This window comes from Gobio gobio, assembly GCF_949357685.1.
Source record: "Gobio gobio genome assembly, chromosome: 4".
Classification (NCBI taxonomy): domain Eukaryota; kingdom Metazoa; phylum Chordata; class Actinopteri; order Cypriniformes; family Gobionidae; genus Gobio; species Gobio gobio.
The window spans coordinates 31,434,042-31,506,130 of record NC_137100.1 but is presented as its reverse complement, the minus strand read 5'-3'; the positions used below and the strand labels follow the sequence as shown (position 1 = coordinate 31,506,130).

General features: G+C 37.8%; 3 protein-coding genes across 7 annotated transcripts; 2 read left to right on the top strand and 1 right to left on the bottom strand.

Moving 5' to 3' along the window:
• The first annotated feature begins 17,620 nt into the window (after positions 1 to 17,620).
• aqp3a (aquaporin 3a) lies at positions 17,621 to 22,485 on the top strand. Of its 3 annotated transcripts, none has more exons than XM_079814466.1 (6): positions 17,621 to 17,995; positions 20,095 to 20,221; positions 20,357 to 20,494; positions 20,588 to 20,712; positions 21,196 to 21,413; positions 21,533 to 22,485. In XM_079814466.1, the coding sequence occupies exons 1-6, from the start codon at positions 17,888 to 17,890 to the stop codon at positions 21,705 to 21,707; spliced, it is 891 nt and encodes a 296-aa protein (XP_079670592.1). In that variant the 5' UTR covers positions 17,621 to 17,887; the 3' UTR covers positions 21,708 to 22,485. The 3 variants fall into 3 exon arrangements, with proteins under 3 accessions (XP_079670592.1, XP_079670594.1, XP_079670593.1); XM_079814468.1 differs by lacking the exon at positions 17,621 to 17,995 and adding an exon at positions 19,130 to 19,329; XM_079814467.1 differs by lacking the exon at positions 17,621 to 17,995 and adding an exon at positions 19,798 to 19,961.
• A 9,415-nt stretch (positions 22,486 to 31,900) lies between these two features.
• On the bottom strand, positions 31,901 to 36,222 carry LOC307124583 (uncharacterized protein). 2 transcript variants are annotated; one of them, XM_079813924.1, is made up of 6 exons: positions 36,106 to 36,222; positions 35,944 to 36,009; positions 34,875 to 35,381; positions 33,833 to 33,961; positions 33,420 to 33,510; positions 31,901 to 33,201 (listed from the first exon to the last, which is right to left on the bottom strand). In XM_079813924.1, the coding sequence occupies exons 2-6, from the start codon at positions 35,999 to 36,001 to the stop codon at positions 32,994 to 32,996; spliced, it is 993 nt and encodes a 330-aa protein (XP_079670050.1). In that variant the 5' UTR covers positions 36,002 to 36,009; positions 36,106 to 36,222; the 3' UTR covers positions 31,901 to 32,993. The 2 variants fall into 2 exon arrangements, with proteins under 2 accessions (XP_079670050.1, XP_079670049.1); XM_079813923.1 differs by having other exon boundaries at positions 32,623 to 33,201; positions 35,944 to 36,191.
• Positions 36,223 to 40,943: 4,721 nt separating this feature from the next.
• Positions 40,944 to 50,826, top strand: wdr54 (WD repeat domain 54). Of its 2 annotated transcripts, none has more exons than XM_079815086.1 (10): positions 40,944 to 40,990; positions 41,461 to 41,747; positions 47,095 to 47,157; positions 47,228 to 47,294; positions 47,433 to 47,489; positions 47,615 to 47,742; positions 47,897 to 47,997; positions 48,705 to 48,867; positions 49,083 to 49,157; positions 49,806 to 50,826. In XM_079815086.1, exons 1-10 carry the CDS (start codon positions 40,948 to 40,950, stop codon positions 49,935 to 49,937), a joined length of 1,116 nt encoding a protein of 371 aa, XP_079671212.1. In that variant the 5' UTR covers positions 40,944 to 40,947; the 3' UTR covers positions 49,938 to 50,826. The 2 variants fall into 2 exon arrangements, with proteins under 2 accessions (XP_079671212.1, XP_079671211.1); XM_079815085.1 differs by having other exon boundaries at positions 40,954 to 41,168.
• Positions 50,827 to 72,089: the final 21,263 nt, after the last annotated feature.

Sequence of the window (72,089 nt, the reverse complement as noted above, 5' to 3'; positions counted from 1 at the left end):
GCCACTTCCAAATATAGCTCTTGAGCGTACCGCCACCTCTCCGTGCGCCCAGAACGTGCTTTTAGCGTACCGGTACGCTCATTTGCGAGCAGAGACTACATTACCCATACACCCTTGAGTTTTACAAGTGAAAAGCGCATGCGTCGCTTTTGCCGCTGTCAGTGTCAACAACTCAAAGTGGTCCGGAGAGGGTGTGTGAAACGCCACGTGAGACTGGGTTGGAAACGCGCAACCATAGCTGCTCGTTTACAATCTATGGTTAAAATACAAAGCACTTGTTCCGCGGACGAGGACGAGAGTGGCACCACTTCTACCGATGACAACAGCCGCATGTTGTAGCTGGGTCGTTCCTGTTATACAGTGACTTTTCTGTCTTTATGATTTACTTAGGCTACTCATATTTTCTATAAAATGAGTCACATAAGAAATGGCTTAAATTATAAATGTAGGTCTTCTTTATCACTTAAACAGATATAATAGGTATTAAAAATACTATTTTGTATTTTACACACCTTTTCATTGATATATGCATTCAATTTTATCATGTCCTCAGTGCAAAGTAATCAACTTCCACAAGAACTATAAACCATGAAATGATGAAAATCTCAAAATATTTTTAGATTATGTTATAGAATAGGCTAAACTACCTCTAGTTATACATATAAATCATGTGAAACTATAGTTGTTGTTTTTTTTTTGTTTTTTTTTTTTTTTACAATTGTCTTCATTTACTGTGTCCCTGAAGTCATCTTCCACCCTGTTAGTATGTATTTCTCGACTTCCAAAAAAGACCACAATTTCATTGAGACAATTTTCAGGAAATTACATAATTAGTTTTTCCTGCTGGAATTCAACCGTACAAAATTAAGTAAGCTTCAACTCTCACCTCTACCTTTTTTTTAGTTTTTGAAATGTTATCCTGCTTGTCTCACTCTTAAAGTTCCACCCTGTTAGGCTCTGTTATGAAGAATGTTTGTCCGGTCAAAAATTTTTTAAAACATATCTGACATAGTTATAAAAGTTCTGTTTATCTGTAGAAGGTTAGCTAGCTAAACGTTGATCCCTCAAAGAGCTACGGCTAACTTATCTTAATTTTCCACCCTGTTGATTCCGCCCTGTTAGATCTATAAACCTAACAGGGTGGAAATTCTAATAGAATAAATCGTATTTTGTGTATATTGCAAATTCTATAAACACATATATGCATATATAAATATTATATATAAAACCATGTTATATAGGTGCAGTGCCACACATTACTGATGGCAAATCCTGCAGGACGATGACGGAAAACTCATCCTCTGTTATGGTCTTCCACCTGTTAGGCGAGTCATTTTTAAATAATAATTTGACAGCAGCGTTAAATGTTTTGCATACTTATGTTTCATTTTGGGAGGTGAGGATCATTAAAAGCATATACAATATATGTTTTTGAACACATTTTTTTTTATTATTTACCATCATGTTGGCAAAAATGGGTACAAAAAGTACCTGTTCTTAATAATCAAGACATTCTATTCATCAATAATAGTTTTGTTATTGTTTCAAGAATTTAAAAAAAATACCATGATGGCATAAGGGACACTATCCAAGAAAAACTTGTTATTGTTTAACATTTACATTATTAACATTTTGTGATAACTATGTATATGTCCCTAACAGGGTGGAACACTTTCACGGCACGTGTCTGAACAATGAATCTACCCATAATTATTATTTGTTTAGTTCCTGAGCTTGACCAATGTATTCCGACTAGTTAAACATGTCACCATTTTGGTAGAATGCTAAAAACATGAAAATCATGTACTTTTTTTTCAAACATTTATGAAGCCAAAATGTTACCGCATACCAGGAATGACCCAGCTATAGTTTCTAACTGTGTTGCAATTTGATTAGAAAAAATAAAGAAAAAAGTGAACATTGGCCTGCATGGTAGCCTAATGAGGTGCCGTCAATGGTCTTGCTTTGTAAATAAACCCTTATTGTAACAAATGATATATTTACACAATTACAAGAACAATATGTAAGTACTAAGGCTGAGAACAAGTTAGAAAGAGCTTTAAAATACGGACCTTCTTGAATTATTGACTAAACAATCCCCCCATAACCACGCCCCCAACAAAGCCCCGCCCCCTCTGGTGAGTACCGGCACTTTATTTTTTCCAAGTTCATTAAAAAGAAGTTCATCATACTGTTTGTTTCAGTTAAGCACACAAGGTCAAGTTTTTCTTGCGCAATAATGTCAGATAAAAATCACTGCCTTGTTGTTAACAGAGTGTGCGCTGAAAAGTGGCAATTTCAACATACGCAGAGGCGTAGAGGATACTGGAAGAAAACTTGCATTTAAGCACTGGTAGGTTGACAAAAGAACCCCAGTAGGCCTACACAACGGTCTTTGAGCTTTACACAGAATGAAAATAGATGTCATTGGATGATGAATATGCCTCTTGAGGAGCGATGTATATAGCACTTAAGCAACAGTATTTCAACATATCTGCAAAGTGCATAGGTGTCATAGAGGAGAGCGGGGCACAACCTAACACTTTTTGACTTTCTCAGTTTGTGTAAATCAACTTGGGGTTCAGAGTATTTCTTTTTTCCCACATTAATTTCATACTTCTAGTACAATTATGTGGTTTTGTTTCATTAATACAGTGTATAGTTTTTTCTTGATATACACCAAAAGAATGGAAGTGAAATGTGACCTCATGCCCCATAGGTGGGGTACATTGTAACATGTGAGGGGCACAATGTAACATGACCATGTGACAGCTTAAAAATAACTAAAAACTAAAATATTTTGTCAATGAAATACAATTATTCACTTTTAAAAATAAAATTTTAAATAAAATTTTTAAAAAATAAATTGAGTTTGACAATAAACATAATAATGATTAATAATTTCTGAACATTGACTCTCAGTCTTTATTCACCTTTTTCTCATGGTTTCTCAATAGAATTAACAAAAGTATCGAATATAATAGTGTAGTTCTAATAGGGGCTCATTGTAACGCAGTGTGACAACGCACCCCACCTGCACAACTGGGATTTAAACCTGGCTTGTGTCTTCTGCTGCATAAAGAACCATCTCAACTGTTAAATAACAGATATAAGATTACAATAATATCAGATTTGTCTAGTTTTAAATAAACACAAAAAACAGAGATTACATTTTTTTTTTTTTTTACATTTATATATTGCTTTTCTGGGTAATCAAAGAGATTTACATATAGAAGGAGGGAAACTCCTCAGCCACCACCAATGTGCAGCATCCACCTGGATGATGCGACGGCAGCCATATTGCGCCAGAACGCGAGGAGACAGGGTGATGAAGCCAATCAGTATATGGGGATGATTAGGAGGCCATGATGAACAGAGGCCAATGGGCAAATTTGGCCAGGATGCCGAGGGTATCCTGGGATTTTTAATGACCACAGAGAGTCAGGACCTCGGTTTAACGTCTCATCCGAAGGACGGTGCTTGTTACAGTATAGTGTCCCCATCACTATACTGGGGCGTTAGGACCCACACAGACCACAGGGTGAGCACCCTCTGCTGGCCTCACTAACACCTCTACCAGCAGCTACCTAGTTTTCCCAGGAGGTCTCCCATCCAGGTACTGACCAGACTCAGCCCTGCTTAGCTTGGGTGGGAAACCAGTCTTGGGCTACAGGGTGATATGGCTGCTGGCCATATGGCTGGATATCTTCCAAAGATTTTTTAATTTTGACGCAATTTTTTCTCTAAATAGTTTTGATATGGCAACTAGTAAATACACTAAGTTTGGTCATGCTGGCATGTGTGGAAAGTTTTAAACCATGTGTGTTACATCTAACCCCACGTTAGGTTGTGCCCCGCTCACCCCTACCTTCAAGCCCTGCTGGGGGAATCCACACCAACAGAAACCTTGCAGTTGTGTAAGTCCTGGGTAAGGCAACAGGAGAGTTGATTTCAGCAGATAACACTCAGAAATAAGGTGCCAGGAAGCACCAAAAAGGGGTTTTCACAGTGATGCCATAGAAGAACCATTTTTGGTACCCTGAAGAACCGTTTAAAAGAACCATTTTTTTCAAACCATTTTATAGTCTAAAGAACCATTTGTGCAATGGAAAGGTTCTTTGGATAATAAAGGTTCTTCATGGAACCATACACCCCGCCAAAGAACCATTTAAGAACCTTTATTTTTAGAGTGTAAAAACAACAGTCCAACAGATGTGATTCTGCATTCCAATCCTGCTCCTAGAGGGCCACTGTCCTGCAGAGTTCGGCTCCAACTTGCCTCAACACACCTGAGATGAAAATACAGCAAACTTTCAGGCAGGTGTTTTGAGGCAAGTTGGAGCTAACCTGAAGGACAGTGGCCCTCCTCCAGGACCGAGTTTGGACACCAACCATTTCTTAAAACCAGTATATTAAAAACATAACAGACAGTATTCACCATGAATTATGTACTGCTAAATGTCAAAAGCCGCGTTTCCACCGAAATTACCCGGAACTATTTGTACCAGGAACTTTTTTCCCAGGAACTTTTTCTCCCCCAGACCTGCTACAATCTGCGTTTCCACCGCGGTCTAAAGTACCGGGGAGATTAGGCAAATTAGTCCGGTGACGTGGGAATGCGCGCGACTGCTTCTCCCAGTCACCGACGGACAGTTATCACTTTTGCGCGATACTGTCTGCAACAATAACAAGTGTAGGTGATGCAAGCAGCGCTGCTTTTGCTGATTATGTACACACATTACCAACACTGCTTATTTAAACGTGCACTTTCACCTGGTTTGACCATTTTAATGCAAAATGGGATGATGGGCAATCCAAAATCTGAATGTGTTGTAATAGCTCAATTCCAAAACAAAACATTTTCTATAAAAGGATAATGAGGTTTCAGTCATTCATGACAGATGTGTGAAAAGTTAATTGAATGAAAACAATAGACTGAATTAAGCGGTTGAAAGATTAGGTACTAGACTGCAAGTATTTTATTTTTTATCACAATAACATCTCTTAACATTCACAAAAAAAAAAAAATCACATGACTAGTATTACAATATGCTTCATTAAATGCATAATATTAGAGACTTCTTCCTCAAATTTGAAATGAAGCAGGACCACACTTATGGCTTCACTTAAGTTGTGGTTATAAGTTATTATACTACATTCACATAGTTATACATTTAAAAATATAATATTTGGGTTTTCTAGATATGTTTATGTGCATATTCAGAAAGACTTGCGAGCAGCAGCCCTTTTATTTGCTTCCTACACTATATGAATACAATTAGAATGTGGTTATATAGTTAGAATGTGGAAATTAAAGACACAGTGACATTTTACACATTTTACTTTATTTTAGACAGATTAGTTCTTACAAAATTAAAATAAAAGTGTGCAAAGACAAATAAATTACTAGAACAATAAAATGAAAATATAAAATGTGAAAACAACAATATAAAAAAAGTGTATTTTTCAGTAACCTGTCCAAGAGCTGTGCCAACACGTACAATATATAAAGTACAAGTGTGGTAGTGCAAATGCTTCATTCAAGCGGCTGGTCATTGTGGCTACTTCTTGAACAACTGGACAAACTGTCCAAGAACAGACAGAAACCCGGTCTGAAAGTCCCTCTGCTGCCGTCTGCTTTCTTCCGCTTCTGACTGGTGGAATGCCAGCTCTTGCCTCCTCATCTCTCCTCGGCCTGGCTCTCCAGTAACAGCTGCATATATTGGTCAGTTCTTGTCCATGCTGCAGGGTTAGCATCCTCCATGTCCCTCAGTGCATCAAGAAAGTCACAGTCCCTTTTCCTTTTCTCTAAGTAGAAAAATTGCACAGAAACACATGGAAATTAATACACAAGGCAACCATGAAACAATAGAAACCATCAATTAATTATTTAAAGTGTTTTCACTACAAATAATGAACAATTGTTTGCCCAGCTTGAACAATGCCCAGTGTGCAATTTTTATCATGGGCAATTTAAGTTTACAATTAAAAACAACAAAACCATTAAGGATTACACATCAGTTTTAAAATATATACACATTTTTGTCAGCTTTATAACGTACTGGTGACCGCGGGGGAAAACACGCTGGTCTCCGTTGCCTGCGATTCATCAGGGCCACTCGTTACACCTGGAAAAGCACGTTGAAAAAAGTTACTGCAACGTGTTTAAACACTGCAACGAGTTTAATAGATGATACCAAGATGATATATTTAACTTACCTTCAACCCACTCGGATTCCTGGATGGTTTCCAACAACGCACTAGCCGAGTCTTTCGTTACCGCTGCGCCAGAAAAGGACGGTCTGTGTCCCAGCAACGCGTCCAGGCGGTCATACCACTTGTTGATACGCCGGTCGGAACCGCTCCGGTTGTTATGATCCTTTAATTTCTTGTAATCTTGTCTAATTTCTTCAACTTCTCTCTGCACTGTTTTCCAGTGTGACTGGAACCGAGTCGATATCTTCAGTTATACCTTTTCATTGCGGGTCGCCGTTTCCAGTTCCCGCTGGATGTCCTCCTCCGCATATATGCTCAATAAAGCCTGAACCTCGTCGTCGGTCCATCGGTCAAATTTTTTGTTGAACTCCATTGTTGCAAAAAAAATATTTACTGAACGCAAAACCCACGGAACCCACCTCGCAAAAGACTTGTAAATATGGCGGTGGAAAAAAAAAAAGCTGCGAGAGCTCAACCAATCAGCATGTTCAGCGCCCAAGTCCCACCCCCGAAAGTTCGGGAACTTTTGAAAAGTCCCACCTCGCAAGCAGGGCCGTTTGGAGGGGGAAATATTTACCCGGAACTTCATTTAGACCCTGGTTCCTGCGGTCGAAACACACCGAGTTCCCCCCCAAAGTTCCTGGTTCCGGGGTAAAGTTCCTGCGGTGGAAACGCGGCTAAAGGCAGTACAAAAGTAGTCCAAATGACTGTGTTAATGCAAAAATAAAATGGATACATGCATACATGTATTTTATGGTCATTTCTTGAGTCACAGCATATTGATACAAATATTTTGCGTCCCACAGCAAAGAAAATAAATGTTACACAATAAGTGGTCAAATAATTACATATATGTTATTTATTGTAAAGTTATAAATTAGTCTATTTTTAACATCAAATAATCCTTTGATCAGAAGTCACACAGAACAGAATTTTAAATTAGTCTGTGTTAAACAAATATGATTGAGAAGTGCAGTGATCATAAATACAACAAGTTAATTCAATTACAAGTTAGTGTACCAGTTGTAATAGTTGCAATGGACCAGTGAGAAAACAGTTGTAAGATGTTGACAAAGATATCAGTTCAAAGAATTGAGGTGTGGACTGGAGCTAACTGACATGATTTAGATTTCATAATAAATGCCCTGTCAGAGGATGAGCTCAGATGGGAGTACACCGACTTTTCAAGAAAGAAAAACTTGAATTTCAGGTTTTGTTGTTGGAGTCTCAAAATCCAGTTTTAGAGTGTAAACATAACTGTCAATTTCCTGTCAAAGTTCCTTTGAAGTTTGTTTTATACAGTTGTTTACAAACCTAGAGTTCTCTCCTCTCTTAAAAGTAAGAAAACTTGTTTTGATATGAAAGTCTTCTTATATCTTGATGTTAACTGTTCAATCATTGAAATATGAGCTCTGTTTTAAAAGAAGGTAATTAGAGCAAACAAAGTTTGAAAGAATGAAGGAAAACGAGATTAATGTATTATGTAAAGACATATGTGTTTTAGCTCTGCTAACACTGTATTTAAGGCATGTGTTTCACTGAGCATAAAGACTCTGTTGTCAGGGCTGAGTACACTTCTGGACAATAATTTTAGATTAGAGAATTAGAGAATCCAGAGCAGATTGAGGAGATTTAAAGGAACACTCCACTTTAAAAAAAAAAAAAAATAGGCTCATTGTCCAAGTCCATTAGAGTTAAACAGTTGAGTTTTACCGTTTTTTAATCCATTCAGCCGATCTTTGTATCTGGCGGTAGCACTTTTAGCATAGCTTAGCATACATCATTGAATCGGATTAGACCATTAGCATCGCGCTCAAAAATGACCAAAGACTTTCAATATTTTTCCTATTTAAAACTTGACTCTTCTGTAGTTACATCGTGTACTAAGACCAACAGAAAAAGAAAAGTTGTGATTTTCTAGGCTGATATGACAGGAACTATTCTCTCATTCCTGCTTAATAATCAAGGAAGTGTGCTGCCAGACCATGAGTGCAGCGGCGCAATGATATTATGCAGCGCCTGAAAATAGGCTAACTTCCGTTAACATAACCAACGTGACAACCTGCTTGCACAGGGAGCGTGCCTTGTAACCATGGAGACATTTGGGGAGAGACGATTCAGAAGATATTTACTTTGGTGCAGATCTTGAACCGTATCTATTTGAACCGGAATACACTGAAGATGAGCTTTTGGAACGTGAAAGGCAAGAAAATGTGGCTGAACAGACTGGGGCAGAAGGGAGGAGGAGAGCAGATTCGAACTGGTGAGTCAGAGAAGAGTCAACGTTTTTTGAGCGCAATTCACACCCAGCGTTAATTCAAGGAAAAAAAATGTCCGAATGCGCAACGTGCAACATGGATTCGGTCTTCCGATCTTTTGATTTTGAATAACGTACTATGTGACCCGAGAGAATGCGTACGGGGAGGGTTCTCTGCGTGTTCTCTCTGTCACTTATGCCTACCGGTAGTTCAGACTGCACGATTTTCAAACTCGTCGGATCACTGCTCTTTTCACACTGCATGACTATCTGGGGTAGCATTCAGTCACTGCTGTGTTCACACTGCACGATGGATCGGCGACAGGGGGTTTCACACTGCATGATTGTACAAGAGGAAGAATCACCGACAGCTCTGTCCCGTCCGCAAATTACGTTTCACAACAAAACACACGCGAGAAGTGAGAAGGAAACAACGCGAGATCACACGTGCGTCAGACCGGAGTTCTCGTGCGAGACTGGAATTGTTATTAAAAATATAGACTGCAGTGCAGAAACTTGCGGTCCAAATTGTCTGTGCGCTGATTTGCAGCAAAAGAGAGAAAAAGAAAAAAAGATTATGGCGGAGGAAATGGTTGGAGAGACACAGGGAGCAATGATTGTGTTCTGCAAAGAGAGTTGAGGTAAATAAATAGTTTTGCAATCTACTACTGTTGCGGCTGGTCAAGCAAATATTTGTGCATTGTTTCTGTTTGATATAATTGTAAATATATCTATTAAAATACTGATATTCTGGTCTATAACTCCTCCCTGAACCTCCCGCTGCCCTGTATCTCACTCTCTCATTGGCTGTCGGTCATCGCCGATGTATTTTTCAGTCAGAAAACAGTTCACACAGCAGGAGTTTGAATCGCCGACAGGTCCAGATATTTAGCATGCCAAATATCTCACGGCCATCGGCGACTCATCTGTGATTCTTTCTGATCGCGTCTTTGATAATTCACACTGCGTGATTGTCACTCACGAGCACGAGCACCGATTTGCCAATGATTTCGGGCATTTGTCGCGATTTCGCAAAACCTGTCGGCGAGTCAAAATCGGGGCTAAAATCGTGCAGTCTGAACTAGGCATTTGTTAACATGCGCTCCATCACAAGCGCAGCAGTCATCTACATCACTCACTTGTTACAAACTTAGTGCCAGTCACATTGGAAGTTACCTAGTTGGGAACTACTTTCAGGCGCTGATATCTTTGTGCCGCTGCACTCATGGTCTGGCAGCACACTTCCTTGATTATTACGCAGGAATGAGAGAATAGTTCCTAGCCTTATCAGCCTAGAAAATCACAACTTTTCTTTTTCTGTTGGTCTTAGTACAAGATGTAACTACAGAAGAGTCAAGTTTTAAATAGGAAAAATATTGAAAGTCTTTGGTCATTTTTGAGCGCGATGCTAATAGTCTAATCCGATTCAATGATTTCAAAAGTGCTACCGCCAGATAGAAAGATCGGCTGAATGGATTCAAAAACGGTAAAACTCCACTGTTTAACTCTAATGGACTATTTTAAAAAAAGTGGAGTGTTCCTTTAAAGCTCAATTCCGTAAACAAGCAGTTAATCTCGTGTCTTGTGTCAATATTGTATATCAGTTTGCAGCAGAACTTCTGTGTCATAATTCGACAAACAGAGGAGGTTGTTTAACATTAATGTAATGTGACATTGCCCAGTCCCTCAACATTTATCTCACATTTTCATCTAGGGATTTCCAAACTTTACAGACCCAAGGATGACTCATCTTGACTCTCAGCCAATGTGTTGTGAATATGTTGAAAATTTTTATTTTTTTCCTCTTTCTTCTTTTTTTTACAGAATTAGGAGATTTATTCAAATATATGCAGATTGGGTGTAAATTGTTTCAGTTTCAGTAATCTTTCAACATGCCTTAACCATGTTTATTTCATGTTATAACTAGTAGTAGAAATTAAGAGATAATCACATTTGTTTGTATTAAAAACATTTTTTTTTAAATAATGCAGCAATCTAGCCTTATCTTATTGTTTATACAACGAGTTTATGAAACAAGTTAGCACCAGAAGTCACACAGGACAGAATGAAATGTATTTTTAAAATTACCATAAAGTAAATGAGCCAATTGTGTTTAATAAATGCACATCAAAACAGTATATGTATACAAAACATATTTTAGCAGTGTGCCCTTGCTAATTCAGCAGCTGAAATTTCTAAAATAATATATAATATATAAAATATTTTGTTGTGTGTGTGTAAAAATCACACATTTCTGTATAGTGTAGCTGATCCAGACCTCATCAACCATCAGTCAATCATCATCATTTTTCACACATAATTCAGTTGTGAGTGTGGATGTGCTCATTGTTTACTATGAAGTCTGATGAGTAATGCTAAAAGCCTATTTTTGGTTCATAGTAACTTTTTGTAGAAATATCACAAGATTTCGCAATGTCCTGGCAGAAACCCATCCAGATATGATCGGTTAGTCAGAGACAATGTTTTACATAACAGGACATCTATCCGTTTCAGTATTACAACTGCATTTGAGTCAATGAGAGCTTAGTCCATGTTGACTGGTTTTGGCTGGTATTTACTGAACTACAGGAAACATTTTTCTTTAGAAGGCTGAAACATGATCTAAAAAATGATCTTTGGTAAACATTCACAATAACGTGTAACCAATAATTCCATGTTATTTAAGCAAAAAGCTAATCGCTGGTATACATCGGTAGGCTAAATATATGCTACTGTTCAAAAGTTTGGGGTCAGTAGCCTAAGAATTTTTTTAATAAATTAATAATTTAATTCAGCCATTGTTCTTCAGCATAATGTTACAAAGGATTTCTATGTCAAAGGAATGCTGTTATTTTGTACTTTCTATTCATCAAAGAATCCTGGGAAAAGATTATCAGTTTCCATAGAAATATTAACTCTTTCCCTGCCAGCGTTTTAAAAAAAAAGTTGCCAGCCACCGCCAGGGTTTTTGATCATTTTCACAAAAATGTAATGGCCCATAGAATTTTATTCTAGCTTCATGCATTCCTTTTTTATCAACACTTAAATATGGGTAAGTTTCATTAAAAAAAAAGCAACATTTTGAACAAAAAGCCGAGAAAATCACGTTTTTGTCAAAGACTACATCCATATCAGATTCAGAGTGAGGATCAAACACAGGAGTAGATCGAGTCCATCAACACCCCTAAAGCTCGCACAGTCCTAGAGCTGGTTCTGGGTTGACATTTCATTCAGTAACATTAGATCGTTTTGATTTATATGATGTTTAATGTTGAGATCATGTTATTTTACATATGCAACTGCTTACATACAATCGCTTGTTTTTTTTCCATCTTCTTCTTCTGTGTTTTGATCTGGGGATTCTGTACTCATTCAGAAGATGCGTAATAGCGCCCCCTTGCGTCTAACAGTGAAAACACAGAAAATTTTGTGTTTGGCAGGGAAGCATTTTCTCACAAATAACAGAAACATTGGAGGGGAAAGAGTTAAGCATCACATCCATGTCCAAAATTAAATAAAATATATTACGAAATGTTTCTTGATCAACGAACCAGCATATTAGAATGATTTCTGAAGGATCATGTGACACTGAAGACTGGAGTAATGATGCTGAAAACACAATGAGCTCATAAACACAAGAAGCTTTTTCGTTCCAACTGTACCCATGTCGGGTACAGTTGGAACAGTAACCGAGTACAGATGAGACACCCATCCGTAATGCTGTAAAGCTGCCTAACCAATTCATTGCAAATGTAAAATACCTTTAAAAATGAGAATTCAACAGTTGTAAGTTAACTTTAACAGTCATGTAAAAGGATGAGAAGCTATTCAATGTGGAAGGGACGTTGTGAAATGAAAAACGTACCTTTGGACTGGAGAAGCGAATATAGCTACTTCAAATTTCCCACACCTTCTGCCATTTTCGAACGGTCAAAGCCGGTCACGAACACGCTTTATGAACATTCAAAAGCATGCATGCTTTGCATGTATGAATGTCTATATCTGCAATAGACTGAAGCAGATGATTTTATAGGATTTAGTTTATCATAAATGGTATTGGTTAAAGATCTTAACATTATCTTAACATCATTAATATTATTGATCATCAGAAAGAACCCTACAGACACATTGCTCAGCTTTAAATGAAAGCAGTGAACTCATTATAAAAATCATAAACCATCAACCAAAGAGCCATCAAAATAAATTTCTTATAAAAAATAGTAATAAATTAGTAATGTGTTTAATAAACATCAATATAGCCTATTTATTCATTTCCAACCATGTTTAATCATCATAAACTAGGTATTATTTGAAAGCTTCAATTCTCAAAAAACATCCTGTTTTGCAAGCGTTATATAAAAAAAACTTTATAAAATTATGAACATCACATTACTGAATTTAAACCATTTTTAAGAACAGGGAAATGATCATTTAGGAGACAAAATGCTAAATTATTATACATTTTTTTAAAATATGATTATATATAATATTCTAGATAGCTTATTATTCTACATCATTTGAATGCACATAGATTTACAACACTGCGTGTAAGCTGTGTAAAAATAGGGGTCGTCATGGTCCATCTTTTGCATTAGTGTGTGAACAACAACCACTGAATAAAAATGAAATTTCACTCTCTGACAGTAGGGCGCGCTTATGGAACAGATGTCGGTTTCTATTCTTTAACTACTCTTAAATTTAGTTTAATTTAAACACTTTCAAAGACCAATGTTTGTTTTCACATACTTTCCAGTCCTTGAATACTGTGTCTGGAATTCAAGAACCGTGAAGACTTAACTAACAAATGTTAGCCTACGTGTTTTTGTGATAAACTTTATAATTGCTAAACTAATACGCCACAGTTTCTGGGGGAGAAATGGAGAAGGGGGAAGCGAAAGGAAAGGTGCTATATCGGGAGAGACTAAATAACATGTTATGACTTCTAATGACTTAAAGCTTCTGAATGCTGATACTATTAACCAGGTAACTGATGATGTCTGGGTGTGTGAGAGGTGGTAGCGTCATTCTGTAGCTGGCAGGTCGTACGGGTCGATGTTGTTGATGTCAAGCAGTTTCTCTAAATAATGCTGTTTGGCTGTGTTATTTAGTCTCTCCTAATAGAGTACCTTTCCTTTCGCTTCCCCCTTCTCCATTTCTCCCCAAGAAACTGAGCTGTATCTCAAAAATGCAAACAAATCTCAAGCTGTTCTCTCGTTCTCACTGTCGAAATAACCATGGCAACCGATAGCGTATCCTCCCAATATGGCGGCACCTTCCCGAAATGCAACACGGAGTGAAAACATTGTGACGTAACTCCTCATTCTCAATTGACTGTTCTGAAATGGTGGTGCGTCGACGTGCCTGGAGCGGTCGAATGAGGCATCTACATATACATATATATGGGGCAGGCAAGTTATTTGAGGTGTTTCAAATGTACCCCTGTACAAAACATTAATTTTAAATTGTTTTAATATTTTGCAATATTACTGTTTTACTGTTCACAATTTTGAACAGAAGTGTCTATAGGCTAGGCTAATGGGGTATATGACATAACCGACCTGTCAAAGGGGTCTCTTGAAAAGAAAAGTGGTGAATCTTTCTTTTTGAGGTGTTGGTGAGCCTCAGTTTAAGCTGCAACAATTGTACTGTCATCTTTTAGCTTTGATCTTGTCATAAAGCCATCTCTACAGTGGCCCAGTTAGTGCACAACACAACGAAATAAAGCCACAAAACAATGGAAACAAGCCACAACATAACGAAAAAGCCACAACTACATACACTCCTATGTATTCAACTAGGCTACATAGCTACATACCTCGGTTTTGAAGTCGGTTCGGTTCGGTACAGCAGTTTTACAAAATGGCTTTTTATTTATTTTTATTGGTTTACTGAAAAAAAAGTGTCTGTCCTTAAATTAATTAAATTATAACTAAAAGTTTATTGAAGATATTGCTGTAAACTATATTGGGAGCCCTTACTTGCACATTAATATTAAAGGTTAACAACAGAGCCCAAACTATTAGCCTAAATTCATTTATTTTTAGGTATAATAATCAACACTCAAATAACACATTGTATGCAAACCATAGACCGTAAACTTCACATACGGCAGTTTTTGCAATACCTTCTAAATCTAATTATAAAATAGTTTTTTTCTCCAATTGAAATATAATCATTTATACACAGTGTCTGTCATTTTCATGACAGTTTATTTAAACATACATGAAATAATCAAGACATCAAGTAGAATATAGAGCTGCCAACTCTCACGCATTGGCCGTGAGACACACGCATTTTAATGGTTTCACACGCTCACACCCCTGATTTCTCACGCTGAAGTGTCAACCTGGTCGGTCAAATGCCTGAAAGATGAGTTTATAGATCTACCAGTTACCAGCTACTCGTTATCGACTATGGAAGTTATGCTTTCAGTTTGGGGGTTCAAGATAAATGTGCAAATAAATAGGCTACGGCGGCGTAGTGCGACCAAAAGCTACATTCCGGAAGCGGGGCGGTGTGACGCTCAGCTCAAATCTCACGGCCCAAGCGAATGCTCCACTCATGAACTGCGTGCTCACCAGTAAAACAACGTTCGCTCAAACCCAGTTCTGACATGAAATTTGCCTGTATTTGTTGTAGCTATTAAATGTAGCTATTTTGTTTAATATTTATGTTTAAATATTAGCCAGTGCTATTTTAAATTTCATCCAGGCTATTATGAAAAGTGCATAGACAAAGTCAAAGACATAGGGTCAGAAATTATTTTTAATTTATTTAAAGTTAATTTCGTTTTGTATAAATTGTAGCCTATCTTAATTTTAATCAGTGTTCACTTTGCAGATGAACTGGAGCGCGTCTCAAATAAACCCAAACTCAGCAGCTAGCCTACTTGCCTCACAGACATGAGAAGTAGGCCTATAGAAAGCTTGAAATGTTACAATTTGTCCTAAACATGACACATGTTTATATTGAGGGATTCAAAATAACTGGTAAGATATTTCACATGTAGCCTAGTTTAAAGCAGCTTGCCCTTTCAGATGCTCTGAGAGATAGGCTGACAGATATCTTCACAAATACCGGTAGCCTACTTGCGGTGTTTGTGGTGAGATGTGGTGCTTTCCTGGCGGCATAACTTACATTTCACATTATATTCTCCATCTGTAAATGTTAGAAAGTCGTGCAAATATGTCAATTTTGCTGTCTGGAGAGGACGAGCTTCTGCAAGTGAATCTCCGCTAAAATTCAAGATTCCGTGATCGAGCGCCGCCACCTGCAAATAGCTCAATAATTCTGACTAAAATATACACATTTCTAAAATATTTGTTGTTGGACAGTAAATGTGCCATATGTGGAATTTTAAACCCACAAGTAGGCCTAAATATATTTTTATGAAAGTGACCATTATGGGGTAATCAAGTAGGCTATTCTAATGCTTTTTCAAAATTATTAATTTTGTTTTTGGCCACCGTATAAACCCCCTTTTTGCACAATGTATTGCATAGCCTACATTACATTCACTGTATTTCAATAGCAACATTGCTTTTAGGACATCAGTGGGCAGGATGTGAAATAAAATTATTAAAATAAGTAACTTACAGATTTATTTTTTCCAAATAGAAAAACTTTGCCATTGAAATGACTGGGAAAAAAGTTTCCCAATAACCCTGAAAATTTTTTTGCTTTGTACGGCGACAAAATTTTGGTTGGCCCCACCAAATCTCACTCCAAGATTTTTCGAAAAGTTGGCAGCTCTGTGAATAGGCTATATAGGCTAATGTAATGCATATATTTAGTGAAAGAGTTGATTTCTCCAGTGAATAAAATTCTGTGGACACTGAATGACTTCTGAGGTAGGCCTAAATGTGACATGTTATTATTATTTTACAAGCAGTTATATTGAGGTCTTTCCGCCGAAACACTGATTGAGCGATTACACCATATATGATATGCGACACAGTAAGTTGTAATGTATCCTCAACACACCTTCAGATGTTCATTTGTGTTAATTCTTTAGGAAGAGATGATCGATCGCGTTCACAGATGATCGCGTTCACGCGCGCGCGTTGCGCGGCCTCTTGAACTGTAATCTGTGATCAGTCACGCCACATTAAAGAGCGTCAAAACGACATTTATCGTTTGAATTTCGTGATAAAATGGACTGAATACTTAATATGTTCGTGTGGGAACTCGGATTGAAGTGTGTTCCGTGCTTAAAACAAGCCGACTGTATGCTTTTTAAATTTCGTTTACATTTCAAAACAGCCACACCCAGCCAAGGGTGCTGGGACAGGATTGTAAATGCAACACAAATATTTGTTCATTTACATTTATTAAATTTTAGCATTTAGTAATTTATTCGTAATAAACACTCTTTTGTCATTTATATGTTGAATTACGTTTTTTTTTTTTACACATACGCGCAGAGTGTGACGTCATATTGTGTCCGTTGCAGTGCGCATTGCGCAAGTCCATCTTCCGTGTTGTGTAAGGTAAGTTAAGGTAGCCAGGTTTTTTGGGTTCATTTTTATTTCCTGTCGCTGTGCAGGTTCTTTTTTTTTGTATATGACAGTGTAAACAGCTCAATATTTAGAGAAGCTGCAGAGTTTGCTCCAATCCCAAATAAACACACCTGAAGAGGAAGAGATGGACACTTGAGTTAGTGATTTGAATCGCGTAACTTACTCGGCTTTTGAGACTTCAGACTTGATTCAGGACTCAGTTGGGGTCCTCTGGATGCATTACCATGTTAAACTAATAGCTACTGTTATTACCTTGTCAATTCATAATAAAATATCCATGTTTGCTTTTTTAATATAATGATGTGTTTAGATTAATTTAGTGCCTAATCAGCACCATTGGTAAGAGATTTTTTTATGAATCATATACTACTAAGCAAGTGACCCTGCCTATTCCTGGAGCCAAAGCCTTAGTCATGCTTTGTTAACTCAAAATGAAACTCTTCTCCTACCACTGGCCCTTTAGAGATTAGCCAAATATATTTTTAAAATGTAATAACAGATAGGCCCACTTTTAAACCAAAAGCCATAATAGTGGGTGATGAAGTTTCAGAAGGTTTCAAAAAATACAACAATGTGAGAGAAAGGGAAGAGGTAAAATAAAAGAACCTGTTCTATAATAGAGAGGAACAGCACAGGAATGCAGTGTGAAGGGGTGTGAGTGCATAAGTTAATAATACAGGGAGGGTTCGAGGGAGGTTGATGTGGTGTATAGGTGACTGTGTGTGTGTAACATGAAGAAGTGTAAGGGGGCAGGCTGAAGCGTGAAGGGCTGGTCCTGGTCCATCGTGCCTATAAGAGCAGAGCCCTGGCCTTCACATAAGTATACTTCTCTGAGGGACATACAGGTTTTTTTTCCCCAAACAGTCAAAGGAAGACATCTGCACCCGGCTGAAAGATGGGTTGGCAGAAATCTATTCTGGATAAGCTTTCAAACACTTTCCATATCCGCAACAAGCTGCTGCGCCAGGGATTGGCTGAATGCTTGGGAACTCTCATCCTGGTGGTGGGTATTTCTCCTTAATTATAATTTCGATAGCATCAAAGCGTAGGTCAGTAGTTTGTCATATGGTCTGAAACAAAAAAAAAATTGTCTCAATCTGTAATAAAAGTCAGAAATAAGTTTTATTTTGTAGTGTAATGTTACAGTAGAGCATCAGCTGTGGAATTGCACAATTACACACTCTTGCTCTTCTTCTCACTCAGATTGATGACAAAGTCAGGCTGTAATGGGTAGTTTGTCACATGCAAGAACTCACATTTTCCATAATCAATTAAATTAGTCGTATTCATGCAAATTCGCATTTAAATCTGTACTATTGTGCACACAGTGGTGTGGAGTCTGGAACACAGATCTTACATTCCAATGGATAGTTCAAAAAGTACCCAAAAATGAAAATCCTGTTCAAAATGAAAAGTCACACACACACACACACAACCTATGAAGGAAGTTTACTGCATTGTCTTTTATTCAAAGTATGCATATTAATTATGCTCTGAGGAACTATGCTTAAAGGAAGTAATTTGCAAATGGATAAGGAAGAAGGGTAGATCGAATCTTAGTCCTGTTCGTGAGAAAAAGCATGCTCTTGATATACATGATAAACCTCTCTAATTTAGTTGTGATTTTTTCCTGTGACAAACAGTGCACATAAGCATTTAGTAATGCAGCATGCATACCAAAGCTTTCGATGAATAGCATGTGTCTCATCACTACCATGATAATACCACAATCCACACATGAGAAATAACAGTAGTTGAGGTTTAATTAATCATCTTAAGGCATCAAGCCAATATCACCAGAGTGCATTTGCTACACCAAATTAATTTTGAAATATACTTTTGTCAATTTTTTCTTATCCTAAACATGTAAAATCTATATTTTGGAAAGGTTTGATGTTAATGCAAATGTATTTAGTGTTTAGATATTTAGATATTCACCAGGACGAAAAAAATGATTACCTGATAGACCCACAATTTTCAAGACAGTTGACAGTTCAAGACAGAAATGTTTTAAAAAATGGTGTTAAACAGGATATCTGATAAATACACCACACGCGGCAGACTACATAAAAGAAACCGCCGCTGTAAGTGGGCCGGGGTGTGTGTGCATGACTGTCACAAGAGAGGTATGAAATATGACGCTTGTTAAAGAGCATATTGACAACAAACTGCTGCTACAAAATGCTCTCAGGACAATTATGTGATTTTTACGAGCACTTTAGTAAAAACTCATTTCAAAAAGTACACTCATAGTTTGCTTTTAAGGTGTGTGGCCCGGGTTATACGAGAGATGATACTTGAATAGAGAGGTCATGCGACAACTGGAACACTCAACAGGTGTGATGTTTACTGTGTGGTAAAAGCTTCTTTGAACAGAGTCTTTGTCTGTGAAGGTCAGTGTCGTGATATTGACTTTATCAGCGAATATTCTTCTCAGAGCAGAAACAGGAACCATTTGTCTTTGGTCACACAATACTGTGGGGGGGAAATGTAAAATAAAATGAATAACAAGTAAATGTATTAGCATGTTGCGCTCATTCCTACTGAAATACTTTTGGGGCCATGCTTAGGTGATAAATTGGTTTTGTGAAATGCCATTTTTAGGCTTGTGTTGACATTGTTGCTGAGATTAAAACTCACGAAAGCTCTTCAATGCTCCCTGACAATTACATGACTTTAGCAAAGCCATAGCGTGAGTCTGATAATTCGATATAATGCCACAGGTATTTTTAAGTTCACACTGACGTGACCTGTAAAATGAAAACTTCAGCCACAAGTCTGAACAGCAACTTGTAATTGCTCTTTGTCAGAAGGGACTTGTAATGACCTGTCTGAGATGTTCTATGTGAAAATGTGCACCCCAAAGTCACTATGGATTTGTAGCGTTTCAACAAAAGGGAATACTTATTTTATTTTTAGCAGAGTTTGAATCTGCAACCTGCTATTCTCATCACCAGTTTAAAGTATAGGTTGTGTCTCACAATTTAAATGCTGTGAAAGGCCTACTCTTAGAAATGAATCTTCATAGTGCTGAACGCTTGAAACAATGTGAGGTTTCTCAAACAGTAATTAACGCATGTTCTTATTTCACATCATTCACAGATGTTTGGCTGTGGTGCAGTGGCTCAAATGAAACTAAGTGATGGTTCTCACGGACGATTTCTCACTGTTAACCTTGCTTTTGGGTTTGCCGCTACCCTTGGAATCTTGGTTTGCGGCCAGGTGTCAGGTAGGCAAACTCCTCTAAAATTGCATCTTAAGCTGTTGTTGTGCATGGCTATAAAAACAGGACGGATTTTTTTTTTTTATAAGAGATTCTTTGTGGATGAACTTATTGGATGAAATAACTTTTTTTCATCTTTAGGCGGACATCTAAATCCAGCAGTTACATTTGCTCTCTGCCTCCTGGGACGAGAAAAATGGAGAAAGTTCCCTGTGTACTTTCTGTTCCAAACACTTGGATCCTTCTTGGGTGCCGCAATTATCTTTGCTGAATACCATGGTACATGTTACATAGTAATGTTCTTTCTTGTCAAAAGTGTTTATCATGTTTCTCCTTTCTAACACTTTTAATTTTTTTTTTTTTGGATTTTAGATGCAATGTATGAGTTTGCTGGAGAATCAAACGAGTTGCTTGTAGTTGGGGAAAAAGCCACTGCTGGGATTTTTGCTACTTACCCCGGCCCGCATCTCACCACCTTAAATGGATTTTTTGACCAGGTCAGTAACTCCAAATTTACCAGCTTGTTACTAACTTAAACGAATGATACACTTTTTTACTAAACCATCAAATGCTCTGTAATGACTACATTTTTATTTGTAAATATTTAAATTAGAGATTTATTTACAGGGTAGGACTATGAAATGACATATCTATATTTATAATAATAATGTCTATTTATTACAGAGCCCCTAAGGGGACATTGTGAAGGTTAAAACATGCAAGGAAAACTCAAGCAAATGCAAAAGCATTGAAATTTATATATTTTTTCCATCACCATGTTCCCTTAGGGCAGTGGTGTCCAAACTCGGTCCTGGAGGGCCACTGTCCTGCAGAGTTTAGCTTGGGGTTGGAGCTAAACTTTACAGGACAGTGGGCTTTTCCAGGAGCAGGATTGACACCCCTGCCTTAGGGGGTTCCGTAATGGATAATTCATTTATTATATATATAATATTAAAATGTAAATATAACCATCTTCCCAGGTGATAGGCACAGCATCTCTGATTGTCTGCATCCTGGCCATTGTGGACCCCTACAACAACCCGATCCCCCAAGGTCTTGAGGCCTTCACGGTGGGATTCAGCGTTCTCATCATTGGCCTCTCCATGGGCTTCAATTCTGGTTATGCAGTTAACCCAGCTAGGGATTTCGGGCCTCGTCTTTTCACCTCCATTGCTGGTTGGGGTGGTGAAGTCTTCACGTAAGTGTATACATTTAATTCCCATAACATGAACATATTATGTACTGTGCAACACTTTGAACTTTTTACATCTGTCAGTAAAAATGAATGAGTGTTTCGATTTTGATTTTGATTTTAAGGGTCAGGGAGTGTTGGTTTTTGGTGCCCATCTTCGCCCCATTCATTGGATCCATTATTGGTGTGCTTGTGTACCAGCTGATGGTGGGGTGGCACACGGAGGGAGAGGCACGGGACAAGAAGAATAAAGATAGGGAAGAGTCTTTGAAACTTAATGATGTCACCAGCAAGGAGTGATCTGCACGTTTCCATCAGCCCTCCGCACCATAAATCCACATAAGCTTTCTGCTTATGAGTCTCTTGTACCACACAAGACTCCCTCTTCTGTTTAAGAGGGGATTCTGATAGTCTTGCAAACCAACTGGACTTTAATTGCTGAACATTTCTAGATAGATTTCAAACTTTCTTTATGGTTCTATCAGACATTCTTATTATTCTTTTTTTTCTTTTTTATAACAATGATTCTTATTTCTTCCTTCACACATCCTCCAGATTCCTCCATTAAGGGAAAAAGGTTTTTCTTCAGCAACACGAATTATATTAATTCACTGTTTTGAAAAGTTAGTAAAAATGTAGCGTAGCAACTATCAATATTTACAATATTTCTCTCTTTCTTTTTTTTACCACTATTAACCAAATATGTTGATATTCTCGTTGAGCAGTTGAACAATTTTTTTCTACCAAAAATATCTACAATACTTAGGCTATTATTTTGTTATTTGTTAACTTTTTTTGTGTAAATATTTTTTCTCATCTTAGTTTAAAGCCGAATCTTTTCCTATTACATTTTATGGATTGCAACTTAACATCCACATTTCAAGAAACATGTTACAGTTGATAGTGGAGTAATCCTGACAATTGCATGAGTACCATCTAGTATCGCCATCCTCTCATGTAATCTGTTAGTTTCATAACCATTTTAGTTTTGTGATCAAATGTTTTGAAGCAATTGGTGATCTTAATAAAGTTTTTGTAATAAAGAAGACTCACAATGTCATTTTGTTTAGTTGAAACCACCCTTTGCTGCTCTTTTGTCTTTGTTAAGGATGTGCACAATCATGTACTCCTCCAGTGGTTGTTGGTGTTAATCTGTAGTGGAATTCAAAATTTGCCAAAGCCAGTCATCATCAAAAACAGCACAAGATGAATGAAACAAGTCTAATCAAGGCCTTAAACAATAGGTGTGTACTGGAGGCTTACATATAAGTATGAGAGAGTAATAACATTACCAGTCTCTGTCAGGTTCACATTCATTCATATTAAGGCTATTGGGAGAACTGGGTGTGTGCAAGTTAAAATATAATACATTCCACCTTCAAGAAAGAAAACAAACTTTAAAAGTGAATTAATAGGCTAATTGCTTCAACCAAGCCACAACACGCCAGGTTAAGGAGCTAATATTTATTAACCCTGATTTATTTCCAAGAACCCTACAAAAACAAATTGTTGCTATGCTAACAACACAGTGTTGTTGACAGAGCAATAACTCGCTTTTGTTACATTTCTAAAACCAATTACAAAACAATGGAAGACCAGCCTTCTCTACACTTAAGTCAGGGCATTAATTAAAGCCTGTGGATTGATGTGTGGTTGAAGGATTTGGCGAAGACGCAGACGCAGTTCTATGGGCTTTTAAAAATAAAAAATACCCTGCAGGGGAAAACACACAAACCAAGGCACAGTAAGGCAAGACAGGGTAGGACATGACAGGGATCAGGCTGAGAACACTGGGTAACACTATGCACTGGAACATAAAAGACGATGAGTGGAACTTAAGTGATTTGATTAACAACTACCGTTCAAAAGTTTGTGGCCAGTTTTTTCTTTTGTTTTTGAAAGAAGTCCCTTAATAAAAAAAATACAGTAAAACAGTAGTAATTTGAGACATTTTTACAATTTCAAATAACTGTTTTCAATTGTAATATATTTTATAATACACTGATCAGGCATAACATTATGAGGTGAAGTAAATAACACTGAGTATCTCTTCATCACGGTGGACATGAACATTTTGTCCTCAAAGTTGATGTGTTAGAAGCAGGAAAAATGGGCAAGCATAAGGATTTGAGCGAGTCAGGGGGTCAGCATCTCCAAAACTGCAGATCTTGGGGTGTTCCCGGTCTGCAGTGGTCAGTATCTATCAAAAGTGGTCAAAGGAAGGAACAGTGGTGAACCGGCGACAGGGTCATGGGCGGCCAAGGCTCATTGATATGCGCGGGGGGAGCAAAGGCTACTGTAGCTCAAATTGCTCAAGAAGTTATTGCTGTTTCTGATAGGAAGGTGTCAATACACAGTGCATCGCAGTTTGTTGTGTATGGGGCTGCATAGCCACAGACCAGTCCGGGTGCTCATGCTGACCCCTGTCCACCGCCTAAAGCGCCAACAGTGGGCCAGTGAGCATCAGAACTGGACCACAGAGCATTAAGATTAATGGAAGAAAGTGGCCTGGTCTAATGAATCACGTTTTCTTTTACACCACATGGATAGCCAGGTACGTGTGCGTCGCTTACCTGGGGAACACATGGCACCAGGATGCACTATAGGAAGAAGGCAAGTCTGATCCATGGAGGCCCCACCTCGCAACTTACAGGACTCAAAGGATCTGCTGCTAACATCTTGGTGCCAGATACCACAGCACACCTTAAGGGGTAGTGGAGTCCATGCCCTGATGGTTCAGGGCTATTTTGGCAGCAAAAGGGGAACCAACACAATATTAGGAAGGTGGTAATTTCTGATCATTGTAATATACTGATATATATATAGGCCTATATCTATATTTTTTTAATAATTTTTTTTAATGAACAGAATGTAAACCTGAAATTTATTAATCATCCATATACATGGTTCTTTGACATACATACATTCTTCAAGTCAGATATATCAGGAAATCTTCTCAGCTAGCTCATATTGCACACCTTTACAAATCCCTCTCTTTTGAGTAAATATGACTCCCTTGGCCATTGCGTCCTTTTTCTCCTTTGGGTACATTAGCACAGACTGCTTCTCTGTGCCCGAGGCACTTTCAGATCCTGGTCTCGTTTTTCAGTGAAAAAGACCACACGACAACACCTGTCCTAATTTCCACTCAAAAAAAGTTTAGAAACAAGATGTGGGAAACAAGTTGAACAAGTACCATGACAAAACCTTTGCCTGTTTAGACTCCATAAGGTTTACCTTAGTGCACTGGTATCCAGCGCTGGCTCAGAGCCCACACACCTGCATGGAGGTCTCCAAACACGAGTTTCATTTTAGGTGCGGCGCACAAACTTACGTTTAGGTAATGCATGCCAACTTTAATGAGGTGTGAAATCTGAAGTTATTTCAGGGCTTTTGAGCTATTTTGATTGTTTTCTGAACATTTTGCTTGATATCGCAAAGTATTGTCCTTGGGTGTGGGGTTCTTATGTAAACAGGAATCTGCTGAGCAATTACAGCGCGTGTCCTCCTCCAAATCAATTTCCTGTGTGCAAAATTAGAGCGGCAGAGCCACACATTTTCCCATGATGGCTGGCATGTAAATGCAAAGAGAAGGAATTCGTTTTTTGGTTTCTAGTTTGGTGAATTCATCTAAACAAACCATTTTCTTCTTTGTGTAGTGCTTAAGACTGTTTAGTTACCTGAGAGGTCAGACAGCGTAGACTAAGAATGTGAGTGGTTTTAATAAAACGCCCTATGAGATGACGCCTCTTCTTCTTTTTTTTGAAAATCCTCTTGAAAGACTTCACGGCTGTAGCTATAAACACTGGCCTCAGTACCACATGCGATGTCCAAAAGAACATTATGTCTTTTCATCTATACACTAAGCAATATGTGCATAGTTTGTAGATTTATATGAGTGATTTTTTTTATATACATATATATATATTTTTACCTTAGATAAACGGTGTTGTTTTAGAGTGTATCTCTACAATATTCTAAAACAAACATGATCTGTCTGGTCAAAATGTGGAGGTCATGACGTTGCACTCTTTGAGGTCCACAAGTAATTGTAAAACACATTCCCAAGTTTACTATGTTGTTTCCTGTTTTGATGCATCAAAAGTGCCTGAAGACATGTTTTTTTAAAGGGTCACTGCTTCTTTTGCTGGGAGGTAAAACATCACAGCACCCAGATACCTTTAAGATGCTGCCAACCCATATGCAACCCACATGTGGAAAAACAAGCTGAGAGGAATCCATACTGATGACACTTTTTCAGATGTTTTCCAAAGAAATTGTGGTCAGATCGTAAAACCTGTATCTGATTTTAAATCTCTGGAGTTTAATTTTTATCAGAAGCGCTCAGGAATTTTTCAGTAGCTTATTAAAACATAGATACATTGAAAAAGATAATATAGCATACTTTAGCAAATCATGATTAAAAAAAAAATTGAATCGTACTACATTCCACGCAGGATGATTTAAAACATGACTACATTTTCAGTGTGCAGAAGAGGCAGAAATCAATCTCTTTTTCTTCTCCAGTACATCAAAATAACTTGTCAACATGCCCTTAAATGATTTTTTTCTCTCTCTGATAACATGACAGTTATTTTTACAAACGAGGTCCTTTGGTGTAAGGTTAACAGTTCAGATCCATTTTCCTCCACAGGACATGGTTTATCAGTTACAAATATGACCACCTTTTCATAGTTTAAATGATCTACAAGACATCTATTGTCAGTAATGTTGATCTGACTATCATGTGTTGGCCTTACATTGGCTTTTCAGATTTTGTGGCCTAATGTGACAGTGCATTGCACAATGCCTCTTTTTTCATTTATGACTTTTTGTGCTCAAAGAATAACCTATTGTTGTTTCAGAGTTCCTGTAAAAAAAGAAAAGAAAAAAAGATGTGAATTAAGAAACCACACATCAAAACTTTCCTTAAGGGGATTTGTTATTACGAGAGACTGGCGTTCCAGCGTATGACGTATGACGCTCCGGTGAGAATATGTTATAGTTCTTGCAAGAACCAAGTTTTGTTTTGCTCTATCCTCTGCACTTCCACGTTCATCACCGGAACGTACGCTACGCCTGCGTATACTTCATACTCTGGAACCTCATTCTCTCGTGAATGCGCGTACGACAGTTAGCGGAAGTTAGAAATTACAGTTTGTAAAGTTTTAAATATGGATATTTTTCTTAATGCATCACTTCTCTTCAGAAGGTCTTTATTAAAACGTCAAAACTGCCGTCATCTGAAAGGGAATGCCATTAAAGACTGGAAGTTACTTTTCAGATTTTGATTAAATATTACCACGGCAAACTATTTTTTTCTGTGTATTAACTTGCACAGATTAATTGTTCACCTTAAGACCTGTAATGTGTGCTAACAAAGTAAATAAGATCGAAATAAAACTTGAAGAGGGAGAAGAAATGTGTTGCACACAATGCATGAGTGAGTTTATAATATACAGCTATGGAAAAAATTAAGAGACCACTTAACATTGATTTCTCAATGTTAAGTGGTCTCTTAATTTTTTACAGAGCTGTATATATATATATATATATATATATATATATATATATATATATATATATATATATATATATATATATATATATATATATATATATATATATATATACATATATATACATATATATATATACATACATATATATATATATATATATATATATACATATATATATACATATATATATACATATATACATATACATATATATATACATATATATATATATATATATATATATATATATATATATATATTTATATATTTATATATATATATATATATATATATATATATATATATATATATATATATATATATATATATATATATATATATATATATATATATATATATATATATATATATATATATATATATATATATATACAGCTCTGTAAAAAATTAAGAGACCACTTAACATTGAGAAATCAATGTTAAGTGGTCTCTTAATTTTTTCCATAGCTGTATATTATAAACTCACTCATGTGTGAGTTTATAATATACAGCATATAATATGTTTATAATATGTGTTGTGTTTATAATATGTGTTGTGTGCAACACATTTCTTCTCCCTCTTCAAGTTTTATTTCGATCTTATTTACTTTGTTAGCACACATTACAGGTCTTAAGGTGAACAATTAATCTGTGCAAGTTAATACATATATATATATATATATGTGTGTGTGTGTGTGTGTGTGTGTGTGTGTGTGTGTGTGTGTGTGTGTGTGTATGTGTGTGTGTGTGTGTGTGAGAGGAGAGAGAGAGAGAGAGAGAGAGAGAGAGAGAGAGAGAGAGAGTACGGTAAAAATGACGCCTGTAATTTCAAAGTGAAAGCTTATATAGACCCTATACTTACAGTTTTTGTCAATTGCTAAAACACAATTTCTGAAACCTTGCTCCATTTTCTGAAAACATTAAACACAAAACCTCATCTTCAAGCACTATTTACAAAACCTCAGACTCCTCTTGCAAAATGAAACTTTCGCCTCAAAACAGTTTTACCTGCAAACACTGCTCTCAAATCATAAACAAAGTGATTCAAATGATACCAAAAACACCAAAAAATAGAAAACACATTGTTCAAAACATATAGTTCTCAGGGAGAAGTGCATTTTTTAATCTCAACAAATGTCCTATTTTCAATCATTGTCTTTTGATGAATGAAAACAGCTCGAAATTGATCAGAAATTACCACTCTGCTTTGCTCTTTGCAATTTTTTTGTTCTTCCTCCTCCTCTTCTTCTTTTTTGCCCTCCTCTTCCTCGTCGCCCACCTCACATACGCACTCGTCCTCATCCTCTCACATTGTTTCTTCTATCCATTCTCAGATTTTCTCCTTCCCACCTTCAACAACCTGTTTGCTCTCTGAACTGGCTTATATTGGTTGTGTCACATCATTTGAAACAGGTTAGATCAATTTTGAGTGGTTGTTTTCAATCAATGACATTTGTTCTTTATTTGTATTTGATTGTTGCCACTTGTGTTTACCAGTATGGATGACGTGCATTAGAGTGCAGAATGTGTTTTGAGAATGAGAATGTGTTTAGAGTTTTGCTGAAAAGTCTAAGTGAGATATCTGCAAATTGTGTTTTACCATGTGAAATGGTTTATTGACAACAGACTGCACAATTATAGCTAAATGAGTTCAGGCAACTGAGAACTTTGTTCAGTCAATGGGTTTTAGTGTTTTAGCAATTGAGAAAAACTGTAAAAGCGTTCTTTTCTCCTACCTGGACAACCAACCAATCACAGTCTTCAAAAGACCGTGTCATACGTAGCAATGGGGTCTGCCCCGCCTCCTCACTAAGATGAAAGTTTTTGTATTTTCCTCGATCAGAGTTGCTCTCAGATCAGTCCTGAATCACTCTTAAGCTAAGACTCCTACGTAGAAGCTTTCTGAGAGGATTCTTAGAAGCTTTAAGAATACGGGCCCAGAGCATCATTTAGATCAGGGTTCCTCAAATCCGGCCCTGTCCTGCAGAGTTTAGTTCAGACCCTGATCAAACTTACCTATCTGCAATTTTCTTGTAACTCTGAACTCCCCTAATCACTATTTCTTACGTTAGTCCACTAATACAGTTTACTTGAAGGAGTGAGTACAAACAAATGAGTGAATTCAGACAGCCATGGAGCGTAGATCAGCTGTACACTCATTATTGCGGTGCAGTGTGGGATAGAATAAGTACACTCGATAACGTCCACTATAGTTTTGGACACCACTACAAATGGCTGTCCCCTCAAATGCCTTAGGGTATAGGCGATTTTGGATTCAGCCCTTGATTAGCATTTAGCTTTGTTTGATCAGAGTTAGAAATAACTCTGCAGGGCAGTGGCCGTTTTTTGAGGAACCCTGATTTAAATGTTCTGCACAGAGTGTTTCGTCTATTTGACTTTCGTTCAGGGGTTTTAGCCTCATTTAACAGATCTTTTGTTAGGAATCATCTCATTTATCTGATCATCCCTCATTTTCAGCTCCCTGATGCATTTTAATGAAGCAAAGTACGTGCAGTTTGTGCACATGACCATAATGAATCATTTCCACAACTTCCACAAGCTTGTGGGAGAACAGAAACGTTTGTGATCAGAGATACAAATACACAGCCAATGGAAAGAGGACGACAGAAACAGATAGGAACTCACAATCAGTGAATCGGGTGGGGACATCCTCTGTTATCCTGAGAGATATCCTATGGGAGAGCCTCTGCTTACACAAAGCCAATTACAAGCATTTTCTATGGTCTATGTTTAATGTATATGATACTACATGAGTGTGAGCAGAGAGCTTGTGCTCCTTGTTGCACTTTTTGAATTCTGCAGCACATCCTATCTCTGGAAGATATCTGCATTTGTCATTATTCCTCAATGACCTGACCATAGTCCAAAGATATCTATAGTATTTGTTGTAACAAATAATGATAATGATAATAAAACAAAACCAAACACACACACACACACACACACACACACACACACACACACACACACAATTAAAAAACAAATTGATGCAATACACACCAGCTCAAAAAATACACGTCTGCTTTTCACGACTCTCCTAGGCGTAATGGTATTTATACTGTACAAACCATACATTCTATCCCCCTACACTAACCCTACCGCTCACTAAATCTACCCATCACACAAAACATTTTTTGAATTTCCAAAAAATACACTGTTTAAGGGAGACCAGGGATGAAAGTAACACCTTTTGTTTGAGAATCGATAACTCAGTGGTTGTTTGTGCTAGATCTCTCAAAATTTGATACATGGTGGCCATATTTGTCTTCTACAAATATATCTCACTTGGACATCACAATAACAGATTATGAGTTAATTTCAAACACAAAGTGTTCCGTTGTCACAACCTTCCCCACTAACACAGGCTGGGGATAGATGTAACACTGAGAGGTCATTTGCTGAAATAAGTTCCACACTCAATCTAAATTTATACAAGAATGTTATTGAAGAACAAAGCATAATCAGTTTTGAATAAAGTGAAAAAATATAAAGTATCAAAAACGTATTGTATTTCTATAAGGACTTTAAATTTAGCGCAAAAACAACGTTTGTGTGAGTGTACATGTATTTCTCACAGTTCGGTCATGTTGCCATCCACCTATTTTACGTGAATTTTGGGATTTTGCATTAAAAAATGCAGCGATGCGTATAAATTCTGCACACAAAAAAAAAAAAAACCTGCATGTTCTCAATTGAGGCGGATGTTTTTATCTGATAAGACATGCGCATAAACTATGATGGAAATTTCACACATTTTAACACATATAACATAAATCCCTCAATGTGCAACAAAAAAACTCACATGATTTTGTCTTAACAGGGGATGCGATTGATAACTGAATCGTCATAAGGGGTTTTTAATGAACCGTTAAAACTTTCCCCAGCCATAACTTAGCTAACTTAGTTTTAGCATGTGGGTTTGAAGTTAGCATGCATGCAAAGCATCCAATTAAACTAGAGAAATAGCTTCTGAATTATGCAAGTAACTGTATCTACAATACACTAATTGCAAGAAGGAGGATCTGTTTGAAGTGTATATTTGTAATGTCGCTCATGCTCAGAATTTTGAAGTCTTTAAGTGGCCACCTCAGTCCCCTGACCTTAAAGCCATTGAAACACTTTGGGAAATGATAAGCCTGAATTAAGTTATGCAGGTCTTTCAATGAAGCTTAACTTTGGGAAGAACTTAAGGACGACTGGAAAGAAGTAAAGCATGACACATGCGCAAAGTGAGCCCATGCCCAGGAGAATGGCTGCTGTAATCAAAAACAAGGGAGAACCAACAAACTATTAATAACTGATTACATTGTAGTCAATGTACGGTTTTATTTCCTGTGAACTTGTTCCTGTGTCCTAATACAATAAAACTCATAATTATATGCTGGTGTTTGGCTTATCCAAGTTTAGTGTATTCTTCCCAATATGAAATCCTCCTATTTTAATTGTTTAATAGAATCTGAAGTGTCATTAAAAGCAAATATTGTGCAAATATCCCCTCCGGAAATCACTTTTGGCCGCTACTGTATATTCTAATCAAATACTTAGTTTAGTTTGTCATTATCAAATTAACATTGATTTATATATTAAATCAAGTACATGTAGGCCTATATATTACATGCACAGACTATTATTTAGTCTAAAAGCGTGAACAAAAATATAACATACTTTTAAAAGAAGAAGTGAGAATGTTACTGGCTTTGATGGCTTTGATTTTCATGCTTGCATGACAACCTCACATTTACTTCTCTCCTCAAAATATGTCTTCTTTACACCCTAACAACAAACTTGCGCAGACATGTTTTTCGTTTCTTGGCTGTTGTCCTCTGCAGACAAGCTGTACAAAGCAATGTGTCAAAAGAAACAGGTAAAGTTAGTATGATGATAATAAATCTGGAAAAACTGTTAAGGTGGTGCCCCTCCACCCCTTCAGTACAAGTTCCAACAAAGTGTCAGTGTAAGTCAACAGTACTTTATTGGAAATCTTAAATGTAACAACATGTGATTTACATGTGATATTTGATAATATTATTTTTAAACAAAGTTTCTCGTGTTTTATATTCATTTCTAATCACACATAACTGTCTTCAGGGATTTCAGTTAGGCTTATGCTTTTCAAATATAATCTACATTACTGCACTTGTTATAAAAACATTCATTCTTTAATACCAAATCAGCTTTTTAGGCATGTTTTGAATGTTATTATTGTTTTCCAAGAAAGAACATTCCTATTTTACATGCACCTGCCCGGAATAGTAGATAATTAGATAAGCATTTGATGTTAATTACACAGAATATCTTTTAAGTTTGATTTGTATTTGACCTGAAATGACCTTGTATCTTTTTGGCAAGGTACAGAATATTGTCTTTGATCAGAACCCAACCTCAGTTTTTCAAAAATTCAACAGAGGGATGGCATTCTGCTTGCAAGAGCACAGTAAACCCAACAGATGTCTATGATTTAAATGTTTTTTTTTTTTTTTAAGATGTTGGATATGAAAGGGATAACGTACAGTCAGACGGTTAATATAGCAAAAACTGAAAAAGGCACATTATTAGGAATTATTATACGTGAGAAGACGGAGAGCATTCAAGGAACACTTCGTGTTGGAATCCGGTTGCATAAACCGCTAAGACTAGCTTAACAAGTTAGTCATCAATTTTTTTTCTTTTTTGAGTCAGTTACATAAAAATGTAGATTGGTCTAATTGGATACCAAAAAGTAAGACCCTTGACTAACTGCTACACTAGCTATTGTCTTAACATAAAGTCTGTTTATGCAACAGGCCCCTGATCAATATGTTAGTGTTTAGTAGTGATAATTTCTTGCCACGGCTACACAACAAATGAATAAATACACGGAAATTGGCCATGACCATGCAATTGGCAGTGATTCCCTGGACAACGGTCATTATCAAGAAATATGTGCAGAATCAGAATCAAGCATTCCATGTGATAAGTTAATAAAGTGACCAATTCAGTTCTGTCAGTTTTCTTAGGATTGATACACAAGTCACTCACTCATTTCTTCTATATATAATGCCGTTTAGTCGGTTAGATATGTTTCAAACAGTGGGGTGATTGTGCCATCTTTCCATTCAACAAGGATCTCGCCTCGCTGGATGGAGGGGGACTGAGCAGGTTTCATAGGGTGTCGGGTTAGAGGGGCTCTCTCACTAGGCACCGGCGACCCCGGCTGACTGGCCTCCCCCGTCGGAGTGTAGGATTTCAGCACCACCACAGTCTTCTTCCTCCTGTGTGTGAATACGAAAGCAAGAAATAGATCAGCCCCTCATGAAGGAGAAAAACTTGTTACTGAGCCTTTCCTTGTTATGAAACTGATTTCAATCAGCATGTTCACATATCAGTTTAATCACAAGGAAAAACACATCAATGCCCTCTCTATGTAAAATGAAATGCTGGCATTCAGAGTAAAGACCTTGTTATTTACCAAAAATGAGAAGAATCTTACCTGTTCTGGTAAATGTTAAGAGTGAGGATCACAAGCCCAAGTAACAGGGCAAAACTGCTTAGAAGCAACATTGTCATTTTCCAGCCCGTTCCTGTTATTACAAATGTTATAGAACATCACCAGTAGCCTAATATTCACTTTTTTTTTTGTTTTTTTTTAAACCATTACCAGTTAGCAATTTTCTGTATTTGTACTCATTTTCTGTCAGTAATCTTTCGTTTGGCTCACGATCAAATACATGGCACTGTGTTTGGGTTTCCTCTCCTATGCTGCCCTCATGTGGACATAAGGCCAAATAACTGTTCCGGGGAATGTAATTTTTTGAATACTTGATTGTTTATAGCCTATTTCGTGACCGATAAGTATTTAACGGCTAAAACGAATCAAACTTTCTGAAACAGGTGAGAACTTACCATAGTCTGTTGTATAAACATTAACAGAAGGTTCCCCAGGCTCTACGCTACTTTGAGGTCCAGCCGATGCCTCTGAAGTCTGTGTTGCTTCAGTGGACTTTACTTGAGAGGTCAGGCCATTATTCCCAGCTTAAATAGAATAAAAAGATTATACAATTATGCAATATAGCAAAATCATTACTGGGAGCAAAACAGACAATGTACACACAGGGATCCTGTCCAATCAATTTCAGTCGTTCATGACTGCTGCATAAGCATTTATTTTTATTTTTTATTGTTTTACAGAGGTTTTTGGGAAGGAATTCCTTTTTTTTACGTCAGGTAACAATCATTGGAATTAAGATATGGAAATAAGTCATTCTAATGAATAAATAATAACGGTAACACTTTACATTTCATTAGTTAACTATAGTTAACATGAACTAATAATGAACTGCACTTCTGCAGAATGTATTAATCTTTGTTAATAGTAATTTCAACATTTACTAATACATTATTAACATCCATAGTTGTATTTGTTTACATTAATTAATGCACTGTGAACTAAAATGAACAAACAATGAACAACTATATTTTTATTAACTAATGTTAATGAAGATTAACAAATGTATTGCTCATGGTTAGTTCATATTAGTTAATAAATGAACTAATGTTAACAAATGAGACCTTATTGTAAAGTGTTGCCAAAATAACTTGTTTGTGTCAGCCTGAGATTTGAATGTGGCTCAATTGAGAATTCGGCTTTCTAAACCTTCTAACCAAAAAACGTATTGCACTTCCATGCCCGGAATTCACAATTTCAATATTCTCCAATACTGTGGGGACCCTGGTAAAATTTAGTGGGACAAGATGAGAAAAAGAAGAAAAAAAAAACACACGCATGACAGAGGATGATATGGTCTGCTATGACAGGAGTGACCTTCAAGAGACGTTCGCTAGAATTCTGTGGAGTAGCTATTAACTGAAGAAGTGGATGAGATGTCATTAATCAAAATGATGGGATGACGGAATGCAACACAAACTCCTAATCTAACTCTCTTACAATGCCAATAGCGAATTTGAGTGAGGATTCGTGGTCCAGTTGAAAGTGTCTGCTGAGACTCTTGCAACACATTCTGGCCATGAAGTGTGCTGTCTGTATCCTCGCATACCGTTTGATTAGCCATTGTCCTCCACTTGCTGCCTTTCCCGCGATCTTTGGAAAGGAAGACCTTTGAGGAATCGTGACGTACGCACAGGTGCAGACCCTTGCCGTGTAATGTCAGGAGACCCTTTTTAGAGCAGCTCCAGGTCTGGCCCTCACGATCATCCTCCTCATCAGAGCTGCAAGCTTGCAGCCTAACACTCTCATGCTCCTGGATCCGGGGTGCAGTTAGACACCCTCCCGTCTGCGGGTTGCTGAGAGAGCGCGTCTCTGGGTTCCAGTGCCACTCTTGCAGAGCTGAATCTGCCCTGCACTCTTCTAGGGTTAACCTGCTGCTGCCTTGACCTTCATTTACCTGTACACATTTTCTCAGCTCTTCATTTCTGATCATGAGTCCTGTAACTTCTACAAGCGAAAAGAGATATTATTGTAGCTTATAATACTTAAGTTAGGTAATATAAGCACAAAGTCATATTGCAAATATGGACAGTATGTGCTAAAATACATTTTTAATCATGCATCAAAACCTCACATACAGCATCTGCTGCTAACAGCACTACAAACAACACAACATAGATGTATAAAACTAGTTTGACAACAGTCTTGACCAAGTTAGAAGACCATCCTTATAATAACATTTACCTATTTGTATACACAAAAAGTTATTTTATAATAAAGCCTATTTGTGGAGCTGTATGTTTTTTTTTTTTTACAGAAACATCCTCACAATCCTATCCTAGCTGTTTAGCAATTTAATTTAGGAAATATAACATTTTTAAATCTTAAGTCAAGTAGCCTATTAACACTAGAACCTAGTCGACTAGTCTGACAAATGACTATGACAGCATTGTTTATCAACAAATGCGATTTGTTCTTTATAACCACATAATATAAACCTATTTTTAAGCACTGAAATAAAGATATATTGTTGATATTTCGTATATTTTACATATAACATGCTCTTTACCTTCAAAAACAAGTGTTGTGAGAACAAAGGTGCAGAATCCTCTCCAAACAACTTCCATCACCGCGTCTATGGCGCAACAATAACACTAATTATACAATATTAGACTTTCAGGTTACAGTTATGAGCTGTTCTGATGCAAATAGAGAATAAAGTAATTCTCACCGCGACTGATATCCCCCTAACTAAAGCAAAGCTGAAAGTGAAGAGCGACAGTGTTGATCCACCCAATGGTTGACACTTGACACTGTAGCGACAAAGATTTTCACTTGAGAGAAGTCTGGAAATTTATGGCGCATGAAGCGCAAAGTGTTCAAAGAGTGAGTGCAGAATACTAATTAACAAAAGACGATGAAAGGCAATTAAGTAGGCAACTATGTTGGGGGAAAGACATTAAAACTAGGAAATCATGACAACAACCAACTGTGTGCACATGAACATGATCATGAAACTCGAGTTTGCATATTAATGTAAAAGACGTGTAGCCTATTTTCAACATCGTCAAACAATAATAGTGAGGGAAAACTTAACTGTAATCTATAGAAGATGTACAAAGAGAATGATCATTTTATGAGACTCAACTATTTGAATGGCATTCCATTCAAGCTGAGATGACAGAGCTTCTGTTCCCGTTGCTGTGCTGTTGCTAAGTTGGCGTAGACGGAGTCAGGCGGTATTTAAAAAGAATGGGAGAGTGAGCAAAAACACTTCTACAAGAATTTTTCCACCTTTTTGTGTCTGGTGCCGACAGAGTAAAATAAGGCTACAAAATAGCTTTTGAAAAAGAATTAAACACCTTTACTATAAAAGCATGCTCTACATGGAGATGATTTAGGCTACTGTAGCCTACCTTTGTACCACTATTAATATTTTGCTAACAGAACAAATTATGGCTGACGGTGAGAAGAGCATGTCTGCAACGGCATGATGCTGCATCCATATCATACAAGTCCAAGACAACTGTTATACCAGACACAATTCAGCCAAAGGTGTGATCCATAAAAATATAACATCAAAGTGAGGATATGTCTATTCTGAGAGTGGAACAAAACTTACTAATCAATAATGTAATATACACTATGCTGTAGCCTACTACATATCCTCCAGATGATGAGTTTTTTCAATGAATGTTCTTATAGAATCTGAATTGCAGTTAATACCATTTCAGATTGAGGTCAGCGACTGTCATTTGGCAGTTGTCTGTCTTCTTTACATGGTCAAAAGATGACCCTTTGCCTCCCCTCTCTTTGATAGCCATCTCTTTACATAATGGGGCCCATGCTCTCTACTTTCACAAGCTCCATACCCACAACCTCTTGTACACAAAGTCATTCATTTGTTCCTCTCCAGCTGTCTGCAAAAGCACACAAATAGGCTACTTTGTGGTAAGCAATGAGGTTATTGTGTTTTGTTACATACTGTAACTGTTTTAGTGCACTGAAAAAACAGGAAAACACATGTTGTCCAATTTACTTAATCGTATTATTTGTGATCTACGCAACAAATTTGTGTTTATCTTCTAAACATGATTTCATTGCTTTCGATTAATGTTATTCTCTAAAATGTACAATCTACTAGATTAAATTATTTGGGGTGAATGTGAACCAATTAAGTACTCGAAAATGATTTTTACTGAAACTGTAGTTCCCAGCATGCTTTGCTTGGGACTTGACGACTAGAGTAAAATTGTTGAAATTAAGTGTTATTTTATGTGTTTTGGGGCAAAATGAGAAAAGGGGGAGACTTTATATTGTTTATTAGTGTTTAATGTTTAATTATGGTGGAATTATTAGAACATTTAAATTACACTGGGTTACCATAGTGGAGAAGAGCGGAGCGATTGCTTAGGGTTTGGACTGACTCAGAACATGTAATTAAATAGCATTTCATACTTCGTACTTAGTATGTATATGATGTGCTAATGCTGGCAAATATAATGAAAGTACAACATTATAGAATAGTCAAGTGACAATTGTTTTTATACAAAAATAAACTTGTGTGTTTTGATTAACGAGGTAAGGTTTCAAGCTCCTGTGTGCACCACTGATGTTACGGAGCCATATAAAAATCATTGTGAGACTACTCAATACGGTTACTTAAAATTTACTTCATTCCATTATGTTGAAATTATGTGAACAAATTATGTTTGATTTACTTAATTGATTCACGTGGAACCGATGTACATGATTAAATCATGTAAATCCAACACACCAGTTTTTTCAGTGTGCTAACATTTTTTAACATATTTTTATTCATGGCAATCTCAGATTTTGCATTTGGTATTTCGGTTTAGGAAAATGCTTTGCTTTTCATAGAGAGGAGTTAAGAAAAACATTCTGCTCAGGTCTTTCAGAAGGAGGAACCTTTGTACCTCTCACAGAGTGATAACAATTAGATCTTTCACAACTGAATATCAAAAGAGATTTTGATATCTGTATGTAGGAGGGTTACAGGCAGCCTCTTGTTCGTCAATGTGCTGCAAAAAGTGAAATGGGGATAAGCAAGTCTTTATTTTTTTTATTGGCAAAAAAAATAAAAACATAATATGTGGTTTTGTTTATTTGAAAAACTAAATCTGTATATTAACCCTTTCATGCATAGAGGTCACTAGTGGACAGCAATTAAAAATCCATATCCATAGTTGCACATCAACACTTAAGAGGGCTCTAATGTATGACACTGCCACCATGTGGCAAACCTTTGTGTGTGGAATTTTTTCTCCAAACCAATAAGGTCAGAAATGCCAGTTGCATTCTATCCTAGGAGACTCTTACAAAATTGTTGTAAGATCCAGTAACATCCAAGGAATCATTTCATTGTTAAATTGATAAATTGTGTAAATCTCATCTTTCATGTCCTAAAAGCAATAAAAACACATGTACTCTAAAAAGAAATGGTATATAGACCAGACACAATAATCATTATTATTTATTTTTTATTTATTTTATAATGTACACACAAAAAATGTAGGTTCTTCAGCAGTTCTTTGGGGCTATACCGTATAAAGAACCTATTAATCCCATTGTGGTTCTTCAGTGGTTCTTTGGGGTGGTTATGATGCTAAATAGCACCACTGTACAAAAAATCCGTTAAGCCCCTGTATAGTTCTTTAAAGGTTATCTAACTCTCTCTCTTAGTTGGGGAAAGGATTAAAAAATTAGAACCATGTTATCTTCAGGAAAAAAATTTTGCCCCCAAGGGCCCCTATACCGAAATATTCCAGGGCCCCCATGAGACTTTTTGACCATTGTAGTAGCTTTTGCCATTGTAGTAAATTCCCATTCATAGCAAACATAAGTGGAGTAACAGATCTAAAATCTAAGGAGAAGAATGGGGTGGTTCTATGGTTCTACATAGCACCATTTTACAAACGTTCTGTAGCACCATTAAAGATAGGGGCTATATAGCACTTAAAGTGCTTCCCCTATGATTACAAGCCAATGAACCACTTTTAGTGCTATTTAGCACTATTTTTGTGTGTAAAGTAAAAGCACTTGTTTTTGTATTTTGGGGTAGGGATTTTATGGAATTTAGACCATATTATACACAATTCATTTTTGTATAATAACAAAAAATTAATATAAAATACGTTTAGTTCCGTTTTCTCTGAAGGCACGTATTGTTTTAGTTTTTTTTTTAAAAGAGCAAAAGTATCTAATTCATAAGAGGCAGATTAGTGCCATCTGGTGGGAGGAAAATCTGAATAAAGGTTGTATATTTTCCCAAGTTGTTGAAAAGGTGATGATCTGCTTCCTCTTCATCAGAAGGCTATTTCTGTGCTCCCCTCATCAGACTCAGAGAGGTTGATGTCAAGGAATGTGCCATCTTCTTATGAGGGGTATATCTGTGAACCAGTGTTCTCTTGCTCCTCCAGACATTTTTCTTTTGGTATAGTTCCCTCAAAATACTTTCCTCAATTCCAGGAATGACTAATTGTGGGAGCTCTTGTTCCTGTGCACAGTTCCAACCATGGTCAATTTTCTCTGAAGAAGCTCTTTGCCAAAGGTATACGATGTGAAGAAATAGTGTTCCCTGCTCCTTGGAGAGCAGCTGTCACTTGGAGTACAATGTGTCTGCCCTGATTTCTTTCAGGCTGTGCCCCAGTTTACTGTGTAGACTTGCATATTCCAGGTATAGCTTGTACTAACATTGCAGGCTGCCAGATTATGCAATATTTTACAGGTTTACTTGTATTGAATACATTAACGGCAGTCTTTCCACCCATTTTCCCCATCTGTCACTAAAGATTGTTGTGTTCTCTCCTGGCAGATTTTGTTTCTTTGTCATCAAATCGGATGACCCTTGACCATTTTTGACAATTGCACAGTGGCATCATGGTAGCCTACATCGAATATCACCCTCCCTGTGGCTTTATTGTGAGATTTGTAAACACCAGCAAACATGAGCAGACCAATAAATGCTTGTATATCAGTCAAGTCTATATCAATCTATCCTTCTGCAAATAGCCTACAGCAAACACAAATTTGTCATGTCAAACATCTTTTGAATCTTTCGAATTTTATTGAAAAATAATTTTATGACTTAAACGGTCATGAACATCCACCATTTTAGCACTGCTGTTTCAGAATATCTGTTACAAAACGTACAGACTCGGCATACATTTATAATTATATTTTACTAAATATTGTTTAGCAGGGTAATTAGATGTTGATTATAAATCCAATATTTTCCCCAAACAATATAATCTATGAAACGATTCAAATGATAGCATCTGTTTGAATGAAAAAATGTTTTCCCCCCAACATAAACAAAGGCTACAGTAATATATAACCATAATGGGGGGGGGGGGGGGGGGGGGGGGTAGATAGATAGATAGATAGATAGATAGATAGATAGATAGATAGATAGATAGATAGATAGATAGATAGATAGATAGATAGATAGATAGATAGATAGATAGATAGATAGATAGATATCTTTCAGACGCTCAGAGCTGTGCGTCACTCCGTGTACCGCAGATAATTGTGACGTTCTACACACGTACACATGTCTGCTCCGTCACTATGGCTGCAAGAGACGCGAGATGGTGGTGAGACCTTGCTTGAATACAAATAGACAAAAATATCCATTATACCTCTATCCGACGTTGAATGGTCTAATAACAGGCGAAACTGCGTATGTAATTTCCATATTAGGAGCCTTTTTGTTCAGTATTTGCACTGAAACGAAGAGGATTAACAGGAGAACCCACCTTTCATTCAGGCTTGGTAAATTAACGTTAGCTGCTAGAATGATTTAAGTTATGTATCACGCGCGATTGCATGGTAAATAATAATATCTGAGCTTAATTAAATGTCAGTGTGTTGTTACTGGAAAATAAGCAGTATTTTAAATTCCACACCTTGCCGCGTTGAACCAGTCTGGACATAGGCTAACCTACGGCTAAAATCCGATTTAGTGTTGGTTTGAACAGCACTACCGCTAATTCTCAAGAAACTCAGGATTCACAATTGTCCAAAAGTGTTTGAACTGATTTCCAAGTCCTGATTCGTATTTCAGAGAGAGAGAGAGGGGGTGAAAAAAGAAGAAAAAACTCACCCTTACCCCCAAAAATGGCGAAAATGTACCACAAAGAGAAAAGCATTCCGATAAAGAGCAGCGCGTCCGCGCTCTACAACAACCTGAGCGTCCTGCGCATCGCGCCGCGCTGCCTCACCTATTTCACGGTGGTCCACGCCAACGTGGTAAACATGGTCAGCGCCTCCTGGGACGGCCTGAACTATTCCCACCGTCAGCTGCAATCTAAAGAGGGCAACGTGGCCACTAGCTCCTCTCTCATCATGCAGGTAAGACTAAAGTACAATTTGAGTCCTAAAATAAACAGTTGATTATCTTTTTAGTGCAGTTTTGCTTGTTGACTAGGTGCATCTCAATAAATTAGAATGTCGTGGAAAAGTTCATTTATTTCAGTAATTCAACTTAAAAGCTGAAACTAATATATTATATAGACTCATTGCATGCAAAGGGAGATATTTCAAGCCTTTATTTGTTAGAATTTTGATGATTATAGCTTACAGTTTATGAAAACCCCAAATCCAAAATCTCAGAAAATTTGAATATTACATGAAATCAATTAAAACATTTTTTTACTCAGTCAGTATACTTGGTTTGGGCCCCTTTTGCATGAATTACTGCCTCAATGCGGCGTGGCATGCGGATGCTATCAGCCTGTGGCACTGCTGAGGTGTTATGGAAGACCAGGATGCTTCAATAGCTGCCTTCAGCTCTTCTGCATTGTTCGGTCTCATGTCTCTCATCTTTCTCTTGGCAATGCAGGTCAGGTGAGTTTGCTGGCCAATCAAGCACAGTAATCCCATGGTCATTGAACCAGGTTTTGGTACTTTTGGCAGTGTGGGCAGGTGCCAGGGAAAATGAAGTCAGCATCTCCATAAAGCTTGTCTGCTGAAGGAAGCTTGAAGTGTCCTAAAATGTCCTGGTGGACGGCTGCGTTGACTCTGGACTTAATAAAGCACAGTGGACAAGGCTGATCAAACCAACACAGACTGGAAACTTCACACTGGACTTCTAGCATCTTGGATTGTGTGCCTCTCCATTCTTCCTCCAGACTTTTGAAGAGGGGACTGGACCACTGATACCCCTTTTCCATCAAAGCAGAGCCAGAGCTAGATCGGAGCCAGAGCCTAGTTTCAAATCGGTTCTTTGTGTTTCCACACCCAAAGCCCCAGCTCCGAGCCAGGAAAAGTGGTTCTTAAGTAGCACCAAAACATTGCTGGGCTAGAACAGGGCTAGAAGTAAGACCTGATTACGTCAGGCGCTGGGGGCGGGGTCAACAAGACGAACACAAACTTGAGATCCGCCATGTTTGAAATAGCAGCTAATGGAGCTAACAGCTGCTGCTCGTTTGTAATCTCCGTCTATACAAATTACGGCGAACTGCATGAATGCGTTGGATTCGCTGTGTTTGCGTTGTGTTTTGATGCCGATGTAGGATCGTAAAGCCATGTGAATCAATAGTAACGCAACGTTTGCATTGTTGATGGAAGGCTTGTTCGCAGCGGTGCGGAATGGAAACTGGACATAGAGTTGCATGTCTAGCAAAACTGGAAACATGATGAGCTGGAAGTTTACCTAAAAGCTGGTGAACATGAGAGGCACATGCCAATTCCTTTGCCCCTTCATCTTGACCCCATGATTGGAGCATGCCTACTAGAGCCTGGACTCGTAGTGCAAACTGACTGAACCCAAGGGAATCCCCAGAACGAATAGATGGAAGGTTCTGAATGGAAGCCATCTCTCGTAAGACTAAGTGATGAGGCTGGCCATACTTCCTTTGGAGAGCTTTGAGCGCTGTAGTGTAAGGCTGAGGGTCGTGAGCATATGCCAGAGCTAAGTGCCGAGCAGCATCCAGCTTTAAATGATCCAAAAGGATATGATATTTATACTGTTCGGTTTCCTCAGAAGGCAAAAGATTTTTTAATGCCATATTTAGCATGGCAAATTCTTGAGGATCAATACTTTTGAAACATGGAAACGAAGGTCTCTCGATAGCAGCTAGTCTTGGAGGCCCAGCTACAAAGGAAGGCGGAACATGAGCTGCTACTACTGGTTGACTCACAGTTGAATCTCCAGGCGGGATCATGGATAAAGGGCCAAATGATGTCTGAGGTCTAGACACAGGAACATTATTACTAGCAGTCATATCTGAAAGCCCAGTGGATGGTCCTAATGTTCTCAGCTGAACTGGAGGTATCAAAGGAACTTGGTTAATTGACGAGGACAATGCCATTGGAAAGACATGACCTGGATGAGCAAATGGACCATATGGTGGATATAATGTAGGAGTAGGAAAAGGCATGGAATAATTTGGGAACATCCATGGGGGAAATGCATTATCCTGCATTCTACTAAGACCAGGCCCACCGCTTCGTGCTATATGCTGATCATTGAATGGATAGACTGGATATAATGGCTGTTGAAATGATGATAACCAAGGGGGAACGTTGCCAAACTGAGTTGGATTTGTATTAATTACAGGAGGATTCTCTGAAAATTGGGACTGTAAATTAATATGCTGTGTAGCAACAGGTTCAGTTGACATTTGTGAATCAGGAAGCTGTAGAAAACATGGCTCCAATGAGCCTCTCCCTTCTTGTGTCAATGGTGTAGGCAGCATTGATCGTGGTGGAGGAGGGAGAGTACTTTGTCTGCTGAGTTTAGGAGGTGAGGTAGATGGGTCAGGATTGTTTCGTTTTGCCTCATGTTGTCTTAAGCATTCACCCAATTCATGGACGAGAAACTCTGTCATCGTCCTCTTCATGATTAAGTTTAACAACAGGAGATGTCTGATTTGAACTCTGTTCAGAACTGATTGAGAAGGAAGAACTTCTACTTCTTATCTGCATTGTTCTCATTGTCTGGTTCAGTTGAGACAACATTTATTTTATCTGCTGTACCTCTTCAGCAAGACCCCTCACCTCAGCCCGAGTCTCAGATATGGCAGCTCCCTGTGCTCCTTCCAGAGGCACATGATCGGAAATGGTTCCTCCTTGTATGCAAGCTGATCTACTTGGCTGAGTCAATGAATAATCTTGATGCCATCGGGGGGGTTTTGATATCCGTTTAGGTCTCCCAGAATCATCATCTTTCTCCATCCCAGCAGCCTCTCCGGCTCGAAGGAGCAACAGACCAGGGCCCGTATTCATAAAGAATCTTAATGCAAACAGTAGCTCCTAGTGACAAAATTCTAAGAAAATTCTTAGAAATGTGGGTGTTTACTCTTAAAATTAACTGAAAAATCCTAGTAAAGAAAAAAGTAATTCAGAAAGCATCTTAACCCTTAAAAGAGGTCTTAAGGTCAAATTTGTTAGGAGCACGGATGAGGACTTTTAAGAGGCTTAAGAGTTTCTTTAGCAGCGGAGAAAATGGCAGAAAGACGAAGAGGGAGAAGAAATGTGTTGCAGACAATGGATGACAGTGACTTAATAAGACCTATAGATTAGATCGTGCAGGGATCATGTTTGTTGCATTAAACAATAATAAACCCAACTTTCAAACCACCAATTAAATAGACATGCCAGCAATCAGTGTAATTGGAAAGAGTGGAACAATGTTTATAGTTCTAAGCCAATCAAATACCTTATAGAAAATTAACAGCATGGTAAATAATAAAAATGATTTATATACATATATTTATAATGTGTGTGTGTGTGTGTGTGTGTGAGAGAGAGAGAGAGAGAGAACGGTAAAATAGGACAATTTGCGCTTGTAATTTCAAAGTGAAGGCTTAGAATAGACCCTATACTTAAAAGCGCTCCTTTATTCCCCTTTTTGGACAACCAACCAATCACAGTCTTCAAAAGACTGTGTCATACGTAGCAACGGGGTCTGCCCCGCCTCTTCACTAAGATAAAAGTTTTTGTATTTTCATTGCTCAGAGTTGCTCTCAGATCGGTCCCGAATAGCTCTTAAGCTAAGACTCCTACGTAAAAGTTTTTAAGCTAAATTAGGAGTTTTCTGAGAGGACTCTTAGAATCTTTATGAATACGGGCCCAGTTCTTTATTTCTTTATCCCAGGAAAGACGCTTCTCACGACATTTGAAGCCCATGTCCAGGATCCGTCTGCGTGTGGTGGCTCTTGATGCAGTTACTCTAGCCTCAGTCCACTCCTTGTCCAATCCTCTCAAGGCTGCGGTCATCCCTGCTGCTTGTGCACCTTTTTCTTCCACACTTTTTCCAACGTTCTATTAAAGCTGTAGTCTACGATGTTGAAAATCAGTCGAGAAAGCCTGAATTTTAAAAAAAACTCATCCCGCCCCTCCACACGCACACCCCTCTGTGCTACCTGATCCCTCCCACCGGGAAACGACCTGAACAACGTCACTCAGTCAAGCAGGAGTAAACATTGGAACAGAGATGTTGATAGCTCAAAGGCACACTTTGAGTTCACGCCCACGCAAGATTAGCAACACATGCAATGTTCTATCGGCTCGAACAGAAAACCGCTAACGTTAGGCCTATTGAAATAGTCAAGCACTTCAAGAAATATAATTACTTTGACCCGTGATAGGCGATGCTAAACGGCTAACATTCCAATGCCGACCGGCAGCATGATCATGTTGTCATGCTGATAAAAAGCTATTTATGTAATACACCACACCATAAAAGTATAAATAAATGTTTACCTGCTCAACAAATAATCAGCGTCGGTTTTAAGTCCAAAGGTTTCTCTGAAGCTTCCTCCAACGGGCAACGGTGGACCCTATATTGATTCGGCTTTGAGTCCGGCGTTCTTCACATTTATTTTAAATATCTGCTCTTTCCTCAATTGACTTTCTCTTTATTCCAACCTTGACTGTTGGGGCGAGCAGGGGCCGCTTGCCGCTGTCTGTTTGTTGTTTTTTCTCCATTGCTGAGTTGACGCTGCCTACTTGCCAGCAAAATTTCATGTCGCAGGAGGGGGCGGGGTGGGGTGCGGTCGGGGGGAAACGCGAGTGGAGCAGGGATTGGATGAGAGCAGTTAACCAATGTAAGCTGTCCGGCCGGACAGCTTACATTGGTCAATTTCTCTGCGGGTGTACACCCAATAGAGTGAATGGATTTTTTTCATTCTTTTTTCTCTTCATATTGTTAGGATTGTACTGTAGAACCATAACCAGCATCTAAACGAGATTATTAATAATGAACAATCTTTGAAATCGTAGACCATAGCTTTAATGTGCTTTGACACAGCACTTTGAGAACATCCAACTTCTTTTGCAATTACCTTTAGAGGCTTTCCCTCCTTTTGGAGGGTGTCAATGATGGTTTTCTACTGTCAGGTCAGCAGTCTTCCCCATGATTGTGAATTCTACTGAACCAGAAGAGACCATTTAAAGGCTCAGGAACCCTTTGCTGGTGTTTTGGATTAATTATCTGATTAGAGTGTGATACTTTGAGCCTTTTCACAATATTCAAATTTTCTGAGATTTGGGGTTTTCATAAGCTGTAATCATCAAAATTATAACAAATAAAGCTTGAAATATCTCGCTTTGCATGTAATGAGTCTATATAATATATTAGTTTCACCTTTTAAGTGGAATTACTGAAATAAATGAACTTTTCCATGACATTCTAATTTATTGAGATGCACCTGTATTTCAACACTAGCTTTTTAAACTGATTTTTGTCTGACAGGCAGCCTGGTGTGTCCTGCCCTCAAGAGATCTTCTTGTTCTCACTTCTCAGAAAGGAATCCAGGTGGGTCAAGTGTTTATGCCATGTTTATAAATGCATAGAAAACATGGCTTAAACTATGTTTATTCATCAGATGTATGAATCAGATGGATCGATTATGGTCTATTGGCATGCCCTGGACACACCAGAGACCCCCACAGGTCAGTGCACTCCTCTTTCTCTGTAAATGAAGTAAAAGTGTTTATTCTTTTTCTATCTTTCATTTTCACCCAATTTGAAGAAAGAACTTGTGGCTAACTGCGCACCTTATAAAACTGACATTATCTGTAATTTTCCAGCTAAGGCAGTATTTGCCCGAGGGATTGCAGCAGTGCGGGAAAAATACATTTGTGTAGGTAAGTGGCTTCATCTGTCAGCAGAGGATATAGAGTAAATATCTGTCTGTTCTAAGTAAGCCGATTATATATTTCCTAGTATGTATACTAAAACTGTCCCTTTCCATTCTTCTCACTTATTTCAGGGGTCTCATCGGGCTCAGTGCTGGTGTTTGACGTTCCCAGTAAAGGCAGTAACATCACCCTGTCTGAGGTTTTGGAGGAACACAAGGAGGCCATTACAGACATGGCCTCTGAGTGCTCAGGCAGTCTGGTATTAATTCATAGTAACTTTCATGTTACAGTATATTTATAAGCTATATGGCTAATGCTATTTTTAGGGGTTTTATTTGGTATGTTTGGTTCAGTTGATTTAAATTACTGGTGGCTCGAATGTTTTAATATTTAATTGGCCTCTTTTTTTTCAGGAGTGCATTGCTGATTTAGTTAGTGCTGATGACTCTGGCCTCCTCTGTGTGTGGAAATCAGGAGACGATTTTCAACTGCTCAACAAGATCCCTGGTTTTGAGTATGTTAGGAAGTAACACTCACTATACAAGAGACAATGGGCTTGATTCATGACAATGGGTTTCATTATTTAGAAATATATTCCTGAAATCTTTCCTCTGGATTTGGAAAAGATAGTTAAAGGGATAGTTCACCCAAAAAAGGAAATTATCCCACAATTTACTCACCCTCAAGCCATCCTAGGTGTATTTGACATTATTCTTTCAGACGAACACAATCAGAGTTATATTCAAAATGCCCTGGCTCTTCCAAGCTTTATAATGGCAGTGAATGGCAGCCCAAAATTTGAAGCCCAAAAAAATGCATCCATCCATTAAAAAAGTGCTCCACACGGCTCCATGGAGTTAATAAAGGCCTTTTGAAGTGAAGCGATGGGTTTTTGTAAGAAAAATATCCATATTTAACATGTTATAAAGTAAAATATCTCGCTTCCGGTGGACCGCCTTCTGTATTCAACAAAGGCCATATGGATTACTTTTGTTTATCTGTGAAATTTATATATAACTAATTGGATGATTCATTAATTTTGTGATTATATATTGTTATGGTTAGTGTTATCAAAATCCAGTGTTGGTTTGCCTAAAAGAACATAAAACGCATCAGAACAACTTTATAAACGATTTATACAACTTATTCTGCCTGTGTTTCATGAATTATATCAATACATCATTATAGTACTTATATTATAAAATGTGTATCTTCTCTCAGCACGAGTTGTTCTTCAGTAAAACTGTGGAAGGGCACAGTCATTGCCGGCTATGGGACGGGACAGATCCGTCTGTATGAGGCGGTCACGGGTATACTGCATGCAGAGGTCAATGCCCACGCACGCTGGATCTACTCATTGGACATTGCTCCATTCACTGGCCTGGTGAGAAAAGATGTATACATTACAGTCTGTGCTGTATGTCTTACATTTAATGTATGGATCAGTACATACTTTATGTGCACTTTGAGTCTAGTAGTCATTTTATTTAAATATGTTTTGAGCACAAATAGGCTTAATTAAGTTTTTGTATTCAGATGTATTCTTAAAATGGTAAACTCTCATATACTGATATTGTTTTCTTTTGTTTAATGAAAAAGCTACTCTCTGCAGCAGAAGACTCTTGGGTTAGAGTTTGGCATCTGAGTTTGACCCCAGAGACTAACAGTGTAGAGGTAAAACCCTTCACTGACATATACACTGCCATTCAAAATTTGGGGGCAGCAGGATGCATTAAATTGATAAAAAAGTTACAGTAAATACATTTACCTAATGTTATTTATATTTCAAATAAATGCTGTTTCACCTTTGAACTTTCTGTTCTTCAAAGAATCCTGGAAAAAAAATGTATAACAGTATCCACAAAAATATTAAGCAGCACAGCCATTTTTAACATTGATGATGAAAATAAATGTTACCTGAGCAGCAAATCAGATCATATTAGAATGATTTCTGAAGGATCATGTGACTGAATACTGGAGTAATGGCTGTTAAGAAATCAGCTTTGCCATCACAGGAATTAATTACATTATACTCAAATAGAACACAGTTATTTTAAATCGTAATAATATTTTATATTTAGTACTGATTTACTGTATTTTTGATCAAATAAATACAGCCTTGGTGAGCATAAGAGACTTTCAAAAACATACAAAAATCTTAACCAACCCCAAACTTTTGAACAGTGTTGTTAAAGCATTAGCAGTTACATTAAATGAAAACATTTGACTTGATATTTTGTTCCGGAGTATTCAGTGTTGCAAAGCACTTTATGTGTGTTCATCTGATTTCAAATACACTCCACATTTCTCTGCCCTTTCTAGATCGAGCACATGTACAATGAGTGTGTGACTGACACACAGATCTGTGGAGCCAAGTTCTGTGATGGGGACGGCTACGCATTTGCAGTGACCGGCTATGACTTGAGTGAGATCATCCGCTACACGCAAGCTTAATCAGCAATACATTCATGCACTTAGGTCATGTGAGGATCACCTGCAGCAGGAAGGTCATGTCTTGACAAAATATGGGTGAATAAATTGGTGTGCATGTTAGGCAAGGTCAGGGTGGAGTGAATGTTTTCTTAAAACTGAAGGCACTACCTGAGATTGCCTAAAAAGCCCCACTTGAACACCAGGATGCTGTTTTTAGTATGTCTACTAAATACAAAAAGACACTTTTGTGCTCTGATATTGAAGTAAAATGCAAAACAAAAGAACATATAGATCACCTTCTAATCTGGACAAAGTGTCTATACAAACAATGATAGAAGAGGTTCTGTAGAGGTGTTTTGCTCCTCACATAATTTGTTTAGTAAATGTATTTATTAAAGTGTTACTGAAAAAAATATTTTTACCTCAATGAAAAAATTGTGGTCTGCAATTTAATAAAATGGTAAGTAATCGTATTTGTGGTTCAGAACACAGAAATTATCAAAATAGTGTTTATTTAATATGTAATATTATAAATATGAAATACTATTTTTTTCCAAAGGGAATTATAATGTTCTTTATATTTGTCTTATTGCCATAGAAATAATCACATTGTATCTAGATAGCCATTTCTTATGATAGCTAGTTCTTAGTTATACTTATGTTAAAGCAAATATTTTATACTTTGTGTCAGTGTCTTAGTTTTTGTTCTTTTCTGTTTTATTGTAAGCATTTACTGTCAGTGACAGTACAGCAAATTATTTAAGAATAAAAATAAAAAAAGGTTTCGCAAATTTCTGTGGCTGTTATTGCAATTAGAGATGTGTACCAGTAGATGGCAATAGATATTATATCTTTAATGGTTTTTTTAAAACATTTTGAACATTTGAGATCAGAATTAAAAATTTGTTTTAAAATTCTGTTGCTACTTCAGTTTCATCTTGACTTAAAATGTGTTTTATATTTTCTAAAATCCCACAGGGTCAGAAGTGCCCATGAGTTGAAGAAACACTACACACTCGTGTGCTGTGAAGCCAAAATGAGTGCGATAGTCCCTTTTTTGGACTTGACATCTACACACGGACACATCGTTTTATCTTTAATTAGCCCTTGTGATTTAAATAAACATGCATTAGTTGTTTGCTGGCTATATGTTATATATTTATATATATGTTTTATATATATATATATATATATATATATATATATATATATATATATATATATATATATATATATAATGCATATGCATATGCATATGCATAGACAGACAGAGAGACATACATACATACAGATATATATACATACATACAGATAAAAATTACATTTTAAAATATATTCAAAGTTATTTTACATTTTAATATTGACAGATCAAAAACCTTTGAAAGGCAGTGTATGTATGTACATACATACATACAGACATACATACAGAAAATGCCTTTCTAAGGTTTTTGATCTGTAAGATTTTTTATGTTTTTAGAAGTCTCTTATTCTCACCAAGGCTGCATTTATTTAATTAAAAATACAAAAAACCCTGCAATATTGTGAAATATTAAAATGTAAAATAACTGTTTTCTTTGAATATATTTTAAAATGTCATTTATATCTCTGATGTCAAAGCTGAATTTCAGCATCATTACTCCAGTCTTCATTGTCACATGATCCTTCAGAAATCCTTCTAATATGATTTGAGGCTCAAGAAACATTTATGATTATTATCAGTGTTGAAAACCGTTGTGTAAAAAACATTTTTTTCAGGATTCTTTGATGAATAGAAAGTTCAAAAGAACAGTATTTAAAATGTTTTTTACACAACGGGTTTCAACATTAATAATAATCATAAATGTTTCTTGAGCATCAAATCAGCTTTAGAATTACTTCTGAAGGATCACGTGCCTCTAAAGACTGGTGTAATGATGCTGAAAATTCATAGAACATATCCAGCACATTCCCTTTTGTTCCAGATTGGGTGAGTCCTGTGTGCAATGGGTTTTAATTGTCTTCAGTGTCATCACTGTGAAATCTTAAAACATTAAGTGACTTTTTGATAAACCTTTTACATGTTTTTGATCTGTATTTAAGCAGCATTTCCATCCCTGACTATGTTAATATATTCATCACTATTAACTTAAGTCCCCTTGCGTCTTTGTTTGCCAGAGAGAAAGACTTTGATTGTCAGATATGTCCTTCATGAGGCCCTGATGAGTCCTTGTCCTTGATTTACACCCTGTTATCACACACTGGAATGTTTTGTTGTCATTACATCATTCATCTGTGTAGGTTTCTCATTTTTAGGTCAAAGCAGAACACCAGGAATGTGCATTATCACGTCAAGCTATTATAGCTATCAGTAATCCATTGACATATCTTTTATGCTCATTTGACTGTATTTCACCCATAATATTTGTGCCCGTAAATCTGTTGTGCCCTCATGTATTATCCACACATGAACTCCCTTGTCAGCTTGTTATTGATAAAACACCCCATGCTCGCTTATGTAAGACTTTTAACTTTGTCCTATGGATGTCACTGTGTGTGCCCTATATCTGTTAATATCAATGACACATAGGGACAGACCTAATGGACTGAGAATAGAGCACTGACCATCAGATGTGATGGTGGACGGAGAGAAAGATAGTCCAGAGAGCGTCGATGAGACCTCCATTGTCTGTGGGTTTAATGGAATTATGTAACCCTGCCGTGCGGCATTGAAGCACAGTGAGATGTGTTTAAGGTCATTGTGTTTAGTGGGATCTGTGGTAATAAACACTGTGGCTGGTTTACAGGCTGTGTAAAATTCAATAGTGCTCTCCAGAGACATCAGATCTGTGGCCTCCAGGAGTTCGCAGTGTTTTCAGATGGGGGCCGCCAGTCTGCGTGGCACAATGCATTTCCAGTGGACACAGGATGCTCATTTTATTACACTTAAATGGAAATACTCCTTGTGTATTTAAGCCCTTAGTTCTCCCCAATGTTTTGTCTTGCGTTAACGTTGCATGTTTGGTTAGCGTTTATTATCCCTGTATTCTCCTGAGTGTCAGTTAATTAAAGAATAGGCATATTGAATTCTGTCGTAGTGTTTACTGAGCAGGAAAACATGACAGTTATATTGTGTACAGTATTATATTGTGATAGGCTACATAAAAAGCTATGACATTTAGCTTCTTTATCAACAAAATGTTTAAATGCCATTTAACATAATACATCAATGTGCTGGAAATTATGTATTAGAAATTACAAAAATTGACAGAATCCTACTGTAATATATGCCTTAGATAAGAATGTTAAAGTCAGTATGGAAATTAAAATTGATATATTTACTAAATGCATGTTATTGATCTTGCTGTGAATGATTCATTCATGTCAGTGTTATTTTAGTATCATTGCGATATTATAGTTTTATTCATATTTTGTAGTTTGTAAACAGTTTTTTCCCCTTCATTTTAATTTATATTTGGTTTGAGTAATTGTATTGTTTGGTTGTGTCATTTTTGTTTTTATTTTTAAATATGTCTAGTTTTTATTAATTGTATTTAAGTTTTTCAGTTTTAAGTTAAGTTAAAACTAAATGAAAATGAAAAATGTTTGCTAGCTGGAATAAAATAGCTATGCAATAAAATACATGATACGTTTTTTTATATTTATTAATATTTCAATATTTTTTTATTTCAGTTCATGTTTAATTCATTTCAAGTAACATTTTTTAATGTTTTTTTTTTTTGGGACCTCTTCATTTTCACCCAAATATCACCTTGATCTTCTGTGATGTATACAGGACTTCTCCAATCATGTAGTCCGCTTAAACCCCCCTTTTTCCTACAACCAACATCAAGCTCACATTCAGATCTGCCTCCATCCAATCATTAACCGAGGGATGGAACCAACAAACAAGTTCTTACATTTGTTTTTTCTTTAATCCGTTTAACTCGGCTGCGCCTAGCAATACGGAAGAAAAGATCTGTTGCTACTTCAGTTTCATCTTGACTTAAAATGTGTTTTATATTTTCTAAAATCCCACAGGGTCAGAAGTGCCCATTAGTTGAAGAAACACTACACACTCGTGTGCTGTGAAGCCAAAATGAGTGCGATAGTCCCTCATTTGGACTTGACATCTACACACGGACACATCGTTTTATCTTTAATTAGCCCTTGTGATTTAAATAAACATGCATTAGTTGTTTGCTGGCTTCCGTACTTGGTATTAGCCAGTAGAGAACAGGCCCATTAGTTGAATGGAATATATTTTAATACAAGATATTACATGTTTATTCATGTAAATGAGATGGAGAGAGGGTTTCGAGGACAGTACAGATGCAGTGACCACAATCAAAATAGGCTACTCTGCAGATGCACGCCTTTTATTCATGAAGAAAAGATGGAACAGGCTTTGAATTGTGGCTGTCCATATAAAACATGGCAGTTTATTCACTTTCTGTCCTGCCTGTTTGTCATCATATTTTTAGCAATAGCCGAACCCAGTGACCCGGCTTTGATGTTCAGCAAACAAAAGCCGCTGGACGCATCCCATTAACGTGAATGATTAATTTGGAGACGTCTGGATGGAACGCGCAGCACTCGCTCTCTCTTCCAAAACTTAACCAAAACCTATCTGCCTTAGCGCTGAGCCTGCTGGGAATGCTTTGCCACACAGGGATTGACAAAGTAATTCCTCACCAGTCTGGAACTGAGGAAAAAACAGACGCAAGGAGGAAATTAGGGAAAAGTGTCTCCTGAAAATAGCATATAAATAGACTGGAATCAGCAGGAGGGGGAAGGGGGATCAGACACACAGACAATTACTGGATGAGAGAGATGGGCTGGAGACAGGGAGGGATAGAAGGAGTGAGAATGAGGTTGACGCCATGCTGGTGATTCATCTGGTCATCTGGAGAGTGAGACGTGTGCACACTCCACCCGCTCCAACATCTGCTCCTCCCGTCTCCTCTACTGGGTGCTGCTGTGTGTGAGCTGTTTTAAAGCTATGTCCTACCTTTGGCCCACTGCACCAAAACAAAAACCATCTTAGTCACACAGTTTCATGGTCACACCTCGACTCTGACTTTTCAGGTATTTCATTTATGAATCACACAGACCGGCTGGTTATGATCTCTGATCAATCAGCTCTTCAAACGCTTGAAATAAAACAATCAAATCAACGAAATAGGACTGGAAAATAGGAATTTTCTTTCCTTTATTATTATTATTCTCAGCATTTTATTTTAATGGTGTTACAAACATAATACAAGACATGTAGCAAGAAATAATTGATGAACATACACTCACCTAAAGGATTATTAGGAACACCTGTTCAATTTCTCATTAATGCAATTATCTAATCAACCAATCACATGGCAGTTGCTTCAACGCATTTAGGGGTGTGGTCCTGGTCAAGACAATCTCCTGAACTCCAAACTGAATGTCAGAATGGGAAAGAAAGGTGATTTAAGCAATTTTGAGCGTGGCATGGTTGTTGGTGCCAGACGGGCCAGTCTGAGTATTTCACAATCTGCTCAGTTACTGGGATTTTCACGCACAACCATTTCTAGGGTTTACAAAGAATGGTGTGAAAAGGGAAAAACATCCAGTATGCGGCAGTCCTGTGGGCGAAAATGCCTTGTTGATGCTAGAGGTCAGAGGAGAATGGGCCGACTGATTCAAGCTGATAGAAGAGCAACTTTGACTGAAATAACCACTCGTTACAACCGAGGTATGCAGCAAAGCATTTGTGAAGCCACAACACGCACAACCTTGAGGCGGATGAGCTACAACAGCAGAAGAACCCACCGGGTACCACTCATCTCCACTACAAATAGGAAAAAGAGGCTACAATTTGCACCAGCTCACCAAAATTGGACAGTTGAAGACTGGAAAAATGTTGCCTGGTCTGATGAGTCTCGATTTCTGTTGTGACATTCAGATGGTAGAGTCAGAATTTGGCGTAAACAGAATGAGAACATGGATCCATCATGCCTTGTTACCACTGTGCAGGCTGGTGGTGGTGTAATGGTGTGGGGGATGTTTTCTTGGCACACTTTATGCCCCTTAGTGCCAATTGGGCATCGTTTAAATGCCATGGCCTACCTGAGCATTGTTTCTGACCATGTCCATCCCTTTATGACCACCATGTACCCATCCTCTGATGGCTACTTCCAGTAGGATAATGCACCATGTCACAAAGCTCGAATCATTTCAAATTGGTTTCTTGAACATGACAATGAGTTCACTGTACTAAAATGGCCCCCACAGTCACCAGATCTCAACCCAATAGAGCATCTTTGGGATGTGGTGGAACGGGAGCTTCGTGCCCTGGATGTGCATCCCACAAATCTCCATCAACTGCAAGATGCTATTTTATCAATATGGGCCAACATTTCTAAAGAATGCTTTCAGCACCTTGTTGAATCAATGCCACGTAGAATTAAGGCAGTTCTGAAGGCGAAAGGGGGTCAAACTCCCCTAATAATCCTTTAGGTGAGTGTATACTAACGTGGTCACGTGAACTCATTTAGCCTACATTATAATCTCCTTTCAATTTTCAATTATAATCAATTTTTTTATTAATTTAATTCCATTAGGTACAGAACATCTGCCACCGGTGTGTGCAGGCAGGAACAAATGGAGGAATCAGAAGATCCAAAATCAAACTATATTCACTTCACAGGAACGTGCAGACAGAAACACACGCATATAGCGTAACGGTAACCAGACAAAGACTAAGAGAACAAGAGGAACTTAAATAGCAGACAGAAACAAGATAATTATAACTGTGGCTGTAATTAAGTGGCAGTTAACTAAGACAAAGGAACATGTGACAGAATCAAAACACAACAGAAAGACCAAACAGACATGTGACAACATCAAACCAAGTAGCACCTGTATTTAGTTTTGGTTTTGTTTAGGCAATGTGATTTTCACATAGCCTATAACAGAGTAACCACAGGTGTAAACCACTTAAAGCAGTGCTTTTCATTGAAGAACATATACAAAATTAACCCCCAAGGACATCCTCCTCATTCATTTTTTAAAGTTAGATATCAACCTTCTTAGTATTCCTCCTTCAACTCATTATAAACAATATAACAAGAACAAATCATAAACTTATAAAACAATGCCATTCATTTTGTTGTCAAATTTGTGTGGGGTCGCTTACGATCCGAGGTGTGTAACAGTGAAAGTATATTTTTTTCTGCACAACAATAATTTCATCTTTGATGACTGAATAATTCATCTTTATTCCATAAAGTGGCGATGTCTGATACACAATGATGAAGCGACGTTTCACTGTTACCGCATGCAGGCAGAAAACAAAAGAACAGGAAGCATCATCAGTAAAACCTGAAATGGCTCAGCGATTTACTGCAGAGCAAGTACTGAACGCAATCAAATATTAGTGTCACTGCCACTTGATGGTGGATCTGGTGAAGAAGCTGTCAGCGATCAAATTATTGATTTTGACGATGCTGAAAATGAGAGTTTTGAGAATATGAGCTAGATGCTGAATGTGGGAAATGAGCTCTGATGAGGACCGCGATGATGGTATAAAACATCTGCTCAAACTGAATTGTCTACTACTACTAATATCAGGAGAGTTTTATATTATCGCAACAGGAAGAGATCTATCGGTGTTAGATATAGATCCGGGTCGATAAAGACCCGACTATATAATAATGATTAGCGAAACATTCATGCATTTAAGGGTTAAAGCACATAATGAATCATGGTTAATTAATTTGATACATTAACAGTCACAGTTTCTGTTAGTTAAAAAGGTTTGAAAACAAGTAACATTGTCATAATTACAGCAGAAATCCCAGAGGAAATTTCTTAGCCAATATGGGGCGACTTGTTGGACAATGGGGGACCTTTGAGTAAAATAGGTTTTTCATGTTGCCTTTCTTTATAATTTAATTAAATACAAATCAAGACAGACAGTGAATATTCCACATTTATAAACCAGTCCCCTCTTTCCCATTGTTGCTAATATTATCTGGCTGGCTCAAGAAACATCCAAGTGTTTTAGTGATAAATAAACATGCAAGATGTAGTAAAATGGTAGCGTTGCCAGGTATTGTGAGGCCATTTGAGTCACCCTCCTGATGGTCAGTTTTAACAGACTTCAAAACGGCAATTTCTGTTACATAGTATTCAAATATTAGATATTCAAATAAAACATACCTTGCGTGAGAAATAATACCTACTTTTTAGATCTTAGCTAATATGCATGCTAATATTTCAATGTATGTTTCATCTGGTCATCCTTAAGCTCAGCTGGAGACAAGCATGGAGCAATGACGCTGGTTGTTCTCAAAGCTTCATTAAAGTGGTAATTGTGTATGAAGATCAAATGTGTTTATTGTCATCAGGCAGAATTTGCATCTCAATTATCCGAAATGGACATCCTGAGCCAGGTGTAATGTAATAGGGCATAAGGGCGTGAGTTTGGCACAGAGAAGTGAACTGACAGCCTGAAGGCTTATTGGCACTGGCAGGCAGGCATCAGAGATCAACACGTTAGCAGGGGCAGAGCGCTTGACGATGCAGGGCTGAGGGTGTTTAGGGTGGCTCGACCATGAACTCACACATTGGCCCTGAAAAGTGAGATACCACTCAAGTAGTATGTGTTAGAGTGTTAGAGAGTTAGAGTTAGAGTTAGAGTTAGAGTTAGAGTTAGAGTTAGAGTGAGAGAAAATATGGACTACTGGCTATATGAGACACTATATGTGTGTATATTGTGTGTGAAATATCAGTTCAAAAACGTTTCACAATAAGTTTGGAAACTGGTTCTAAAAAACAGATACCGGTATGGTGAATAACCAGGTCCCGTGCTCAGTCAGTTGTTCAGCTGATGAAACATCTTTCCAAAAGACTAACTTCTATAACCATTTTGAAAGTTGAGTTGTGAATATTGCTTGTGATCTAGGACCTGTACAGCGCATGACATTATCTGTTAGTCTATCATTCACAGCCTCTTTTTCATGCTCGTAAAATTAATTTTATAAGTTTATAGTCCGAGTTTCCTGGGGTGAGTCTCAATCAGAAGGCTGTGACCTATGGGGTTCCATTTGTGCCAAAAATAAGTCGACTGATTTGTGCTTTGTACTATACATTTGTTTTTGTCAACAGTCATTGCCTACTTGTTCAGATAAATTAGTTTATGTATATGTGTATGCTCTCTGTTTATGTCGTCTTACTATGCTGTCCTTACTGTATTGTCCCTACTTTTTAGGCTAAATTAGTAAATGTTTATGTGTATGGTCTCTGTTTATGTCATCTTGCCGTGTCATCCTCACTGCCGTCTTGCTATGTTGTCCTCACTGTCGTCTTGCTATGTCGTCCTCCTTGCCATCTTGTTATGTAGTCCTCACTGACGTCTTGCTATGTCGTCCTCCTTGTCATCTTGCTGTGTCGTCCTCCTTGTCATCTTGCGGTGTCGTCCTCCCTGTCATCTTTCTATGTCGTCCTCCTTGTCATCTTGTTATGTAGTCCTCACTGTAGTCTTGCTATGTCGTCCTCCTTGTCATCTTGCTATGTTGTCCTCCTTGTCATCTTGCTATGTCGTCCTCACTGGCGTCTTGCTATGTCATCCTCACTGCTGTCTTGGTATGTTGTCCTTACTGTTGTTTTGCTGTGTCGTCCTCACTGTCATCTTGCTATGTCGTCCTCACTGTCGTCTTGCTATGTCATCCTCACTGCTGTCTTGGTATGTTGTCCTTACTGTTGTTTTGCTGTGTCGTCCTCACTGTCATCTTGCTATGTCGTCCTCACTGTCGTCTTGCTATGTCATCCTTACTGCTGTCTTGGTATGTTGTCCTTACTGTTGTTTTGCTGTGTCGTCCTCACTGTCATCTTGCCATGTCGTCCTCCTTGTCATCTTGCTATGTCGTCCTCACTGTTGTCTTGCCATGTCGTCCTCCTTGTCATCTTGCTATGTCGTCCTCACTGTTGTCTTGCTATGTCGTCCTCACTGTCGTCTTGCTATGTTGTCTTTACTGTCGTCTTGCTATGTCATCCTCACTGCTGTCTTGGTATGTTGTCCTTACTGTTGTTTTGCTGTGTCGTCCTCACTGTCATCTTGCTATGTCGTCCTCACTGTCGTCTTGCTATGTCATCCTCACTACTGTCTTGGTATGTTGTCCTTACTGTTGTTTTGCTGTGTCGTCCTCACTGTCATCTTGCTATGTCGTCCTCACTGTCGTCTTGCTTTGTCATCCTCACTGCTGTCTTGGTATGTTGTCCTTACTGTTGTTTTGCTATGTCGTCCTCACTGTCATCTTGCTATGTCGTCCTCCTTGTCATCTTGCTATGTCGTCCTCACTGTTGTCTTGCTATGTCGTCCTCACTGTCGTCTTGCTATGTTGTCTTTACTGTCGTCTTGCTATGTCATCCTCACTGCTGTCTTGGTATGTTGTCCTTACTGTTGTTTTGCTGTGTCGTCCTCACTGTCATCTTGCTATGTCGTCCTCACTGTCATCTTGCTATGTCGTCCTCACTGTCATCTTGCTATGTCGTCCTCACTGTCATCTTGCTATGTTGTTTTTACTGTCGTCTTTGCTGTCATCCTTACTGTCATCTTGCTATGTCGTCCTCACTGTTGTCTTGCTATGTCGTCCTCACTGTCATCGTGCTATGTTGTCTTTACTGTCATCGTGCTATGTTGTCTTTACTGTCGTCTTGCTATGTCATCCTCACTGCTGTCTTGCTATGTTGTCTTTACAGTTGTCTTGCTATGTTGTCCTCCTTGTCATCTTGCTATGTCGTCCTCACTGTCGTCTTGCTATGTCGTCCTCACTGTCGTCTTGCTATGTCGTCCTCACTGTCGTCTTGCTATGTCTACCTGCTATGTCGTCCTCACTGTCGTCTTGCTATGTCTACCTGCTATGTCGTCCTCACTGTCGTCTTGCTATGTCTACCTGCTATGTCGTCCTCACTGTCGTCTTGCTATGTCGTCCTCACTGTCGTCTTGCTATGTCGTCCTCACTGTCATCGTGCTATGTTGTCTTTACTGTCATCGTGCTATGTTGTCTTTACTGTCGTCTTGCTATGTCATCCTCACTGCTGTCTTGCTATGTTGTCTTTACAGTTGTCTTGCTATGTTGTCCTCCTTGTCATCTTGCTATGTCGTCCTCACTGTCGTCTTGCTATGTCGTCCTCACTGTCGTCTTGCTATGTCGTCCTCACTGTCGTCTTGCTATGTCTACCTGCTATGTCGTCCTCACTGTCGTCTTGCTATGTCTACCTGCTATGTCGTCCTCACTGTCGTCTTGCTATGTCTACCTGCTATGTCGTCCTCACTGTCGTCTTGCTATGTCGTCCTCACTGTCGTCTTGCTATGTCGTCCTCACTGTCGTCTTGCTATGTCGTCCTCAACCTGCTATGGAAACACAACCAACTTAGAAATTATGTTAAACAATGCAGAACAAGAAGCTGACTGAAACTGAGGGCTTTAATATACAAAGCAAACAAAGGGAGAAACTAACTAGACACACCTGAACTGAGGACTCTAATCAAACAGTAACCATGGAAACAAACAGGCAGGGAACGGAGGAGAACGGAAGAAATTAACAAACTAACAGCAAACAGAAACAGAATACAATGAAAACTAAATCAAATCAGAACCTACACATGACAATTGTGCAGTGCAAGCAATATAATCAGATTACTAAACCAACGAGCCAGACATATACAGCGGGACAATTGTAGTAGTCAGAATCCTAAACAAATTACTCGTGTCAGTCAAAAAACATACAGTCCAACTAGTCTGATTTCCGAAGGAATCATTCGCATGAGTTGGTTCTTTAGTGAATCAAACTGATACTGACTGGTTGTTCATATGACTAAAGATACACATTATGTATTTTGTCAGAAGTGTTTTATAAACATAACTGAATTAAATATGTTACAACATTGTTTGTTTAATATTGTTATTGGATTATTATTGGGTTGCATTTGACACCTCTATAAATACCGTAAAAAGTCATTAAATGTCTCTTTAAACACACCTTTTACAAGAATTGTTTTAATTGTTATTGAAATTATGTCATCATTTTGGCAATGGAATTGCATTTCATCCCAAATATTTAAATTTTAAAAAATTACAAAAAGAATAATTCATTGAACTATTAAAGAAAATGGACCCAGAATGAACAGATAAAAATTAACCAAATTCTGAATCAATAATTTCTTTATTATTCCCATACCTATTCCCAATTTCAGTACAAACAACAAATACAAATGTTCTCAGGCTTGAATGTGGCACTCCGCCCTTTTGAACTTAATGTTTTAGTTAGATATTTAGTTAGATAGTCACTTCATGATTATGTCAACTAATAATGTTTGCAGAGCAGCAAGGTCTTTCCAGGGAGTTCCTGGTATGCTTTTCCCAGAGTGGTAAGATCTGGTTTCATATCAAGTTTTAAAGTCAATATATTTTGATCGGTATCACATGGGAAAACGGTGACTTCATGGATCTAGAACAGTTACATGTAGTCATCCATAACAGACGTCAATGACAAGTAGTAGACATTGTAGTTTTTGACACTGAATTTGTCAAAAAAGCAGCACCATAGTTGTAGAATCAGTAACAGGACTTTAACATAGCAGTATTTTCTTGTCTTAATAGTGCCAGCAAAGATGTTTGTTATTTTTTCTTATCAGTGCGCTTGTGCAAACATTCACTCACTGGCTAAAAATAACAGAACGTTGTACAGATATTGCCTCAAAGGATGTAGATTTGGCCAATGTTTTAGCATATTAAAAAATTAAAAAACAATGCCAGCCCCAGTGAACTGGCTGCAGGCCACAACAAAGACATATCAAATACATAATATATAATTACCATGACTAAACATGGGAGTCCTGTGGGTTATTTTCTTCTATGTGTGTGTGTTTGTATGCTCCAGCTGTGCTGTCACTCACTAGGAAACCCACTACACTCGTAACACACACTGACCTTTGCCCTCTGAGAGGATCTAAATTTGCTGTGCTGGGCAGAAATTTAACCTAGTCATAATTACATTCACACTAAAACACAAACCTGACCCCAATCCTCTCAGCCCCTAAAGACTCTAAGCTTGAACTCAGATCTTTAGTCTGTTTCCCCATCCAATATACAACACAAAACACAAGCAAATACAAATGATGTCAGCATTTATACACATGAAGTCAGTTTTAAACTTGAGCACATTACCAGTTAGAGTTCTCAATTCCACACATCACAGTCACAAGATCCTAGAGGCCATGACATCGGCATGCCCTGTAAATAGAACACCTATACAGGGAATTCTCCTCTTGACCGGGTTTATATACGAGACTGGGTTGATGGACCGTGTGTGGCCTCCAGATGGGCACTCAGGTCTGGACAGCGTGATCAGAAGGGAACAAATGCAGAAATCTAAATGGAGCAGAAAGACAAACATGGCAGTCTGCTCATTTAGTCTTTCCAGACAGTTAATGAGGATGCACACTAAATGAAAAGGGTCAAAATGAAGTGCAAAGTTCACAATTTAGCCTTAAGAAGTTTAGGAGGTGGACTTTAATGGTAAACTTTTGTCTTATATCTAAAACAAATCAAGAAAGTGGGTTTTTGGAATGGGTTTTATGTTAAATGCTTGAAATATGGTCTGTGGTGAACACAAGCTCAAGATATTTTCACGTTTTATTCTACTGATGTATAAAATATAAAGATTTTTTTAAAGCTTTTAGTTGTCTTGTAAAAGGCACTTGCTGACAAGTGGCTAAATTAGACTACAGCCATTGTCAGGGACATTAAACATCATCAGCCGAACAGGTACACTCATCTACTCACTATAGTTTGCTTTCACAGCCTCGATGTGTTTATTTATTAACTACTATATCTCAAAGTTTCAGGAAAAATGTTTTTAAACAAAAACTGAAAGAGGCGGAAGCTTATGGTGTAGTTTGTTTATTCTTCTGCTGATTTTATTTTCACTTTAAAATTCAGATGCTGTGTTCATTTGTGAAGATTATCACGATGAACAAAGCGTGTAAGAATTATAAGCTTTTTTTTAGTCTCAGACCTTATTTTTTGCAATAATCCACTGGAAAAATCCTATTGGGTTTTGTCAAGGGAACCAGGGTGATGCTAACTTCCGGGTTAGCCTACAAAAGGTGAACTCCTTTGACCCTCAAATTTCATCAGAAGACTCACCTGTGAGGCAGTTAGAAAATAAACGTGCAATGTTATTAATCTTGATTGGGCATGATATGAAGATGTCAGGGCAGCGTTAGCTGTATTCCGTCCTTGTTTCCATGGCAACCCCAAAGTGCTGCTTGGAGGTGTGACGCTGCTTGGAGTGTGGCATGTGCCAAAGCCTACTGCTTATCTCTCGTTCGCTAAGTTTCTATTCATAGTGCTCGATGGTGAGCCATGCTGAGGATGGGCATGTGGTGGGTACAGTTGGGCTACGCAGCCCAGCCCAGATCAGACCGTATCATGCTGATTTTAGAGAAACGCAGGGTAAAAAGCGAGGGGGATTGGCAGAGCGCAGGTGTGTGGATGGGCTGCCTGCGAAACCTCAATTCCCCGTTCTGTTCAAGTCTAAGTATCACCTGCTATCTAACAGTGATGGGCTTTAGTGACACAGTTTTCCCCAGTTTAAAAATATATCATTTTGGAATAGGAATATTCCTTTTAGTTGTGAAAAACATTCTATTTCATTTTGATTGTGCTTTGTATTTATTGACATTTACATTTCAAGATAACTCAACATAACTAATTGCAATTTAAACTGTAAAAATGAATTTAAAAGAATTTACTTGCAATTTCAGAATGAAAATTGTTTCAATGTAAATCCTGCACCATTTTTTCCCCGTATGTCCTGATTTTTCTTATTATTTTGTTTTCTTATTATTTTTAATAAATAATAAAATAAATATTTGTATTATTTCATTAATATTATTTGTATTTTGTATTATGTATTATGTATAGCTGTCATGAAATGTAGAAAATATAATTATTCCTACAATTATTTATTAGCCGTCATATCCTTCAAAAGCTTCCATGCATTTACGGCTCAGTGATTTTGACTCCGTCTGTGACTGGACCCAAAAGTCCAGCCTCACTCAGTGAGGAGAGCTCAACTAGAACCATCACTGGACATGTTTTTTTTTTGAGCAGAGTGGTTGGGCCTGGGGACAGAATCTATGTAAATAACAGCTTTTGTGGGTGATTGTTCAAGCTCAATTGGCACCTCTGTAATGGGCTTTTGTAAAGTGGATCAGTGAGGAGAATGGCACGGCTCTATGCCACAGAAAACAAGCCATTGTGGGCTCTGCCTGTTCAGTGCCAGGGACACAGAGAGTTGCTGAGAGAAATTGATCTGGCCGGGCTTAACCCCTAGTCTTTCATGTGTCTATGGCTTTGGCCAGAATTGGCTTTGTTAGATTCAGCCTACGCTAGGTCTTTCCGACCCAATGATCAGCACTTTACCCCCCTGGGAGAAGGGAGGGAGGCAGTGGACTGCACTGAAGCCACCTTTATTCCCCATTGTGCCCATGCATGGGTACATCAATGGTGTTGGGTAGAAGCCTGAGCAAAAAAACTGCTGGGAAAGACACTTTAGAATAAAAACCCAGGGGGAATCAACAACAGCTTGTTGTTGGCTGCCTATACACAGACACCACCCTATACAAATTAGTTCACCAGTTTAATGAATAGATTGTACAGCGTTTCCATTGCTATGATACACTGATCAGGCATAACATATTGTGTTGGTCCCCCTTTTGCTGCCAAAACAGCCCTGACCCATCGAGGCATGGACACCACTAGACCCCTGAAGGTGTGCTGCGGTATCTGGCACCAAGATGTTAGCAGCAGATCCTTTAAGTCCTGTAAGTTGCGAGGTGGGGCCTCCATGGATCAGACTTATTTGTTCAGCACTTCCCACAGATGCTCGATTGGATTGAGATCTGGGGAATTTGGAGGCCAAGTCAACACCTCAAACTCATTCTTGTGCTCCTCAAACCATTCCTGAACCATTTTTGCTTTATCCTGGTGAAAGAGCCACAGCCACCAGGGAATACCGTTTCCATGAAAGGGTGTACATGGTCTGCAACAATGCTTAGGTAGGTGGTACGTGTCAACACTGTAAAATCCAACAGTTGTTCTTACTAAGACTTTTTTAGTAAACTTTACTTAATGTCCAATAATTTGTTGACCTTACTTAAAACAAGTAAGTAATCTGAACTATTTGCATGCTATGCCTTCGTTACTTAGAAAACTCAAGTAAACATTACTTGACTGGTTTGAGTACCATTTTGCCAAAGCAAAAAAACAAGCCGGTGGAAAGGCGGACGGGTAAAGTGTTTTTGAGGCGGGGCAATTTTTTCTAGACTTATCACTCATTTCCTCCACTTCTTCTCACCATAATTGTGATTAGTGTTCCCTTTGGTTGGACACTTGGAACTTCATTCATATTATAGTAGTTAACTTCCTATTAATGCAGCAATGCAACAAGAAATTGATTTCATAACAAGGGAAGTAATATATATGTATACGTATACGTATACGTATATGTATATATATATATGTATATGTATATGTATATGTATATGTATATATATATATATATATATATGTATATATATATGTATATGTATATGTATATGTATATATATATATATATATGTATATATATTTATATATATATATATATATAAATAAATAATATTTGTCCATTAATGATTTAGAACATTTTTCATGTCAAATAATGACCTTTTAACATTTTTTTTGCTAATATTTATGGCATAACCTTTTAATTGAGTTGATATAATCCCTCTATGTTTGTCACAATATCATTTGACCATGCTCGAGTGTGTCACACACACACTTCAACATTCAGCATGCAAAACACAACAATGGTAACAAGGATTTTTTTTTTTTTTTTTCATTTTTTATTATTAATACGACCTTTACTATTTTACTTGCTGTCATTATTGGGGTTATACTGACAAAAGACAAATAGTAAAATAAAGGCAAAAATAGTAAAACGAAGCAATTAATTTATTCATGCCACAATGCACTCTGGCAGTACACTTCCTCAGATCCCAGATAGAATTAAGTTGACAAAACTTAAACGGTTTAAGTAAGAACAACTTAATGCAATTAAAAAGATAAGTGAAGTAATTAAACAGCGGTATTACTTAAAATTAAAGTATTTATTCTATTCAACTTAAAGGTCCTGTTCTTCGTGATCCCATTTTTCAAACTTTAGTTAGTGTGTAATGTTGCTGTTAGAGCATATATAATACCTGTAAAATTATAAAGCTCAAAGTTCAATGCCAAGCGAGAAATTTTATTTAACAGAAGTTCCCTTTCAAAGCCTACAGCGAACGGCTGGTTAGGACTACATCCTGGTATTTCCTGCTTTAATTATGTCAGTAGAGCAGTATGTCGACTAACCTCCGCCCACAAGAACACGCGGAAAAGGGGGCGTGGTCTTGCTGCTCCCGCGTGGAGAATAGGAAGTGTTGCGTTCGGTTGCGTTTGTATAGTTCGTTTGTTGCCATGTCGTCGAGACGCTGTTATTTTCATCCCGGAGTCAAGTCACCTTTGTTTGGCTTTCCCATGGACGCTGTACTTAGAGATCATTGAGCGCATGCATCCCCGTTATGGTGAGAGGCGTGACCTTTCCGGTAACGTGCGCTCTGCGTGCCCTAAGCTGCTGTCGAATCACAACATGGCACATGTTGGGTGACCGCTGGCACAATCAGAACTCGTTACGTATTTCTGAAGGAGGGACTTCATAGAACAGGGAAATCTTTCAAGCCGTTTTGAGGACAGTGAAAACAGCAGTATACAGATAAGTAAATTGTGTGAAAAATACTGTGTTTTTTTACACGCGAAACATGAACACATGTTATATTGCACACTGTAAACACAATCAAAGCTTCAAAAAAACACGAAAAAGGGGACCTTTAAAATAGTTATTAGAACGACTAATATCTTTAAATAAATTTAACTCAAGTTTATCAAGTAATCATTACTTAAATTTTTTAGGGCAACCACTTTCCTCAAATTTTTTAAGTAAACTCAACTTATCCGGTTTTAGAGTGAAAGTAACATCCGGTAGGACCCAAGGTTTCCCAGCAGAACATTGCCCAAAGCAGGCCGGCTTGCCTTCTTCCCATAGTGCATCCTGGTGGCATGTGTTCTCCAGGTAAGTGATGCACACGCATCCGGCCATCCACATTATGTATAAAAGAAAACGTGATTCATCAGACCAGGCTCCCTTCTTCCATTGCTCCGTGGTCCAGTTCAGCACCAATACGCAACAAACTGCGATGCACAGTGTCTTTTGACACATTTCTATCAGAACCAGCAATAACTTCTTGAGCAATTTGAGCTACAGTAGATCGTCTGTTTGATTGGACCACACAGGCCAGCCTTTGCTCCCCATGTGCATCAATGAGCCATGACCCTGTCGCCGGTTCTCCACTGTTCCTTCCTTGGAGCACCTTTGATAGATACTGACCACTGCAGACCGGGAACACCCTACAAGAGCTGCAGTTTTGGAGATGCTCTGACCCCGTCGTTTAGCCATCACAATTTGGCCCTTGTCAAACTCGCTCAAATCCTTACGCTTGGCCATTTTTCCTGCTTCTAACACATCAACTTTGAGGACATTTCTTTAACTTGCTGCCTAATATATCCAGCCCACTGGAAGAGATGAAGAGATGATCAGTGTTTTTCACTTCGTCTGTTTTTCATGTTATGCCTGATCGGTGTATATTGATTTAGAAAACACTAACGCCGCATTCACACGGGGCTTCGGCGTCAACGCTTGATGGAGGGCGTGGCTGAAGCTTGGTGCCTGACGCGACCGTCATAGTGACAACAGCTAATCACATTACTTGCCGCTTGGACCACAACACAACACAAAAAAAGCGCCTTTTTTGACAGCTAGTCTGTGAGACTATTTTGTGTATGAAAACTGATCACTTTAATATTTGATTCCTCATTTGGCTGGGGGATAGCGCCTATTTGAGCCACACATGATATGATATGCTGCTGTCATTCAATGATAAACAGAGTACACGGACGGAATACAAGCATGATACATTCCAGATTCTCCAACCGTCTCTGCCACCTCCTTCCAGGCCTGGTCTCTCCAGTTTGTGTCCCGGTATGTAAATAATGATTGGTAGTAAAGGACCGGGTGATTATCCACCGCAATTATTAGCTTTTCCTCCATTTTAGATCGTTCTTTACTCTTCATTCACTCTTCATTCACCGGTGTTTTAAACGAACGCGATTGGCTAGCGTCTGCTCTAGGATATTTGCATAGGGTGATCTGATTGGATGACGCCTGCGTTGGCGCTTGAAAAGTTGAGAAATCTTCAACTTTTGCCGCTTGCAACGCGAGTGAAGCGCCGCGACGGAACCCACAATTCAGTTCGGCAACGCATGACGTCACCCATTCAAAGTAAACGAGAAGCGTTGACGCCGACGCCCCGTGTGAATGCGGCGTAAAAGTGTCATTTGATTTTGTCGAACACATGAGTTGGTACAATACTTAATTATTTCTAGATCATAAGATGAAGACAGATTTTTCAAATGCTCAAGGGACACTTTATATCTTAACTGAGAGGGACGAGTCTGGACACATCCTACTGGCCTACTTCAGCAGCACTTTGTGGAACAGAGTGGCAAGCATGCGGGAGCTTTTTTCTTGGAACAGATCCCAGGATGTCTGAAAACCCTGGTGGAATCGCCAGTTGCCACAAGGTTAAATAAACTGGGTCATTTAGTTTGGACAGCGACTGGTATTTTAAATAGCCCCGCACCTGAAAATACATCCTGGTCTATATATGTTTGTCCTAACTCAAATACTCATAAAAACAATGGTTCCAAAAGGGGGTTTTCACAGTGATGCCATAGAAGAACCATTTTTGGTTCCCCAAAGAATATTTTAGTGAACAGTTCTTAAAAGAACCATTTTTAAAATAATTGTAAAAATATAAAGAACCTTTTGTGGAATGGAAAGGTTCCATGGATGTCAACATTTCCTCTAGTATTGATGCCATTAAAGAACCTTTAATTTTAGGTTTATTTTTACATTTTCAAATTTGGAAAATGTATACTGATTTATTACATTATATATTGTTTAATGGTGTCATCAAAAATATATGTATTATTCCAAACAGTGCTGAAGTAAACAGTATTTTAGAGCTAAATTAAAACCAATATACAGCCCTATTTATACAAAATGTTTGTGATACAAAAAAAACTTTAACAAAGATCTGTTTTAAAAAGCTAGGGTTAAAAACAGTAAAGGAATAATTTACCCAAAAATGAAAAGTCTGTCATAATCCTGTATCTATAATAAAAAATATATATATTTTTAATAACTTTTTTTTTTATTAACCAAAACTGTAAGGTTACCAATAGAATTCTTACAAATATCTTCTTTTGTGTTCCGCAGAAGAAATAAAGTCTGGAATGACACGAGGGTAAATAAAGGATGGCAGAATTTAACATTTTGGAGTGAACTGTCCGTTTAAGTAACTAGAATCCAATACTACAACTGGCAAATAACTAATAATTCATGGACTTACTGTTGAATAGTCTGATATGTTTCTGCCACACTGTTCATCTGTTATTCGGGCTCAGCAAAACCAGTGTGTGGCATTATTATTCAGAAAATCTCAAAGGATGTTACTTAAGAAAAAGAAGGAATATCAGGTCACTTCTCAGAAAGTTCTACGATCAATGAACAGTAAACAGCGCCTAATGATGCTCATTCATTATGGAACAGTGTAATGTTTTGCAAACAGAAGGGTAAAATCTTGCTTTGTCAGTGCGATGACATAAAATCCTTTATTTAAAAATATATATATTTTTGCAAAGTATAGAAACATTTTGGGACTTTCCGAGTTGTTAGTTATTAGCATTACGTTTTTTTCTGTATGGGGTTTCACCAATTTTAGTTTTACCCTTTTATTTCATATATGCCACAGTTTAACATTTTGTATTGATGAGCAAATATTTTCCCAAGAGTGTTTATAAGTTTTGCTTAAGAATGGATCAGTCTCAGGCTTATGTGAGTGAAATTTAATGTGTTCGCTGAAATTTGCTGTAATGTCCTAGAATAACGAACCCTGCTGAATGTGCCCCAAGGTGTGTTTGTAATGAGATGGAGCCGCATGCGTGTCACTGATGTAGGCCATATTAGAAGCGTCCTGACAGGTCCAGCAGAGCCAGCCACACTACTGCACAGTTTAACATGCTTTATGCTCACCTGTGAGCGTGTCCCCTTTGGGTCTGTACTATGTCAGTACTGTTTTGTAAAAAGCTAAAACGATAACAAAGACACAAAAGGATATCTCTGTCAGTTTGCACAAAAGCATGTAGTTGTTCTGATTTGTTGTACAACGTTTGCCTTTCCTTTGCTGAAGGACAGGAGGCATTGTGACTAGTCAGCAGACTAAATTGGGAAATGTGGCAAGCCATTGTAATAGTTTCTGTGTATGTCATTAAGTCAAACCATCAATATCCAAAGAAGAAAACCAATAAATGTAGAGTTAGAGTGAAATTACATCCTTCGCAATGTTTTGCCTATCCTCTTTTTCATATTTTGATAATAACAATTATATTTATATTTTAAATATTTACATTCCTTTTATTTATTTTGTTCTTGTACTGAAAACATTACCTTCACGCATTCCTTGAGAGGAAGTCACTGATTATATGGAAATTAATTCATAATGTTTACCTTATTATTAATAACATTTCCTTAAAGGGATAGTTCACCCAAACAATGAAAATTAGCCCATGATTTACTCACCCTCAAGTCATCCTAGGTGTATATGACATTCTTCTTTCAGAGGAATAAAATCGGAGTCATATTACAAAAGTCCAGGCTAATCCAAGCATTAGAATTTGATTTATAGTTGCTCTGTTTTTGAAGTCCATAAAAAGTGCATCTGTCTGTCAAATAACGTGCTCCACGCGGCTCCAGGGTGTTAATAAAGGCCTTCTGAAGCGAATCGGCGCGTTTGTGTAAGAAAAATGTCCATATTTAAAACTTTATCAAGTAAACTTTCGGACGACCGCCTTCCGTGGAAAAGTGTTGAAAGTGAAACTCAAGATGCGTACGTGACGTCATGACGAGCCTACCTGGTCGCGTTAGTCTTTCGATCGGCAGAGGAACAATTTTT

Coding starts and splice junctions, on each gene's coding strand:
- aqp3a (XM_079814466.1), top strand. CDS start 17,888: ATGGGTTGGCAGAAATCTATTCTGGATAAGCTTTCAAACACTTTCCAT. Junction 20,222..20,356: donor GGTTTGCGGCCAGGTGTCAG/GTAGGCAAACTC, acceptor TTTCATCTTTAG/GCGGACATCTAAATCCAGCA. Junction 20,713..21,195: donor TAAATGGATTTTTTGACCAG/GTCAGTAACTCC, acceptor CCATCTTCCCAG/GTGATAGGCACAGCATCTCT.
- LOC307124583 (XM_079813924.1), bottom strand. CDS start 36,001: ATGGAAGTTGTTTGGAGAGGATTCTGCACCTTTGTTCTCACAACACTT. Junction 35,382..35,943: donor CACAACACTTGTTTTTGAAG/GTAAAGAGCATG, acceptor TTTCGCTTGTAG/AAGTTACAGGACTCATGATC. Junction 33,962..34,874: donor TCAAATTCGCTATTGGCATT/GTAAGAGAGTTA, acceptor ATTCTATTTAAG/CTGGGAATAATGGCCTGACC.
- wdr54 (XM_079815085.1), top strand. CDS start 40,985: ATGGTGGTGAGACCTTGCTTGAATACAAATAGACAAAAATATCCATTA. Junction 47,998..48,704: donor AACAAGATCCCTGGTTTTGA/GTATGTTAGGAA, acceptor ATCTTCTCTCAG/CACGAGTTGTTCTTCAGTAA. Junction 48,868..49,082: donor TTGCTCCATTCACTGGCCTG/GTGAGAAAAGAT, acceptor TTAATGAAAAAG/CTACTCTCTGCAGCAGAAGA.